This window comes from Acinonyx jubatus, chromosome D3, assembly GCF_027475565.1.
Source record: "Acinonyx jubatus isolate Ajub_Pintada_27869175 chromosome D3, VMU_Ajub_asm_v1.0, whole genome shotgun sequence".
NCBI lineage: Eukaryota > Metazoa > Chordata > Mammalia > Carnivora > Felidae > Acinonyx > Acinonyx jubatus.
The window spans coordinates 59,681,096-59,753,184 of NC_069392.1; the positions used below are offsets into that span (position 1 = coordinate 59,681,096).

Below are 72,089 nucleotides of genomic sequence, written 5' to 3' on the forward strand. Positions count from 1 at the left end.
GATTTGCATTTCCCTGATGATGAGTGATGTTGAGCACATTTTCATATGTCTGTTGGCCATCTGTAGGCCTTCTTTGGAGAAATGTCTATTCATGCTTTCTGCCCATTTTTTATTGGATTTTTTGTTTTTGGTATTGACTTGTATAAGTTCTTTATATATTTTGGATACTAGCCCTTTTTCAGATATGTCATTTGCAAATATCTTCTCCCATTCATATGCTGTATTTTATTTTGTGGGTTGTCTCCTTTGCTGTGCAGAAGTTTTCTTATTTTGATATAGTCCTAACAGTTTATTTTTGCTCTTATTTCTCTTGCCTTAACAGACATATCTAGAAAGATGTTGCTATAGCCAATGTCAGAAAAATTACTGCCTGTTCTCTATCCACAATTTCTGTGGTTTCAGGTCTAACATTTAGGTCCTTAATCCATTTTGAGTTTATTTTTTTGTGTATGGTGTAACAAAGTGGTCCAGTTTTATCCTCTTGCATGTAGCTGCCCAGTTTTCTCACACAATTTGTTGAAGATGTTGCCTTTTACCCATTGTGTATTCTTGCTTCCTTTGCTGAAGATTAATTGACCGTATAATTGTGGGTTTACCTCTGAGCTTTCTATTTTGCTCCATTGTTTTTGTATCTATTTTTGTGCCAGCACCTACTGTTTTGATTAATACAGCTTTGTAATTTAACTTGAGTGTAATTTGAATTTATTGTCATTTCCTGAATATTTAAAATATACTTATATTTTCTGTGTAAATCTCCTATAATATTTAAAATATTAATTGAATTAAATATTTATATTTATTAGTACAACTATAAATCCTTCATAATAAATGTTAATTTGAAAATTCAATTTTATGTAAAATAATTAAGATAATTTGAAATAAATAGGTAGTCATTTAGTATGAATATTAAGAGAGTGATTTATATAAATAATCTTAGAAAGAGCATTACAACTTCTGAATCAAGAAATGACTATAAAAACTAAATAATGATATAGAGCAGAATAATAAAAATTATATTTCATCATAATCCTATTATTTATATAAACATTTAGCAGACTCACCATCATAACATTTAACAATATAACCGTTAAAATATATACAGAATTAAAGTTACTTTATTATACTTAGGCTATGAGCAAAAAAAAAAAAAACAGTCTGAGGAATATTTTACATCTTATGGCGGCTGAGTGAAAGGCACAATTTTGATCTCATTTTCTTAATATATCAACAAGGTGAAAAAGGTATAAAAATAAATTATTTCCAATTTAGCCATCATATAGAATATAAATAAAATAAGGGAAAAAATAAAAAAGTTAAAAATAGCATACACCAAAATATCTTCCTCCTTCAGTGACATCAGTTGAAAGTGAGTAGGCATCTAACATTGCCATATAAAAGCTTGTTACTGCTGAAAAACTATCATGCTTTGTGACAAAAATTCAAACTTTCAAAATTTGGCAATTAAATTTTAAATTAGAGGTTCCTGGGTAGCTCAGTCAGTTAAACATCTGACTCTTGATTTCAGCTCAGGTCATGATCTCACAATTTGTGGGATTGGGTCTCACATTTGGCTCTGTGCTAACAGCATGGAACCTGCTTGGATTCTTTGTCTCCCTCTCTTTGCTCCTCCCCCACTCAAGTTCTCTTTCTCTCAAAAAAAAAAACTTCAAAATTTATTTTAAAAATTGTAATAACAATGCATTTTTATATAATTTTAGATTTTTTATATCCTAGAATGATTTTGATATTTGGCTTTGGTCAAATTTAGGTTTTAATACTCGAAATTCTAACCAAAATGTGTATTTTTTTTTAATTTTTTTTTCAACGTTTATTTATTTTTGGGACAGAGAGAGACAGAGCATGAACGGGGGAGGGGCAGAGAGAGAGGGAGACACAGAATTGGAAACAGGCTCTAGGCTCTGAGCCATCAGCCCAGAGCCCGACGCGGGGCTCGAACTCACGGACCGTGAGATCGTGACCTGGCTGAAGCCGGACGCTTAACCGACTGCGCCACCCAGGCGCCCCCAAAATGTGTATTGACTGCATTTTGTACAAAATAGAAATCTCAAATCTATCATTGTCAAAACAGAACTAATAATTTCCAAGGAAAACCCTCTTAGCTTTGAGTCACAAGTATATCCTGGAATCTGTATAAATTTTTATGTCTAGTACTATTACTCTGGCTAACATCATCTCTGCCTTTCTTCTGGACACTTAGAAGACAATCTATGTGGGCTCTGCATTTTTCTTCGTGCCTCCTTATAGTTTCTTCTCAAGAAATCTCTTCTTTTATAATCATATCTCATAGTTCCCCACAAATCCCTATAATGGTTTCTCAGCACATTTTTGTAATCTAAATTTTTTGGTATAAAAAGTTCCTTAAGCCATCTGTTAATCTCTTTCTTTGAATATTTGAATATTTCTCTCCAACTCATTCTTCTGGCTCTTCTAGTCTTTATTCACATGCATCTCACCAAGGTTGTTCCTGCCTCAGAAACTTACTCTCTATTCTGCTTGGTACTTGAATGCATAAATTCTCATAGTTTGGTTCTTCACTCAGGTCTCGGACTTAATATCCCCTCTTCAGAAAGACTTATCATGCTAACCTAAGTGTTCTGAGTCTTTTGCAGGTTACACATTCTTTTGAGACACTAATGGATGCTATAAAATCTTTCCCCCCAAATGTGTATAATAGCTACCTAATTTTTTATACAATTTCAAAGAGTTTATGGAACCTACTATATATAGAAGCCCTAGAAGTCCAAGTGTCCCAGGTTAAGAATACTAGATCTCTCCAATCCTTAGAATCAACAATTTGTCATCTTCTTAGGAGTTATCATTATCTAAAATTACATTTTTATCTATCTAAAATGTAATCTATTTATTGACCTGTATAACATTTATTTCTTCTCTTAAGTGCAAGTTTTTTGAAAGGAGTCAAAAGCCTTTTATTGTCTTTGTGGTTAACTGAATCCCCAGACCCTGACTGAAATAGTGTAGGCGTTTGAGTAGGTGTTCAATAAATATCTTTTGTATGAAAAATTGAATGAATCCTCGTAGTTCATGCCAATTGTGGTACAGAAGGTATGCATGGTAAAGAGGTTTGATCTATATACAGCAAGTGTGTTGATATTGGTGTGTCCCATTTTCAATAAAATGTCTGTGTCTCCTCCCGAAATCCCACTGGTACCTGCTTCCAGTACTTGAGAACTGAGTCACTACACATCAACTGCCCCATATATGGAGTGAAGAAGTTGAATACCCAAACACAACATAATAGATTAAAAAATACTCACAGCAGTATCGCTGAGACCTGACCATTTCCTAGGAACAGATTGGTTTCGAGAAAAAGATTTGGCAAGGGAAAATAAATCAAAGCCTGTGAGTTAGAAAGATTGGAAGATGCCCCAAATGACTTTGAGGTGGTTTGGAAGTAGTTTATTGTAATGGGTTAAAAGTATAGTATTTTGTATCCTAGAGATATAAGTTTAATTTTCAGCCCTGTAATTTACTAGTTGATTGAATAAAATTACCCAAGATCTGACATCAAAATATACAGAGTTTTACTGACTTTTTGATAAAAATGGTTGACATTTTCCTCCCTGATTACATCTACTACAATGTATCCCAGACACCAATGTTACATTTTTTCTTTACTACTTCATATGCTTTTTTACTCATCATGTTCTCATGATTTTATACTCATCCTTCTTCCCAATTTACCCTCTTTTCCAATTCTTCTCTCCATTACTTTTGCTCTTGATTCCTGAAAACTTTGGCAGCAGCTTCTTAGTTATTATCATCATTATCCTCCCAGCTCTAGAAAAGTTGTTTTCTAGATAAAGTTCATATTAAAAATGTGGCTGATTTTTAAATTAATCATGGTCTACATCAATATCATCATTTTCTCTCTCTACTTATTTCTTTGTTGGGGAGGGAGAAAAGAAATATGTTATATAAACAGATAGCAGTACAGAATATTACATAAGGCAGGGATGGGCAAACTTTTTTATAAAGAGCCACATAGTAAATGTTTTTGGCTTTGTGGGCCATGCAGTCTCAGTCACATCTACCTAACTTTGCTATTACAGCATTAAGAAGCCATAGACAATAGGAAAATAGTGCATCTGTGTTACTATAAACTATATTTTCAAAACTGACAATAGGAGATATTTGGCATGTGGTAAAGTAGCAAATGAAATTTCCCATCTCCATACCCATTAAAGTATGTTTTTAAATTGCATCTTATCATTTGAAGAGATATAATAGGTAGCTCTAATTATATAAGTGTATATATATATATATATATGTAGCATAAGTAGTATATAGTATATATAGTGCATACTATATATATAGTGTGTGTATATATATGTATATATGTGTATATATAGTATATATGTGTGTGTGTATAGTATAATTTACATGCTTTAAGATCACTGATGGAAGTCTTCTCCTCATAGAAGTAACCCTGTTTAAAACGTCTTAAATAAAGTATTTCTGACATATATACTTAGCCTTATATTTTGTTGTTTCAAATTTTTATTTAAATTCTAATTAGTTAACATACAGCGTGATATTCATTTCAGGAGTAGAATTTAGTGATTGATCACTTACATATAACACCCAGTGCTCATCACAAGCGCCCTCCTTAATACCCATCACTCATTTAGCCCATCCCCCCACCCAACACCCCTCAAGCAACCCTCATTTTGTTCTCTATCGTTAAGAGTTTCTTATGGTTTACCTCCCTACTCTCTCTTCTTTCTTTTCCCATGTTCATCTGTTTTGTTTCTTTAATTCCATGTGAATGAAATCATATGTATTTGTCTTTCTCTGACTGATTTCACTTAGCATAACACATTCTAGCTCCATTCACGTCATTGCAAGTGGCAAGATTTCAACCTTTTTGATGGATGAGTAAAAGTCCATTGTATGTATGTATCACATCTTTATCCATTCATCAGTTGATGGACGTTTGGGTTTTTTCCATAATTGGGCTATTGTTGATAATGCTGCGACAAACATCAGGGTGGATGGACATTTGGGGCTCTTTCCAAATTTGGCTATTGTTGATAATGCCTTTATAAATATCAGGGTGGATGTGCTGCTTTGAATCAGTATGTTTTTATCCTTTTACCTAGTAGTGCAGTTGCTGGATCATAGGGTAGTTCTATTGTTAAATTTTTGAGGAACTTCCATACTGTTTTTGAGAGTGGCTGCACTAGTCTGCATTCCCATCAACAGTGTAAGAGGATCCCCTTTCTCCACATTCTTGCTTCCTGTGTTAATTTTGCCCATTCTGACAGATAGGAGGTGGTATCTCATTGTGGTTATGATTTGTATTTCCCTGCTGATGACTGGTTTTCATGTGTCTGTCAGCCATCTGAATGCCTTCTTTGGAGAAAATGTTCATGTCTTCTGCCCATTTCTTCATTGGATTATTTGTTTTTTGGGGGGTGTTGAGTTTGATTAAATTCTTTATAGATTGTGGATACTAACTCTTTATCAGATTTGTCATTTGCACATATCTTCCCCTGTTCTATATGCTGCCTTTCGGTTTGTTGACTATTCCTTCACTGAGCAGAAGCTCTTTATCTTCATAAAGTCCCAATACTTCATTCTTGTTTTTGTTCCCCTTGCCTTCAGTCATGTGTCTAGTAAGCATTTGCTATGGTCAAGGTCAAAGAGGTTGCTGCATGTGTTCTTCTCTAGGATTTTGATGGTTTCCTGTCTCACATTTAAATCTTTCATCCATTTTTAATTTATTTTTGTGTATGGTGTAATAAAGTGGTCCAGTTTCATTCTTCTGCATGTTGCTGTCCAGTTTTCCCAACACCATTTGTCAAGGAGACTTTTTTCATTGGATATCTTTTTTACTTTGTCAAAGGTTAGATGGTCATACAGTTGTGGCTCTATTTCTGTGTTTTTCATTCTGTTCCATTGATCGATGTGTCTATTTTTGTGTCAGTACCATATTGTCTTGATGATGATAGCTTTTTAATATAGCTTGAGGTCAGGAATTGTGATACCTCCAGCTTTGCTTTTCTTTTTCAAGACTGTCTTGGCCATTCATGGTCTTTTGTGGTTCCATACAGATTTTACAATTATTTGTTCTAGCTCTGTGAAAAACGCTGGTGGTATTTTGATAAGGATTGCATTAAATGTGTAGATTGCTTTGGGTATTATTGACATTTTAACAATATTTGCTCTTCCAATTCATGAGCATGTATTTTTTTTCATCTCTTTGTGTCATTTTCAATTTCTTTATAAGTGTTCTATAGTTTTCAGGGTACAGATCTTTTACCTCTTTGGTTAGGTTTATTCCTAGGTATTGCATGGCATTTGGTGCAATTGTAAATGTGATCGATTCCTCAATTTCTCTTTCTCCTGCTTCATTATAGAAATGCAACAGATTTCTCTATGTTGATTTTATATACTGAGACTGCCAAATTCATGTATCAGTTCCAGCAACTTTTGTGGACTCTTTGGGTTTTCTAAATAGGATATTTTATCATATGTGAATAGTGAAAGTTTGACTTTGCTGATCTGGATGCGTTTTATTTCTTTTTTGTTATCTGATTGATGAGGTTAGAACTTCTAGTACTATGTTAAATAGCAATGTGAGAGTGGACATCCCTGTCTTATTCCTGACTGTAGAGAAAAAGCTCTCAGTTTTTCCCCATTGAGGATGGTATTAGCTGTGGGTCTTTCTTATATGGCCTTTATGATGTTGAGTTATGTTCTCTCAACCCCTAACTTGTTGAGGGTTTTTATCAAGAATGGATGCTGTACATTGTCAAATGCTTTTTCTGCATCTGTTGAGAGGATCATATATTTTTTATCCTTTCTTTATTAATGCGGTGTATCACATTGACTGATTTACAAATATTGAACCACCCTTGTCTCCCAGGAATAAATCCCACTTGATCACAGTGAATGATTCTTTTAATGTACTGTTGCTACAATGTTTGTAGCAATGTTTGATTTGCTAGTATCTTGTTGAGAATTTTTGCATGCATGTTCATCAGGGATATTGGTCTGTAATTTTCCTTTTTAGTGGGATCTTTGTCTGGTTTGGAATCAAGGTAATCCTGGCCTTATAGAATGAGTTTGGAGGTTTTCCTTCCATTTCTAATTTTTTGGAACAGTTTGAGAAGAATAGGTATTAACTCTAAATGTTTGGTAGAGTTCCCCTGGGAAGCCATCTGGCCCTGGACTTCAATTTGTTGGGAGATTTTTGGTTACTGATTCAATTTCTTTGCTGGTTATGGGTCTGTTCAGATTTTCTATTTCTTCCTGTTTCAGTTTTAGTAGTTTAAATGTTTCTAGGAATGTATCCATTTCTTCCAGATTGCCCAATTTGTTGGCAAACAATTTTTCATAATATTCTATTATAATTGTTAGTATTTCTGTGGTACTGTTTGTGATCTCTCCTCTTTCATTTGCAATTTTATTTATTTGGGTCCTTTCTCTTTTCTTTTTGATAAGTCTGGCTAGAGGTTTATCAATTTCATATACCTAGTTTTAAAATCCAAGTGTACCTTAAGTTTTAGAATTGTTTACTTCCTAACACTGCTTTATTTTACCAAAAGAAGTGTAAATGCAATAGAATAAAATAACACTTTGTATAGGAATTAGAATTCAAGGTTATGTATCCCCACAATATAATATATAGATAAACCATGAAATATTCATGTGTTGATGCCTGGTTTATCTATGATATTCGGAAAGACACTATAGATTTATCACATTTAAAATTAGCTTCAGTCTTATACAAGTAGCCTTTTTATCTTTTCTCTCTATCTCTAAATTGCTTTGTTCTTCTTATTGAATGGATCCTACACATTGTTATAATAAACTAGTTTCCAAATCATGTTTTATTGTGCCATTCTCCACACTTCTCCAATGTAAAGAAAATGTCAATGACTTTCTCCTACCAATAAAATAAAGTACAAACTTGTTAGCAAATAAAATATAGTACTCTGTATTATCTATTTATTTCTCTACGGTTGCTGTATCCTTTTGTATAATTAAGTGATATGATCAACTTGTCCTCTGAACGCATCTTGGCATTCCTGATTTCATGCATTAGCTTATATGATAGTTCCAGTCTTCAATATCTTCCATTTCTCCTCTTACCTAAATCTAGAATTTATGATCTCTGTAGGAGTATATATGCATTTTCCCAAGGAGAAGGCAATATTGGTTACTGTGGGGGGAAAAAAAAGATGTGGTACATATACACAATGGAGTATTACACAGCCATGAGAAAGGAAGATATCCTCCCATTCATGACAACATGGTTAGACCTTGAGCACATTACACTAAGAGAGATAATAAGTCAGACAGAGAAAGAGAAGTATTTCATGATATCACTTATATGTGAAATATAAAGAAAAATAAACAAGTACAAAACAGAGTTAAATGATGATTACCAGGGAGAATGGGGTGGTAGATAAGAGTAATGATGTTTAAAAGTATGCTGGCAACATGTAGTAAATAAGCCACAGGGATCCAATGTACAGTATAATGAACATAGACAAAAAATTGTATTATAATTGCATAATGTGATAAATATCACTACATCAGCAATCATATCACAATATATAAATGTATTAAAGTAATATGCCATATACTTTAAACCTACACAATATTATATCAAATTTATTTAGTAAAAAAAATCAGGTTGAAGGTATGATAACAGAACAGTTAGAAATCTTTCTCAGTTACTTTCAGCTTAATCTACTACATGTGGTAGCTATGCTTTTTAAGGTGATCCACTATCTGCTACGAACAGAGCTAGGTAATTAGCATCTTACCTATGGCACTAAGAATATGACTATATATGTCTGGATGTTCCCATTTTCTAGAGGAATACAGGCTATGAAGTAAAACAAAGGAATGAATAAATACATATTTAACAAGAAAAATAGTAAGATAATGAGCAATTAGGCTTAAATGAGCAGCTACCTTAAATTTTGGAATGACTCTGAGGTATGACTGATTTACACATAATCATTCTTCTTCTGGAAACCACCATCTGTCTAGTCCTCTTTGTTTAAATAACATCTTGCTTCTTTCTATTAGGAAAGACTGGTGTTGTGTCTAATTTGCTTTGCATTCTTTCAGCCTAGAAAGAATACAGTGAGCAAATACAGTGAGTTCATCCATTAGTTTCTGTCTCTTCCACCTGCCCCCTACACAGCTTACACATTAGAAAATCAGTCACCTGGTAGCTCTATTTACTCTTCCTACACCTCTCTCTTTGTCTTTTTTCCTCCTGCTCTGCGCCCTGAGCCACACATGCACCATTCTTAGGAAAATGTCCAGAAGAGATATGTCAGAATGGTAAGTGACTGAGACACAGGATCACACAGACTGTGTGTCTAGGTGGAGAACTATATATTTGGAAAGCATACAATGCATTCAATAAATATGAGAGCTGATATGAGAAAAGGAAGTCTGGCCCATGTCATTCCAAAAAATAAAACTCAAACAAAGAATCAGAAGGTATATTTGGGCTTATATTATTTTTGGAAGAGCAAAAGTTATCCAACAATGAATCATGTTGCCTCATGAGGAAAGTGATTCCCTGTCACGTAATGTGGTGAAGTTGAGTATGGCTGTGATACAAGAGATATTAATAAACTGGGCATTAGTTCTTGTTGCTTTAGACTCTACCAAGTTATTCAATGCTACTCCCCTGACTTAAACAAACAAAGAAAGAAACAAACATACAAACCAAAGTTTCAGTGTAATAATTATCTTCAGGAGTTTCCTGACTGTAGTAGAAACTGATTCATTTTCTCTCTCACCCTATCTTCCATCTGGTTCTGATACCACACTGTTCCTAGTAATCACTGTGGGCACATGATGCAAATTGAACCAATACAGATAGCACAGGACTGTAGCAAAACTAATTGGTTTGGGTAGGACCAATCAGATTCCTTCACTGGACTACGTACAGGCAATGGGAAGAGAAAACCATTTCTTTCTGCCATGGTTGGTAAGTTAAATTATATGGTTTGTGAATGCCCCGTAGTCATTTTCCCTGGTCAAATGTAGGAAAAGCATGTGGAGTGGGAAAATGTGTGATTACACATAAAGGCTAAGCTGAAACATTAAAAATGTAAGACTCCCTAAAACATTGTTAGTTTCCTTTGGATTCTGTCAAGTCTTTGGTCAGTTTCATTCCTGTACTTCCTAATTATGCCATAAAATAAATGTTCTCCAAAGAAACTAGTCTAGTGTAAGGATCAAACCTAATTTTATCAAGCCATATATACTAGGTATACCAAGCTATCAATACTTGGCATTCATAGTATATTTTATGTACTTTTACTTCTAGGAGATAATTCGAGAGGATTTCAAAAAATAAAATCCTATCCATATCCATATCCATATCCACTATGTCTAGCACAATTTTAGGGCTCTGATAAAAGCACACAAAATACTTCATTTGTGTGTATATCAATCATCTGGATCTGATTAGAACTCTAAAGCTGTTCATCTTAGATATTTTTACTGATACTCCTCTAATGGGAAATGGGAGTAAATTCACACCCTGGAAGTCAGGGACTTAGCCTGATGCTGCCAGTTTTAATGCAGTATTTCTTTAAATTCTTGTCTGTCAGCGAAATATAATGCACTAGGAAGAAATAACATTTATAATATAGAGTTGCATTGCCTTTAGACACACAATGTCATAGCCCTAAGAGTAGGTACAATTTTGTTTGAGGAAAGTTGGTGGTCAAAACCTGTGGGTACAACAAAAAGTATGCATTGCTCTCCAATGAGAGTTCTGGGAAGGAAATAAATATTAAGGTTTATCTCAGATTTCCAGTTGTCCTGCATGTTACCAAATCTAGCTTATTTTTGCTAGTCCTAAATCCAAAATGTGGTCCTACATTTTTAAGAAAGGATGATACAAATTGCCTTACATGAAAATACTCAGGCTTACTGATTGATTAAAGGAACTTGGTGAAGCATTTCTGTAAATTTGCTCATAATATTTAAAATGAATGTGGTGTTGGCTATCCAGAAAACTGTAATTGTCAGTCTTTATACTAAAGTTACTTAATCTACTCATTACAAATAACGAATTAGTTTCTAAAAACAACAACAACAACAACAACATCAACAACAGCAACTTAATTATCTCAAAACTACAGATTGTAACTTTGCAGGTTTATTTTGGAGTCTGCTTGACCTGCTTTGAGAAGCCAAATTGCCATGGGAACTGGAGAGAACAAGCATGAAAGTGGTTGCTTTTACCAAGTGGTACCATGGGAGGAATCAGATTGAAATTTAAAATGTGATATAAATTATTCACCATGATGTTAACATTTTAAACAGAGTCTTTTCACATCTTTTATCCCATTGGGATCCACAATGATCCTCTGAGGTAGATAAGACTAGTATCATTATCCCCACTCTACAGATGAGGATATTTATGCCCTTGAAAGTTGAATGAGTTGCCCAAGGTCAGGCAATATTTAATCTATAAATAGATCCTGGAACTCTCTCTCTCTTTCTGGGTTTCATCTATTCACTTTTTTTTTTCTGCCTGTTATTTATAAAAGAAACATTATGCTTCCTAATACTCTGGAACTGAGAGGGAAGAGTACATTTTGATATCACAGAATAACCAAACTTGCATTACCATATATCTTGCACATATATTGATATTTTATATTAAACAGACACACACACATATACACCCCAAAACCCATAAAGCATGCATCATATTTTACAGTGGAGATATAGATAGATAGATAGATAGATAGATAGATAGATAGATAGATAGATATCCCAACACAGTTCTCAGATATAGTGGATGGCCCAATTCTTAGTATAACATCTTAGGAGGGATCTTTCATTACCATTTCCCCCCTTTTTTGCCATTCAAACCATTAGCAATACCTTCTAGCTTCACCTTTAGCAAATCCTACAACACCCTGACCCAAATTACCTTAATTTCTCCTGTGGGTTGCTGCAATCACCTCTTAAGTTGTCTCCTTTCCTCTATTGCCCTTGTATATTCTAGAAGTATATTCTATAAACAATCTTCTAAATGTGTGAATTAAATAGCCTCACTGTTCCATTCCATAATTTTCAGTGGCTTCCTAGCACAGTCAGAATAAAATCTACATTTATTTCTATAGTCGTGACTAGTGATTGGCTTCCACTATCAACCACTTTCCTTCTTGCTTCTTTCTTTTGATAATAAGGTTTTAGAAAGTTATCTGGGCAATGGCTACCTTCCCTAGCTTCCTTTGTGGGCTAGTATGTTACCAATGTGTACAACTTGGGAGTCATACCCTTCAGCACTATATGTGTTTCTGTTTTCTTCTCATCTGCTAAAACCCAGATAGTGGATTAGGGTATCACCTAATGGCAGGGCAACAAGTTACAAAAAAACTGGATGACCTATGAGCAGGGCCATCCAAGAATCCCAGAAACTCTTTACCTCTAGAACACCTTATGCTACTATGTGAGAGATGCTGTATTTTGGGGTTTCCTCATTACTGCAGCTAAGCCTGTACTTGCTGATGCCCTTACCAAAGACTATAGACAATGTAATGTCTTACCTCTGCCTACAGCTCTGGCTTTGGCTCCATATCCCCTTCACCCTCTAGTCTAGTGTAAGGATCAAACCTAATTTTATCAAGCCATATATACTAGGTATATCAAGCTATCAATACTTGGCATTCATAGTATATTTTATGTACTTTTACTTCTAGGAGATAATTTTATGTACTTTTACTTCTAGGAGATAAAGCCCATGTTGCTTTTCCTCTTGTTCTCCTTTCCCCTGGAATGTTATTCCATCATACACTCACTGGGCTTAATACTTAATTTATTGAAACCTTTCTTTGTTCAAATATCACCTCCATAAAGAGTCTTTCCCTGACTACTTGGTCCAAAATAGCCTCATCTTTCTACCATTGAGCACTCTCTCTCAATCTATTTTTCTTCCAAAAACTTGCCACTATTTCAAATCATATTACATATCTATATATTATTTCCTCCATTAAAAAAGCGGGGGGGGGGGGCTTCTGGGTGGCTCAGTCAGTTAAGCATCTGACTTCAGCTCAGGTCATGATCTCACGGTTTGTGAATTAGAGCCCTGTGTCGGGCTCTGTGCTGACAGCTCAGTGCCTAGAGCCTGCTTCAGATTCTGTGTCTCCCCCTCTCTCTGCCCCTCCCCTGCTCATGCTCTGTCTCTCCTTGTGTCTCAATGATAGATAAATGTTTAAAAAATTAAAAAAAAAGACCTTCAGGTAAGCAAGGACTTTGTCCCGTCCATGCTTGTATTGCCCAGGGCCTAGAACAGTATTTAGCTCACAGAAGTTCCTTTCATTTCACCTCTTTGACTCTAAGTTATCAAGTAGGGTCATGCTTAGCCTGCTATGGGGATAAAGATAAATGGAAAGATAAAGAATCATGTAGAGATGAAACCCAGATTGGGAGCTGAAGCAGTTATATATCTGCTTATATAAACAAATACTCTTCACTGAGTACTGAGATTGTGTTAGCTTTCATTAATTGTTTCCCACTGTATAAAGGAGATCCTACTCTTGGTCCCATATTACTCTGATGAATTAACTGAGATTTGGTGAGATTAATAACAACTGAAGTCACACAGGGAATTGTACCTGGCACAGAAAAATAAGACTGCATGTCTCTCAGGCTTCAGCCCATTTTCTTAATACTCTTTTTTGTTTGTTTTTTTGGTTGGTTGGTTGGTTTGGTTTTTGTTCCATGTGGCATATTCTTCAACAGAAAAAAAAAAAGTGATTATTCTATTGTTAACTCAACATCCACACTGAAATATCCAGGGTTTGTGGTCTGATGTAATGACCCTCACAATCCTCAGCCTCATTGTTGCTCTACTCCACAGAAAGGCAACTGAGTCACTGAAATTCTGCATCTTTGTGGGATAGAGCAGGGAATAGGAGTCTTAGAATCAACTTTGCATGTGGGCATACTGAAAACTGTTTGCATAAACTTTTTGAAAGATTCAAAATTGCAAGAACTATGTATGAAGTGGTGAGTTAACAATAGACATGGAATTCAGGGAGAGAAAATGAGGAAACTACACAACGGGAGATTGGCCTTTGGGTGTAGAGTCAGTTTTTTAACTGCTGGTTTCTGCCTATGCCATTAGAAGTGGGAGTCTGAAGGAGGTCTGAGGAGGCAGGTGAGTTTCCACAGCTTGTCACTGATACTAGGCAGTCAGGATGTCTTCCCCAATTTCTCTGAGAAATACCCAACTTCCCAAACATTTTAGACTAGATCAGCATCCGGCTGAGAGCTTTTGGAAGCAGTGGTGCAGTGTTTCATACACTTCCTAAGGAATTATGAGCACTAACCTTACATCCTATGTCCCTTGCTCCATCGTACCTTGAATGCTATCTTCTCTGGTGGAAATATAATTCATAGTTAATATATGTCTTAGTAATTGTAAAGCTATATTAAGGAGCTACTGGTCTTTCAGTTAGAAAATCCATTTTAATGACTTACTTGGGATCCTTTAAAGCACCTAAAATCTGAAGCATTAACCTTTCTCCCTATGTTTTTTTTTCTGAGTCCCTTACAGGTCCCACATAGCTTCCTCACATGTTCCCCCTCCACTCTGATTATTGGGTTAACAGGTATTAAACTAGGTCAGTATCAAGTAGGCATGAACAGAATCCCATATATGAGTAAAATAGTTAGGTTTCTCTATACAGTAATTAAGGCATGAGTTGCTAATCAAATCTGAGACCCACTGAGTCATAAACCATGTGTCAAGTATGACACAACATAAGAGGGCAAGATCAAACCAGTGCTGCAACACAGGGGGCATCCTGCACATCCAAGCAGATTTTATGGAAAGACCAGTGTTATGGATTGAGATATGTCCTCCCAAAAAGTACATGTTGAAGCCCTGACCCACAATGTGACTATGTTTGGAGACAGGGCCTTTAAGGAGGTGACGAAGAATAAGTGAAGTAATAAGGGTGGGTCCTCAATTCCATAGGCCTGGTATTCTTATAAGAAGAGGAAGACACCAAAGTTCCCTCTTTTGTATGCATTCATACGGAAAAGGCCATATGAGGACAAAGTCAGAAGGCACAGGAAGAGAGAAGTCTCACCAAAAAAAAAAAAAATCAACCCATCTGGCACCTTGATCTTGGACTGTTAGCCTCCAGAACCGATAAAATACATTTCTGTTGTTTAGGCCCAGTCTATAGTGTTTTGTTAGCACAGTTAACACAATTAGTAAGCAGCATTTCAGCATTTTGAGAGGTACCTTCTGGACAACTCTTTGAATAGGTACTAGTATTACTATTCCAGATTAGGGAAATTGAGGCAGAGGGATTTAGGTAATGTATCCAAGGTCATTAAGAAAATGGCAGAGTTGGGACAAAAACTCAAGGCCACATGACTTTAAATCCATACGCTCAGGCAGTATGTACCTACATCACCCTCACACTAGCACACTCTTATGAAAAATGCACATTGGCCTTCACAAATAAGTAGTGCTCTTAAAAATACTCACACTTTCACAATCAGAATCTAAAATATATTTATAGGATTTTTTTCTCTTTATGCATTTCATTGTGAGGAATGCACTCATACACATTTACTTAGATTGTTATGATTGTGCCTCTGCCCTCCCATGTTATATATTAGTAGTATATATGATGCAAAGACCCCCCCTAACTAGTACCCTTCTTAAACCAAGAACTTGCTTTTTGAAGTAATCAATGGCCTTTCCTTTTACTAGATGTCAGCATAGCAAAACGACCCAAGTCAGGAAGAGTGAGAAAAGGAGCTTACTAGTATAACCTTTCTTCCATAACTGCTATTTTATGCCCATCTGATATATTAACAATCCACAATAAAGTCCTACAATTTAATAATTGCAAACAGTTAACAATATTTTTTATTAAATCAGTGAAGCAAGAGTTTGAATCAAATTGTGAGATAAAATTTAAGGACAAACTTCAAACGATGGTTAAATGTTTAATCAAGGCATTTCAGTGATGATATAAACGTCAAAACAAGAGACTTATGCACCAAAACCTTTAAAACATCAGGGTGTCTTATTATTTTTAATACTTTTCAAAAAAACATGTATTTTTTAATCAACAACTTCTATTACCTAACTTTATGGTTCATAAACTGTTATAGTTGTCAAAAGATCTACACATTTCTCTTTCTACCCAACTAATAAAAATAAATGAGAAAACAGAAGATATTTTTATTTTTGTGTGGGCTTATAATTGAAACTTTAAAAAACTTTTTTCTTCTACCTCCTTGTACAAATGCTATACTTGACATAGCACATTGTGATGGGCTATCCTCATGGGATAGCACGTGAATTTGGCATACACTGATTTATTTCAGATCAGAGCATTTTGCCCGAAAATAACTCAATCTTCTAACTTTACATTCTTCTATAGATCTAATACATCAAATAGGTTTTTTTAACGAATACAATAGTATTTATATTTCTACTAACAATTGACTTATGAATCTTTTGCATCCTTTCAATTTTTAGTCCCACAACAAACTTTAGGGAAGATGGAACAGACATTATTTTCTTAAATTTACACAGAAGGAAACTGAGGTTCAGTGAATTGCTTAATATGCCTTACCACGTGTTCTACTGCTTTTTCTAACATACCATGTAAGTTTCCAAAGGTAAGGTTTTATTTCTTTCTTAGAAGATATTCCTTTTGTCTACATTTTATGAAAAAAGAATTCTGTAATAACCAGAAAGAACATGGTTTTAATAAATATTAATGAATGCTCAGTATTACCTCTCACAACACCAGATTTCAGAAATTTTTCAATCATCATGGTAGCTCATGATGCACCTAATGTGTGTTCTGAACAATGTACAGATGGAAATCCAACATTTAAACACATAGTCCCTATCTTCCAGTTGGCTTAGATTGCTGGACAACATGGTTTTAAAGCAGAGACTGTAGAAAATAATTCATTTGGCTCAATAATTGTACCCAAAGACATCTGTGTCACTACACAGTTTATACTGCATACATAATAAAATTATCTAAATGCATTAAACAATGCAGCGTCTTTCATCAGGCAGTACAGACCTACTACATGCAAGACAAAACCTATACTTGTCATGAAGTTATAAGGTCACTATAGGCTGGATGTAGAGGGAAAACTTATTTGGATAATGAAAACTTTGAGCTGGTTCTTCTTTATTTTCTTTAGATTTGCCTCCCAACTCATCTTTCAAATTATAAACCACTTCTGCCATCCCACCTCAGTTGGTGCATAGCTATGCTTGGCTCACTCAGGCAATGCTCTCATAATTCAGGAGGAAGCTCTCTCCATATCATGGAGAAAAATGATTAGTTGAACATTGTTCTCATGGTTAGCAAGTTACCTGGATAATGCCCTGGAACACCTAACTAAATAGCCCAAACTTATACAGAATTGGGGGAAAAACTTACTTTTTTTTTAATTTGAGAGATAGAGAGCACATGAGTAGGGAAGAGAAGTAGAGGGGGAGAGAGGTGAGAGGGAGAGAGGAGGGAGGGAGGGAGGGAGAGAGAGAGAGAATCTTAGAAGCTTTGATGACAGCACAAAGACCAAAGTGGGGACTCAATCCCACAACCCTGGGATCATGACCTGAGCCAAAATTAAGAGTTGGACACTCAACCAGTTGAGCCCCCCAGGTGCCCTGAAAAAAAATTACTTTTGAAATAATTCCTTTATTTACATGATTGAAGCTCATAACTTTACTATAGATAGTTCTACTACACTAACAAAAGACTTTTTATCTTCGTGCAATCTGAGTTAGAATACAAAATCTTGTAATACAGTTCACTCAGTTATGGTATACATTATTATAATTGCAGTCCTTTTAGTTCATTTGAACCAAGTAGTTAAAATGCTCATTTGCTGAAAGAATTTTCTCATTCTGCTTTAATTGTCTGGCTTCTAAGTACACAAGGACACTGCATAGAAGAAGAGCCACACTACATTGATATAGTTAGAAAACCTTTGTAATTATCTCAGTTTAAGGAATTCCTCCTCTAAACAGCTATGTAGAAATAGTCACGTAGGGGGGAATGGCATCTGTTAAATTTCAAATATAGTGAAATAGTTCATGTGACTTTATCTTCAAATTAGACGATTTAAGAATTTCTGACATTTTCCAAGCCTCTCTGGCTTAAATCCTAATATGCTTTGAATGTCTCATGTCTCACCAGCCCAGATGATTGTTCTACCTTAACCACTTAATATGCATGCCTCAAAATAAGATTGTGATTATGTTCCTTCTCACTGGGCATTCTCCTCTCTTGGACTCACACATGGTTTGAGTGTTTCATTTTCAATATCACGCAAACCCCTGAACCCTCATCAAAACTGTGAATATCCAACAGGTTTACTGGCATTTGCCTATAATCATTTTTCAAATGAACTGTCAGCACACTCTTAATCTGTCTTTGGCTGCCCTAATTATTCCTACTTTACCTGCCAAGTCTTCCACTATTGGAAAAGTTTCGCTGAGATTTTATATTTACACATCAGTAATTATAAAAATGTGTATCAGGATATGTTGCACAGCTAAACATGTGGAAGACCTTATCTGAAAACCTCATCATGGAAGCAAGCCATAAAACCCCAAATACTGGATCTGAGTCTGTTGCCAAACATTCTACCTTTATCTCATTTGGGTGAAGAATTAAATATATGTAGCATCTACACTATTATAAAAGCAATTACAGTGATAATCAGTTATCCAGATGTTTTATTGATTTGATGCCCAAAGTCCAGATGTTTAGAAATATCTATGATTGGCATGATGTAAACACATCCAAAGACTATTATTCCAGTCTGCTGAAAGGGATAATGCTATTCTCAGATAATCTGCTTTGCTAATAATGCTTTTATATACTTTCTAATAGTGCACAGTCCAAAAAACAAACAGAAATACATCAGTTTTGTAGTTGCTGCTGAAAGATTCTACTAGACATAACTTCATAATCATCCTATTAGATTATTTTTGATCTACTGGCCACCTTCAAAGGCCTAGAAAAACAAAAGAGGAGGTAAGTAAAAGTGAACCAGCATACACGTCATTGAAAAATACAAATTTCACAAATTAACTTAACTTTTGTTTTTGTCTTCTAGTCCAGAATGACAATTTTTGTTCCAAATACTCTAGCTATAATCTGTTCTTTTATAAATTATATTTTCCATGAAATTTTGCAAAGACAATGCAGGAAAAAGTTTATGAGTATCTCCTTGGAAGCTACAAATATTCCCATTGTGTCCTTGTTGAATAAAAAATTTAAAGTGCAGAATTGGCACTGGAAGATTGACTGGATTCTAAATGAACTTTCTGATAGCAATGTAAAACTAGAGGGAACAGAGCACCAGTAATAAAGGGAAATACAAGGCTAAGTATTGGAAAGTAATTAGCAAGCTCATCACTGACAACACTTTGATGGCCTGAATTACTTCCAGAAAGATAAGAGTATATTGTTTAAAAAACAATTAAATCCCACACGCACATTCATAGAATTATTGCACATTCATATGCAAATAGAGAGGCCTGGATTCTTTGAACATACTAATATATATCAACAGGGAAGCATTATATTAGGCACTGGCATATTTGGGTGTGTAAAAGGCATCCATACTAAATATGTGCACTACAGACCTATGAATTTTATGAGGTCCCTAGGAATTGTGGTTAAACTTTGCAATGTGGCTAAGGTCCACTGACAAACAGCATATCCATTAGATTTCTCAAGCAGTATTAAGTTATTTGTACTGACATCAGACACAAAAGAACAAAGACAAATCTGTTATCAATTTTTTTCTTTCTTCAGGTTCATAGCCCTTATTTATGGATCAGTAGAGTTTATGTATATATCTTTAATAAATAACACAATATCAAAAGCAAAAAGTGAAAACACTCAGTCTAGGTCCTATGCACATAATTATAATGCATTAAACTACTATACTTTTTTCTTTTTGACTAATAATCTTAACTTCTCATCCTGGTAATCACTTCCCTTCATAATCCAGCATTCACTCATAATTGTGGTCCCAAATAGCCTTTTCCTTCAACAAATCAATATATTTCAGTCCTCTAAACTCACATCTCTTCTATTTGTTTACACTATTCTTGTGTCTATGTAATTTATTCACTCTCTTTTCCTATGTATTTATTTATATTCAAGTTAGTTAACGTATAGTGTAGTATTGGTTTCCAGAGTAGAATCTAGTGATTCACCACTTACATACAACACACAGTGCTCATCCCAACAAGTGCCTTACTTCCCATCACCCATTTAGCACATTCCCCTGACCCACCTCCCCTCCAGCAACCCTCACTTTGTTCTCTGTATTTAAGAGTCTCTTATGGTTTGCCTCCTTCTCTGTTTTTATCTTGTTTTTCCTTCTCTTCCCCATGTTCATCTGTTTTGTTTCTTAAATTCCACATATGAGTTGAAACATATGATATTCTGACTTATTTTGCTTAGCATAATACCCTCCAGTTTCATCCATGTTGTTGCAAATGGCAAGATTTCATTCTTTTTGGTAGCTGAGAAGTATTCCATTACTGTATCTCTCTCTATCTCTATTTTTATCTATCTATATCTGCCACCTCTTCTTTATCCATTCTTCAGTCCATGGACATTTGGGCTCTTTCTATAATTCGGCTATTGTTGACAGCACTGCTGTAAACATTGGGGTACATGTGCCCCTTCAAATCAGCATCTTTGTGTCCTTTGGATAAATACCTAGTAGTGCAATTGCTGATGTTTTTAAGCCCAATGTCAAGCTCTATCACTCAGCACCCCCACTGTTCACACATACCGCATTCCTCACCGATTTAACCCCCATTGCTGCTATTCTACTCCATGGGACAATGTTAAGTATTTTACTGGTTGCTTCTTTTATATTTTAGTGTTATTTCAACCTCAACTTTTATTGAGCTGAGTGTGTGTATGCATGCAGGTGTGCACATGCGAACACATTATGCACCGCTCAAGTACTCATTTAGATTGTAAATGCTGGCAGTACAAACAGTATCTAATGATCGCTTTTTTGGTCTTCATAATTTCTAATCAAATGTCTTGTCCAAAATCATCTGTTCAATATTTGCCTGCATTTCATATATTCACAAATTGCTATACCTAAAAATGCATAACAAAGAACCAGTGACAAATGCTAAAGAATATTTACAAATACATATTTTAATAAATGTTTAAAAATTTACTTTATCTCAACTAAATGATTACTATGGCCCCAGAAATTTTTGAATATTATATAAAAGTAATACATGACCACAAAAATAAGAAAAGTCAGTACTATTTTGCATCAATTACCCTAATTTCCCAACTCTGGAAAGACTTTAGGATTGGGAAGGGAGCTCAGTGACCTTCTAAATCAGGTGAAGAATAGCTCTAGAAATGTGAAACCATCTGCCTGCTGCCCTGCATCTTGCTGGAAGCACCAGAGTTAGTACTAGAAACACAGCCTTGTTTTCAGTTCAAATGCTGCCCACTCCTCCAAGTGACTTGGAGTTTCTGACCCATCAGTACCATGGACTCTTGACTGTGCTATATAGTCAGTAACTTCAGCTTTGACCTAATCTGTTAAAGGAGAGTTCCCTTACTGCCCACGAATAAGCCTGAAACCTAAATTCTAGGTTTTTTTTTTTTTTATTTTTTTAACGTCTATTTATATTTGAGACAGAGAGAGACAGAGCATGAATGGGGGAGGGGCAGAGAGAGAGGGAGACACAGAATCTGCAACACGCTCCAGGCTCTGAGCTGTCAGCACAGAGCCCGACGTGGGGTTCGAACTCACGGACCGCGAGATCATGACCTGAGCCGAAGTTGGCCGCTTAACCAACTGAGCCACCCAGGCGCCCCTAAATTCTAGTTTTTAAATTCTTAGGCAGACTGCAAAATGAACCAACAGCCCCTCTCTTGTCTCAATGCTGGTGTCACACAGATTTCTCCTGCCTAATATGGCTTTTCTTGAGTCTTTTATCTCTGTTTTGATTTCAGCTTTGCTTTTGTCCAAACTGCTTAAGTTTATGGATTATGCCTTTCTGTGTTTCAAAGCACCTAGGAGAGTGTTTGGGATAGTAGTGTCTTCGTAAATATTTTAACTGATTATAGCTAATTGTTTTATAAAAATACAAACATCCTTATATCATTGCCCAAACAGGAACGGAAGTTCCTTGAGTCTGATGCTTTTGGAGCCCTGCAGCATGCCCACCTCTAATACTGGCTGAAGCCGCAGTGTTCCCATCTTCCACGGCAGAGAACTCCATGAGACAGTGAAAAGCAGCTCCAGGTGTACGAATGACTCTTATTGAAGACAGGTGTCTGATGATTGGCATCAAAGCCTTATGCCAGGAGCTCTCTTTCATGAGCCAGGTACTGCTGTACCCACAAGGCCATGAGGTTGAGCAGGCCTTGCAGCAAATATATGATGAATATGTGTCCAGAGGGCACAAACAGTCCACACTCTCTGTTGCAACTGTCATCTCTGCATCAACTCAAACTTACAACCTCTTGTGAGTTTTCCCCAAACCAGCTGATGGAGAAGAAAAAAATCCCAGGCCTAGATAAGGACTGTATCAGTTTGGTATGTTAATGCAAATGGCAACATAGTCACACATGACAGTAGTCCTAAAGGAATGGTGAGGGAAATCTTTCTAATGGGCAGAAATTCAAACATTAAAATTGGTTGGGCATTCTACGTGGAGGGAGATAGAACTGAAGGAAGGATATAGAGAAATTCCTGGGCAGTGGCATATGGTTTAGCACATCAGTAAGGGCCTGGAAGATGTAAAACTGGAAGATCAGAGAAAATGAGGGCTTGGGAAGAGGTATATGGATAAAATTATGGGACTGAGCACATGATAGGTCAATCCTTTCCCTTCACTTCATTGCCCATCAGGAAGCACCCACTGTGGTGGAGACTTCTAAACACCAGGTGAAAATGATGGCTCGTCTCCTGGCTATTGGTTAGCCCTGTTTTCAGCCACTGCAGTGTTAGCTCGCTATACTATCAGATGGACTACGAATGTTTTCAAAGATGGAGACTCTAATTATACCACACTTGGGCTCCATCACAGCAAGCTGATCCGAGTACCATTGCTACTGAATGTTCTCCTATCAGCAGGAGAGACATCCTAAGTCCTGGCCATAGTCCTTTCTCTTGAGAAGACCAGCAACCCACCTGACAAGTGATTACATCAGACTCCTCTGACCTGCTAGGGGGACAGAAGTGTGTTCCTACTATAATTTTTCTCTCCTCAGGTTGTGGATTTGCTTTCCTTGTAGGTAGTGTCTATGCTTTTGAGGTCTTTAAGAACTTATTTACTAAGGGTAAACCCTGCATGAAATTGCCTCCAAACAAGGGACCCATTTTACAATAAAAGTCCTATGATGGGTTTACCTCATAGCATCATTATGAGGATCTGGGATAATTAAATATGTCATCTAACCTTTAGTGACAACTCCTTAACATCTTGAGTTCTGGCAATAAGTATAATGACAGAAATTATTTATTGAGCTCTGCATCAAGGAATATTTTAAAAGTATAAAAGAGATATAAATGCAGTTAGTATATATAACTAAAGACCATGTAGCTAATAAATGTAAGAGCTGGATAAATACAGTATCTGATTTCAGAGCCTAATTTCTATGTACTGTGCCACATTATTCCTTCAAAATATTACATCACTAAATAGATAACACATCATAGCCAGCTATTTAATAATTGCCCAAATGTGAAGATGTATGTTCTTTGAGAGCCTTTTAACAATAGAGTATTAATAATTATCTTAGATGAAACAATAGAAATTGTTGCCTGTTGAGAGAAGAAATGATGAACTAATAAAATAAAAATTTAGTATAATTAGTTTATAGAAATGAACTAATAACAGTCTCAATGTCAGTGTTATAGGTCAAATCATATCTATCTAAAAGTTTCAATTACATAAGTTAGGGGGCTATGGTTATTAGAACAAAAAATGGTAAATTAAAGTTAACTCGGAGAAAGGGTGTTGATGGGCCAGTCTCCCATTCAACTCAGTCATCTAGAATTTGATCATATATCCAGAAGTTACAGTTTATCTCTGAATGCACAAAAATGTAACTATAGAAACTGATAATGGGGCACCTGGATGGCTCAATCAGTGGAGCATCCCTTGATTTCAGCTCAGGTCATGATCCCAGGATGGTAGGATTGAGCCCTGCATCAGGTCTTGAGCTCTGTGCTGGATGTGTAGCCTGCTTAGGATTCTCTCTCTCTCTCTCTCTCTCTCTCTCTCTCTCTCTCTCTCTCTCTGTTTCCCTTAGCCCCTTTCCCCATCCCTCTCCTCTCTTAAAAAAATTAAATAGATAGATAGATAGATAGATATAGATAGATAAATAAGTCATTGTAAAGTATGGAAGATACTATCTCTGTGAATTAGTTGAATGTGAAATTAGTCAATATATTAGAATCTATAAATAGGAGCTTTAAACCCTGAGAGGCCAATAAAAGTGTGGGAAAGATGAAGACTGCTGAGGCCATTTAGCAAGAAAATGATTTCAGAAACACTCCTGTTCTAAAGCACAATAAAATGTTTACACATATAATTATGACACATACAAGAAACAGCTCCCCTAGCCCCCATCAATAGTATGATCAGAGATGTGTGCAATGTAAGGATGTTTTGTTTTAATGTCTACATATATTTAAAATAACTATTAAGAATTAAATAATAAACTTCAGTTTTCTTAGAAATATGATTTTGAAATGCTCTTCCATCATTCTGAGAATATAAAGGAGCTATCTGACTTCACGAGCCCAGTTTACACAGAAGTTTTTTAAAAAGACTGAAGAAACCACAGAAAAGGCCCTCAATAAATGCCACTACTCAGTTCTGCTTGCCATTATGTGGTTCAAGAAATTTTCTTTTTTCCCATTATAGAAGAATTTGACCAAGGCCATTAAACACAGTGGCCAAGCCAGCAGGTATGTGAAGAAGTATAATAAATTCATGTGTGGGTAAAAGTCAATATTCAATATAGGTCATATAGTATTGAGTATTTTTACTTTAGAAACCTGAATTCAAAGCTAAAGTAGTAAAGATGAAAATAAAATAGTGCTTCAGTGCCTTAAGACTTGAGTTGCTCCCAATTGGCTAGATTAGTTTTCCAGACCGTTTCAATTGTCTAACCTTTATTTTATATTTCAGGATACTGATCAATAGCGGCTCCCTCCCTTAACTAAATAAGCCTCACAAGGTGAAAAAAAGTCACTAAATTAATATTTATTTTGTAACATAAAAGAGCCAGTGCTATCTACAAACAGTATAATTAATTGGGATTAATTTCATGTGCAAATTTTGTCATTGCAGGTGTTGATGGAGTAATACATCAAAGAGACTTCACCTCTGTAAAAATCAATGCTAACATAACCTTGATTACTGTTCTTGTGGATGTCACATATAACACTAATCAGTCATGGTTTGTAGCAAACATCTTAGAGAACAAATATAATTTGCTTTTCTATTGGCATATTTCAAGATAAGAGATAATATGCATTCATGGGCCAAGCAATTCTTTAAAAGAATACAATCTCCTAAGGGAAGCAGTGGAGACAGTGTTGGTGCATGTGGGAATGGTGGAGAAGAAAATTACAAGAGTGTAAAAAAATTTTTTTTTCCACATTGATATGGAAACTACTGATTCTGTTTGGGGAATAGAGACTTCCCAGGACACTTACAGAAAAGCCAGAGAGCTTCAATTCTATAAAAGAACAACGTTTTGTAGTACCCAAAGGAAAAAATAACCTAACTTTATTGTAACAGGCTTCATATAATCCTTATCTCTACCTCTCCTAGATATCACAGACCTTCCACTGTTAACAATTATGAACACAAAGGAGCAAGTGGAGGGTAAACTTTCAGTTGGTTTTATCTTGAGTTGACCTTTAATGATTCACTGTGTAGTAAACCTTATAACTGCAATGCCACCTTTCAGATTTGTAGATTCAAAAATTTCCTCCATGGGGCACCTGGGTGGCTCAGTCAGTTAAGTGTCCCACTTTGGCTCAGGTCATGGTCTCACGGTTCATGGGTTCAAGTCCCACATCGGTCTCTGTGTTGACAGCTCGGAGCCTGGAGCCTGCTTCAGATTCTGTGTCTCCCTCTCTTCTGCCTCTCCCCAACTCATGCTCTGTGTCTCTCTTAAAAATAAATAAACATAATTTTTTTTTAATTTCCTCCATATAGGTAGTCATCATTTCAGCTTTTGTCATTATCAACATTAAGAGAATCATCAAAGCTAGAACTATCATGCTGGCGAATCAATTAGCATGTACTAAAAACCTATTGGCACAAATAACATTAAAATTAACAATTATATTAAAGTTAGTAATACTCATAGAGGAAACCTGATGTTGAGAGATGACATATGCAAGATGGTATATGACAGATTTCATTTGAATAAAAGTGAAAGATTTTATTTAAAAAAAGACTGTTGCAGCTTGAAAATGGCATATATGACTTTATAGATCTTAAGTTATCCTTTATAAAAGAGATTTCTGTGAGCACAGAAGAGTTAAGGGCAAGGTGTAGAGGTAGAGGTATACGTGCAGGCATTTGAGAGAGAGGATAAAACAAAAACTTTTAAAGATGAGAATGAAGTTGTTGCATCGATCTTCTTTTCCATTCTCTCATCCCTTCCAGACTTGTTTTATTCCATATGTTTTCACATAATTTGACATTTAGAAGGCCAAGTTTCTAATTTTAGCAATTAGACTAGTGCTAAAATAGCATGTTAGAAAAAAAACAAATGCTTTAGAGGAAGCAATCATATTAAATGTCTTTAACAACAGAAGCCTTAAATGCCCTTTGGTTTTTACTTTTGCCACCAATAATACAGGCAGCAAAAACGCAGTGATATTTGCAACAATCACCTTATAAGTCACCTTCCTCCATCTGAAACTATTCCTGTCTGATCCCATAAATATATGAAATAAACTACTTCTATAGCCTCAATCTTGACTCAGGAAAAATTGTGTTTGGACTTGGTCTTTCTAGTATTAAAACTAATCTTTTGCTTTGAGTTTATGCTTGACTAGTCCCTCTGGTTCTTATATTCTAGTGTGTGTTTAGTACAATCTCCATCTAATGCAGATTTTGTTAAATTCCAAGCCCATCCACATGGCAGGAACCTTGGGGTGGGCAGCACAACTGGGAGACAGGGGACACTCAGAGAAGGCACCACAAACTGTCCTAATAATCAAGCTTTTGTTACAGAAAATTTTAACGTTTCCCCTTCAAATTTGAAAACATATGAATAGATTTTGAGGGTAAAGGATAAAGAATATTATTCCTTTAATTTTGCTTATCTTTTATAACCTTCATTTACTTTTTCTCCTCTTCCCCTTGTCTTTCTCTTGTTTTACCATTTCCCAGGACACCCGTTTCCTTTGCAACTTTCCTTATCATCCTCTGACAATTTTTTCAACAACTTTCGTAGAAAAAAATGGTATGGGAAAATACAATGCTATAAATTAAGTTTTGCTGTATGAAATTTTCCAAAGTATAGAAGACATGCCATACTTATATTTATAAAACTTTGTGTTCTTAAAAATCTTGGTCATTTCACAGATCAGACTTCAGAATATGGAAAATCAAAGTTAATAATGATCCTATATAATATACATTTTTTTAAATAAGACTTTTTTATTCTTCCCAAATCAATCACTGTCTCTTCGAGTTATAATTGTGTCAAGAGCAGTGGTTTCTTCCCTGCCCAGTAGTTTATACCCAATTTCTCTATAATATCCTAAAACTGTTCTGCATTTGGGCCTCTACACAGGGATTAACTTAATGATGTTTGTAAATCTAGGAAAATCAGATTTAAACCACTATTTGGGCAATTCTCTTGAAGCTCAAATATAAACACTATTTGTCATGAAATTTCTCAGTTATTTGTGACCCTTAAAGAGAAAGACTGTAGAGTGGGGAAATATCCTTAAGGCAAAACATTTTTAAATGCCAAGATTAGTCTTCTCAATTTCAGTATTCCATGAGGTCTTGGTGTGAAAAATTCTTACTGTCTGTTAGGTCTTTGGTAATTTTGAATTTTCAGAAAAAAAAATTTTTTTTAGTTGTCTCTAACAGGATGATAGATTTAAACCAGGATTTATCATCAATAATATTAAATGTAAATGAATCAACTAATCCAGTTAAAAGACAAATACTGTCAGAAAAAAACCCTATATATTTATAGGGCACACATTTAAAATACAACAATATCAAAAGTGTAGGGAAAAATATACAATGCAAACACCATATAAAAGAAATCTGGCAAAATTATATTAATATCAGAGAAAATAAGCTTGAAGAGAAAAAAATGAAATGGAAGCATCACTTCAACAGGAAGATAGAGTCTAAATTTGTTTGTGTCAGATGTCATGGCCTCAAAAAATTCAAATAAAATTGATAAAACTATTACAGAAATAATCAAGTCCACAATCACAGTGAGAGATTTAAGCACACATTTCAGAGTCATATACATCTAAAAGTCCAAACACCATTAAGAAAAAATGTAGAAGATTAGATAAATATGATTGGTCACATATATAGAAAAGAGATCCCAACAAATACATTTCCATCTTTTTCTAGCAGTCATGAAGTTTACAAAAATTATTATATACTGACCAAACAATGATTCTTAATAAATTATGTGTGATCAACTTGCTATGAGGCATACAAGCTATAAAGAAAACCAAAAGATTATACTGAAAAATATATGTTTAAAATTAAGGAATATTCTTTTAAATAATTCCTGAGACACTAAAGAAATTACAAGTCAATTTAGGAAATATCTTAAACTAATGACAACAGAAAATGCTACATAAAAAAAATGTGGGAAGCCACAAAAGTGGTGCTTATGTGAACATCTATAACCTTAACTGTTTACATGGAAAAGAAACTAAAATATTACAAGTCAATCATCTACAAAGTTTGAAAAAGAAAATCAAAATAAACCCAACAAGATAGAATGGAGAAAATAATAAAAGTAAGGATAGTATTTTTTTCTATCTGTGTATCCATTATCTACAATGCCAACAATTTATTACTTGAAAACACTGATAAAATTAGTAACCTTCTCAAATATCTGATCTGATCCAAGAATATAAATAAACAGCACCAGTCATGATTATGTATCTGACACAGAAGTACAATAATTAGAAAACATAGGTAAATGGACATGTTTTTAGAAAAGTGTAACTTATAAACCTGATCCAAGAAGAAATAGAAAGTTGGTAACTGTTAATTAAATTGAATTAATAAATAGAAAAATTTTCATAATTAAAACTACAAAACTGAAGAGACCCATCAGCAAATTCCACTAAATATTTGAGAAAGAAATAATACCTGGCTTTCACAGAATCTATAAGAAAAAAAGAAAAACAAAATGAAAACTCTATGGCTTATTTTATGAGCCTATCAAAGCACAAATCCTAAGCCTCATAAGAATGAAGAAAACTATAGGCCAATTTCCCACATAAACATAGAGGTAAAAATCCTAAACAAAGTATTAACAGACTTACTATAAAAACAAAGAAGAAAATTAAGTAATAAACAAGTTATGTTTATTTTATGAATGCAAGGATGGTTTGATATTTAAAATTTAATCCAAATTCACATTTAACAGGTTAAAGGAGAAAGTATCTATTATCATAATAATACTTACAGAAATGTATTTAATAAAATTCAATATCTACCTATAAAATGTCTTATCCTAATTCCTTTATCTGCTGTCAGGTGTTAAATTAAAAAACAAATTTCATGCTAGCTGGTGATATATTAAAACCTTTTCTCCTGATATTAGAAATGGTACAGGAATACATATTATCACTACCTTCATTCCAAATTATGCTGAGGCTCCTACCTAGATGAATAATCCAAGATAAAGCAATAAAAAGAATACTGGAAAAATATAACTGAAATTATCATTTTTATGAATAATATGGTTGTGGACAAAAACTCCAAAAGAATCTACAAATTATTAGAATTAATTGTAAAAATTTCAACAAAGTTGTTTAATATAGTTAATATAAAAAACCCAATGATTTTCTATTCAGTAACAACCAAACATCTTTTCTCAAAGTATAAGATTTACAACATAGTATATAGGAATACACATATAATCGTATTAATATTCATGTATATTTATATATTAAAACCAAGCAGAAAAGTAGAAATTATTGATATAAATAAAGAGATCAAATACACTGAAAGATATGCCATGTAGATGAGTTAACAGATACAATATTGTAAAGATGTTAATTCTCTCAAACTGATCTTTAACTGGCATCTCACACAAAATCCCAAGCTATATTTTATGCAGCATGAAATCTGTTATTAATAGTCATATGGAAATGCAAGAACCAAGAATAGCCAAGAAACTCTTGAAGATGAGATATAAAGTAGGACTTACTCCCCTGAAATCAAGTCAGATTGTATACGTAGGTAACTAGAAGAATATGATTAATGTAAGGATATTCTAATATAGCAATGGGCCAGAAAGAAACCCATATTTACAAGGACATTTGATTAGTGACAAAGTGAAACTCTAGGGAGTAAAAAAAAGAAATATAGGCAATTGTTGTTAATGATGTTCGGACAATTGATTTTCTATTTGGTACACAATGAAATTTAATCTCTGCCTTACAATGAAACAAAAGTTAATTACAAGTGAATTGTAGAATTCAATGTAAACACTCAAAATTAAAAAATAAAATAAAATAATGCTTCCAGAAGGTAATACAGAAAAAAAAATTCCTAAACAAGTTATAAAAACACTAAAAACAATTAAGGACATTTTTCATCAAAGGAACACTAGTGAGAAAATAAAAAGCAGGCTGAAGAGAAGATTCTGCTACACATAAAACCAACAAACGGGTCACATGATATTGAAATTATATATATAAAAAAACATATGATAGAGATAAATGAGAGGGACACAGAGAAACTTCTATAATTCAAGAAGGAAAAGATATCCAATCCTGTCTTAAAAATGTGTAGGTAACAATCCTTCACAAGATCTCCAAAGAACCAAAAAGCACATGAAAAGGTGCTAAGCCTCACTAGTAATCACAAAAATGAAATCAGTACCCAACAGAAAGACTAAAATGAAACAGATTGAGATATGAAGTGTTGGCAATCATTAACCTTTAGTATGTCTTATATTCTATTTCTGGGCATTTAAGTTTTACAAACACTGGGAAACTCTTAGCAATACTCTGTTAAACCTACACACAAAACACATGATAAATAGTAAATAGAACATAACATTCTTATGTATATTCCCCCTAAAATATGTGTACATGCATACCAGCAGCCATATACAAAATATTCCTAAGAGTTTGAAATAGCTCAAACAACTCCATGTCCACATTAGAAGACTGAATGCACAGATTGTGGTATAGTCAAACAATGGAATACCATAAAGCAAAAGTGAACAAGCTATAGTGACATAAATCAATGCAGATATCTCTAATAAACCAGGAAAAAGTAACCTAGAGAGTTTACAGGTGGATACCAACAATAGAGAACTCTAAAAGGAAACAAGGAAACAATACCAGGAAGATCAAAATCATCTTTAGCTTTACTTTAAGGAAAGGGAGAACAACTCAGAAATATTTGCTCTCGGAAAGTCACGTGGGGGCTTCTGGAGTGAGGGAAACTTTGCATTTCTTGACCTACTTATGTTTGCTTCATAATAATCTATTAAGCTATAACTTTATGTTTTATACCCTTTCAGTATGTGTTACATTTCACAATAAAAACAAAAGACTTTTTCTGATATGCCTTAATCTCATATCCAAGCATGGGTAACTATGTACATCTAGGGACAAATGACTGTCAGGGAGACATTCAAATGCTTTATGAAAAATTTATACATTCATCAACCTGCTGACACTTGTATCACTGACTAATAGATATACCTGCTATTGAACACATTTATTTAATTAGACTTCCTGCTCCCATGCTGTAACATGTCAGACACATCAATTATTTGTTTCTGCAAAAGTCTTGGTAACAAGGCTGGAAATGCATTTAACTGTTGTGCATACAGAAATCCGAGATCCAGAAATTAGTATGTGGGTTTCTGCTGCTGTAACACCAAGTTGTTTTTCACCCTCCATTTGCAAAGCTGCTTCCCTTGAGACCTGATTGGGTTATATCTTATCATTCAAGCTGGCCCTCAGCAAAATATTAATGCAGCAGACGGCCCTTGACATCATCTGCTTCTTCTGTGTCCCCTTAATTCCTTCTAGTCCTGTAATATTTCTTATGCACTTGAGGCTACTAGGAGAGAAGATGACAGACTCACAATTTAGGATGAAAGACTAAAGTGCACAATTTTCTACTTATGTCTGTGTATTAAAAGAAGTCAAAATAGGGCTGTTCATGCAAAGATGACTTCTTTATGGAAGAATTTCTGGCACTTTGATCATCACTGGTCTCATTCAAGTGAGCTTCTATTTCACCTATGCCTAAAACTAGTCCTCATAAATTTAGAATTGAAAGAGGTAGTCTGAATTATCTATTCCAAGTATATACTTTATATATGACAAAACAAAGTCAGAGAACCTAACTAAACATTGGGAAGGTAGGAAAGCAGAATTAGACACAATTATTCCAGTTTAAAGTTTTTTTATTGTTTTATGGGCTTATAATTCTGAAAAAGTAGATTACATTAAAAATATGAAAGGAATATATTAAGTGACATCTGTTTATTAATAACTGTACTCAACAAGATATCTAAATATCTAATATCTAAAAGATGCTTAAAAATAATTTTCTACTCTTCTCAAAAACCCTGATTTTACAGATGAAGAAATGTTTTCAAAACAGTTAAATTACAACTTGCTGAAAGTCAAATAGCTGGTAAATGGCAGAGTAAGAATTCCATTTAGGTGGGTTTGACAGCAATATTCATGTTCTTTTCACATACTAGGCTTTCCCTCCATATTTTACTCCTGATCTCACATGCTAATCTACCTGTCAGTTCTCTTATATCTAAATACAAATCCTAAAAGTCTTTATCCTGATTCGATTTTCCTGGAAACCCCAGCCCTCTCACTTAATTTAAGGGTCTTATCTAATAAGCCATTTTAGTTCCCAAACAACTTGCCCTAGTGATTGACAACACTGAAGCCCAGTAAACAATTTAGCATGTAGTAATATAGATGCACTAGAAACTTTGGTCAGTACCCTGAAAACCATTCATGTTAGTTCCTTTCTCCAAAGAGAGAGATGTTGTGATACAAAATATATAACCACAAAATGGCTCTTGATTATTTATCTCTACTGGGCATGGAACTTTTATGGCTGTTGTACCTAGAATTTGCCCTGACAAAGTGAAGGAAAAAAATTCTTGATAGACCTCTGACTTTGTATGCTGTGGACATTTCTATTTAGGAAGTGTTTGCACTAGGAAAACTAGCCACTTCTGTTAAGCCAGACATTTACAGATATTTGGTTCCCCTGGCTCTTGTACCAAGCTTCAGACCAGAAGGGACACAACAGAGAGGGTTAAAGGCATTTAGTAGCATAATTATTGCATTTGCTTGAGAAAAATATAAATGGGCATGGATTTTCAGGTGATACATCTATACTAACCCTATCAGTTGCTTTCTGGACTTTGAAACTATATTCTTTACATAAAGGTTTGTGATTATAAACTCTTCCCCAATAGATTATTTTATTTTTATTGTAATACTCTCTGCTTTTGGTAAGTTTTTGTATGTTATTCCTGTTCTTAAAGTTACTCACCAGCTTTTGGAGGTTAACTATTTATCTGGTTATATCTAAACTAAATACAAATAAATATATCACTTTGTTCATCCTCCTCTGGAGGGAGATAAGGTCTTAGATTTCTACACTTCCTACCTGATCCCTCTCTCTTCCTTGTGACTAATTCCTCAACATCAAATCTTCCCCCAGTGAATAAGTCTATGCAAATTATAAATAGCTCCTTTCTCCCCTCCAGGTTTGGTAATGGGAATGTGCTCTAATCTTGGTCAATGGATCATAAGGGAAGTCTACCTGGGGCTTCTCGAAAATTTATCCTCACAACATTTTTTGTGGTTTTTTTTTCCCTAATAAGCAAGCACAGAATAGATCCATTTATTCCTGTGAGACTGGTTATTCCTGTATATCATTTATGGAACTGCTACAGTTAATTTATAGCTCCAAAGTTAACTTGCAAATTCAGGTCACACCTGAAGTCACAACAATATATTGGGCCCTTGCTAATATCACTTAGCCACTGACTTACTAACCAAGAGCCTACTTTACCTCTTGATTTCTATTAGTCATGTTTGTAACAATTTAAACCATTTCAGATTTGTTTCTTGAAACCAAATGCATCCAAAATATATAAATATCAGAGTAGTTTTGTTTCCTTCTCTCTTCCACTTTCTCTTCTCTATAGGGCAATACCTATTTAGATTTAAAGTCTTCTTACTGAAAAGAAAAACACAAATGCAAAAATGTAAAGTAGAATCTTTATTAGATTTTCAGGGAAGGTCTATGTATGATAAAACTGATTCTGCCTTCTCCTGAGAATGTTTTTATTTCCCTTTCACTCCTGAATGATAGTGTAACCACCTATATCATTCTGGATTGGCAATGGTTTCTCTCAGTTTCTTGACTATATAATTTTATTTTCTTCTTACATATACCATTGCTTTTGAGGTCTAAGGTCAGTCCAACTATTAGCCCTGAGCAGTTATTTTTCTCATTAAATCTTCTTTGGTTACATTTAAGACATTCACTTTATCTTCGATGTTTTTCTAATTTCACCATTATGAGTTTAGGTGTATAATTTTTTATTTTTATGGCATAGGAAAATTTATTATTGTCATAATTTTGTATTATTGTCAATATTGTCAAAATATTGTCATATTTTCACCATCAAAACTTAGGATCTTGGTGTCCTTCTTGCCTTTGTATGAGGCCAAAAGCAAGACACTGGCTACTTTGACAATCTTAAAGCAAACCCTGGGAACATCACCAACAGCATGACCTTTGAGACCAAATCCAACAATCAGAACTTCATCATTTTCCTCAATAAAATTCAAACAGTCATCATTGGGTAAAATGGTCGTGACTTTTTTTTGCTTGCCATTCTTGATCAGCTGGACCTGCCACACTTTCTGATGGCAGAATTTGGCTGGTTGGCTTCTACTCCTACTTTTTTCCACCACAGTAATTCTCTTTGCCCAAGAAGCACCTCCAAAAGAGTTTGGCTTCAGAGCTGCGCCTTAAGTGGGCCTTCTTGTTCTGTTAGCCATGCCACCTCTGATCTTGTCAGTGGCTACCGAGTTTCTAGGCAATATGAAGACCGTGACATTTGCCCATCCTGTCAGCATCACAGGCATCAGCAACAGAGCGAATTTATGTATGTGTGTATGTATGTATGTATATTCATTTTTGAGACAGAGAGAGAGAGACAAAGTGTGAATGGGGGATGGGCAGAGAGAGAGGGAGACACAGAAACTGCAGCAGGCTCCAGGCTCTGAGCTGACTTGAGACGAAACTGGATGCTTCACTGACTGAGCCACCCAGGTGCCCCAAGAGTGGATTTATTTTTATTTATACTCCTTAAGACACTAGGATTCTCCTTCAAGTTGAAGACTTATAACTTTCTTAAATTCTGGAAAACTGCCTGCCATTATCCTTTTATCACTTCATTTTCCTCATTCTGTCCTTTAGTAGTCATTAAATTTAAGTTGGCCCTTTTTATTCCATTCTCTACATCTCTTAATTTCTTCCTCACGTATTCATTCTATTTATCGTTCTGAGATGCATTATGGATACCCTCAAATCTATCTTTTAATATACTATGCCTTGCTTTATGTATGTGTAATCCACTACCGGTTTATTTTAAAAATCATCTTCTTCAATTTTTTGAAGAATATGGCATTTATTTTCATAAAATGCTCTATTTCATGTTGCTCTTTGTGAGTACATTTTGTCTTTTTTTTTAAAGTACTTGTTGATATCGTATTGTGGTTTATGACAGCTAGGTCATCTTTGATAGGAACATTGTTGCATGGAGACTCATAAGTCTGACATCCAGAAGCCTTTTATGCTGCATAGCTTACTTTCTCTCCCTAGACACTTATGAGTTACACTAAAGTGGGCCAGGTTTCTTCCTAACTTATCAACGCAAGCTTTGTGCTAAGGTCAGTAGTATGGATTCAGATCCTACCCTCTCACCTGAAGCGGGTTTGGTTTTCTAATTGTAAATGCACGAATCTTTACCTACTCACAGCCCCGGGCATCTATTTTTCAGCCAATCCTGGGCCAGGAGACACAGTCTTTCAAGAACGTGATTTAATAACCATGAATCCATCTATACTTATTTCCTTAGTGATTTCATCCTGTCTGGTGGCTTTAAATATTATCTATACACTGATGATTTCCCAATTTACATCTTTAACCCAGACATCTCCCATCAAATTCAGACTCATGTATCTAACTGTCTACCTGACAGCTACTTAGTTTTCTAATAGCCATCTTAACCTTAGCATATCCTTTGACTGAGTTCTGATTTTTCTGACAAAAATGGCATTCTCCACAATCTTCCTCATGTCAGCTAATGACTTCAACCTTCCACTATCAAAGCAAAAATTTTGGTGTCATCTTTGACTTTTTTCTAACCTTGTCACACACACACAATTTGTCAGCAAATACTAGTGACTTCACCTTAAAGTAATAGCCAGGCTATTCTTATCACCTCTTTGTTACCAGTCTGATCTAATACACCATCATCTCTTGTTTGGATGATTACCACAGAATTAAACTTCTCACTTTTCACCCCTACCTCCCTTAAAAGTATCCATTGAATCTGGCCACTCATTAACACTCAACTTTACAATTTCCTTGTATTTTCTTGCAATATTACAACCATAATGGTCACCTTACTGTTCTTGTATTTTCCTGACTGAGGGCTTTTGTAATTGTGGTTTCACCTGCATGGGCATATGCATGGATATGTCTTTCAGGTCTTGACTTGTCTCCTTCCAGTCTTTACTCAAAGACATTTTTTTAGTAAACACTTCTCAAATGACTCCATTTAGACTTGCAGAAATACCATATTCCTTATATCTCTTACCTGTTAATTTTTCCACATCATCTACTACAATCTAATGTATACTCCCTTACATTATTTTTCCCCTCCCCTCCATACACAATGCAAGGTACGCAATGTTTTGCTTTCTTCCCTTTTTTTCACTCTTATCCTACCAGTTTCTAACACACAGTAGACCCTCAACCATTATTTGTCCAATGGGTGAATGAAAACAAAAAACAAGACAAAAACAAAAAACAAAAAAGGAGGCATACAGACCTTTGTGTTTGCACCATGATTCAGGGAACTCAGTTCTTATCCATTCATTATATGACCTTAGGCTTTTTCTCAGGACCCTTAGGAGTATAAAGATCTCACTTCTTAAATGTATGTCAGGTTTAATTTTCCCATTCTAATCTCATTCAGACCCCTCTATCCACTTGGGATCCCTTTGCCATATTCAGAACTTGTGTTTGGAGTAGGAAAAGGGAGGTTTCTTATATCAGTTCAGTCTGCCATAGTGACAAGTCTTGGTGTTCTGTTTGTGAGAACATATTCAGAGATTGAAAATTACCTGGATGTTAAACATTACATGGATGATTGCTTAACCAACACTCAATTGTCACAGAGATGGTCTTTACAGATATTACGTCTTGAGGTATAAACAATAGGCACAAACTAATCAAATGTGATTTCCTGAAAAAATTGTACCTGGCTTCTTCAAATTGTCAGTCAATTCTGACACCTTTTTTGCCACACTAAGCTCCATTTACCATTCTCTGGCTCACAAGAGAGAGGTTTTTTACTCGTAAAACTCAGTGAAATATTCGAGTCAATTAAAAAAAATACAAATGTGTTAAATAACTAAATTTGCAGACTCAAAAATGCCATGAAATTAAAGGCTATCTAAGCCAACCATCACAACAGCATGAATTCTCTCAACCTAATTGTAAAGTGAGTATATTTTTTATAAGAAAAGATTCATTTAATTCTATCAAATGATCAATTTATTGTAAAATTCAAGAATAAAAGAAGTGGGCTACATTTCAACTAATTGGATATAGTAGGCAAAAGGAGAGTGTAAGTATCTTCAAGCAGCCAACTTTAATCTGTATTCGTGAATTTCTCCAAAGCCTAGAATTCTATATTTAAATAGTAAACACAAAACCACCAACAGAAATGACTTTCCTCATATACATAGCTTAGTCCTGTTTTTTTCTTATGTTTTCATTCAATGCTTGACCAGAAAAATCCTTCAAGAACATTCACCATAAAACCCAATCCATGACACTCCCCCTTCTTTAAAGTCCTAGAGCAATTGATCATTACTAACCTGACACCTAAATATGTACTGCTTTATGTTGTGATTATTATTTGCTGTGGTTTTGTAGTTTAGTTTAATGGTATACAAAACATACAGTCCTTGTCTCTTCCAACTTTATTTTAAGCTTCTTTAGGAGAGGGACAAAATTTTTTTTTCCTCTCAAAAATATTTTGGTACACCTACTATGTATAGAAAGCATCTTTCTCTTTTTTTAAAGAATAATTTACCCCCAATTTTTATTTCCACAGAGCATCAAGCCCAGAAAATTCATTTTTAACCAGCTTGAAATCAATTACTTTATTCTCCTGGTATTTGAACTGGTGCTAATTTTCGAAAGCTGGAGTAAAGTTGTTGAAGACTTAGGAGTGGGATTTCGCAAAACGAATGTTTGCATCATGTGTATAACCAAAACAGATGATATGAATCAGCAGGGGATAAATGAGATTCCAAAATCAGCAGATAACTTCATTTTAGCATTCATTCTGTTTTTGCATTAGCAACATGAACAACATCCAATTTATTTTCTCAACATTGCACAACAGCATCAAATACACATTCCGGCGTTCACTGTGTTTGTATCTGTGTTCACATCTGAACCTGGAACTATTCCATACCTTATTGCATTTCTTCTGAATACATTCAGCTTGGGGATTTCATGGTGAGCAAAGAGCTCTCAGAACATAAGTTGCAATATGTTGCTTTTAGCAATTCAACATATTCATTCGTTGGAACTTCCATCTTTTTGCATTTATTTTCCCACCAACATGTGCATATACATCAACACATTTGCATAAAGTATTCAAAGAACAAACATATAGGTTTGCTTTTTCTCCCAAGAACTTTGTAAAGTTGCCAATAGGGCATCTTTCCCGGTTGGTCAAATTTCCTTTCACTGTTATGAAGTGTAGGATATTTTAGCGCTTCAGGTACTCTGCTGGAAATGTGTCCTCTTCAGTCACAGCCCTACTGTCAGGCTGAGGGGCAAATCAAATTGACCTGTCAAGGAACAGGAACTGCTTGTGATTGAATTATTTCATTTCAAACCAAAGTGGCTTTTTTTTTTTTTTGAGTTAGTGGGTACTCACAACTGAATTTGTTTTCCAGTGAAAACTTATTTTCCTCGTCATATGACTACAACAATAAAATAGATAACCCTTTCATGCCACAGGGTTCAAAATATTTAACACTGAGTGTTTTGAGGTTCACTTCTCTGACTGATGTGAACAATGCTGCATTTAAGTTAGTGAAGTATAGGCACAGAAGCAAAAAGCTAACAATGTTAGCCTATTATTTCCTCTCCCACCCAAGCAAATTCCTAACCCCCCCCCCCCACCCCCCGCTTCTTTTTCTGCTACAAGCTCACCTAGGTAGTAAATTCTATTTCTTCCACAGACCTTAATTCAGAGCTCTGGTCTGTTCTTCTTGGTCCAAGGCCAAAGCCTTCCTGCCAGCTCTTTGTCAATTCTCAGTTTAGTCCCACTGATTTTCAGATTCTTATCTCTTATCTGTGTGTCCTGTTCAAGGTCACTGACAGCTTTGCAGAGTGGTTATAGATTTTATTTGCTGTTTAGAGTTTCTTTGACTAAAGTTGCCGGGGAGGAGAAATGAGAATTTCTTTTCTTTTCTTTTCTTTTTTCTTTTTTCTTTTCTTTTCTTTTCTTTTCTTTTCTTTTCTTTTCTTTTCTTTTCTTTTCTTTTCTTTTCTTTTCTTTTCTTTTCTTTTCTTTTTTCCAGCACAAAATAGAAATTTTACTTGTTGCTCTATATTAAAATATACATCCAGCAAATAAGGTGTAATTTGATTTTTTAAATGATTATTCTTTTTGTTTTTGTTGTCGTTTTAAATATGAAATTTATTGTCAAATTGGTTTCCATACAACACCCAGTGCTCATTCCAACAGGTGCCCTCCTGAATACTCATCACCCACCCTCCCCTCCCTCTCACCCCCCCCATCTCCCTCAGTTTATTCTCAGTTTTTAAGAGTCTCTTATGGTTTGGCTCCCTCCCTCTCTACCTTTTTTTTCTCCCCTTTCCCTCCCCACTGGTCTTCTGTTAAGTTTCTCAGGATCCACATATGAGTGAAACCATATGGTATCTGTCTGTCTCTGCCTGACTTATTTCACTTTGTCTGGATACATTTAACAACTTCTATGAAACAGACAATTCCTTGGGATACAAAAATTTCCAAATTCAATATAAAAACAAATAGAAAATTTGAAGTCTTATACCTATTAGAGAAACCAGATCTGTAATTTAAAATGTCCCTCAAAGAAAACACCAACCCAGATTATCTTACTGGGGAATTCAACGAAGCATTTAAGGAAGAAATAATACTATTATTCACAAACTTTCTCACGATTTGAAGAAAGAAATTATCTTTCATTTTGTTTGATCAGTATAATCCTAACTAATATCAAAACTTGAAAAAGAATCTTAAGAAAATTACACATCCTAATTCCCCCTCAATTGTAGGTCTTATTGAAATAAAATTGCTTTCTTTAAAAAGTAATCAAAATTATACATTTAAAAAGTATTACAATATATACAAGTTTCTGTGTGTGTATGCATGTGTATGTATGGTATATAATCACAAATATTTATTTTTTCTCTTAGAAAATTCACTCTATGAGTTACATATAATTATCCATACTGCTTAGTTTAGTTATATTTAAAGCAAAATTCACCAAAAGCTTTTTATCAACTGAGATTTTTAATGACTTTCAAAATAAAATTGTTCATACTCCTTTGCTCTATCTTGATCCATAGGCCCAATATAAAAATATCATAAGCTAAATTAAAATATGCATAAATTAATTCTAGAAGTCTTTTCTCCATGTCTTTAAGATAGGTAATATTTTTTCCTAGGCCTCTGAATAGTCTTGTAAAATTAAAGTGTAAAAATAATTATCACAGCTCAAAAATACAGGTGTACTAGAGGATTTATAAATGACCATTTGAAGAAAGACCAACTTTATTTATTGTCATTTGACAACCATTGAACACATTTTCCTGTTGTCCCTGGCAAGTAGAGGTCCAGTGAAGAACAAGCCTGAAATGAATATGGCATTTACACATGCTTATCTGGACAGATATAATTGTTAAAAGACACTTGCTGGATTTGGACATCTATTCAGAATAATAAAAAAGTGGAAAATCCCACTAAATATGAATACTTCTGAGAATCTACAGTCATGGTATAAAATTGTACTGGTAGAATAATCAATATCCTTCAAGATATCCTTCAGTGAGAGAATGTAGGGTTGGTATCTGGTTTGAGGGATATTTTAGAATGCAAAAAATATACACATTTCTGAAACACTTTTCTAAAATTCACCATAGTTTCAGCCATGGATGTAGAGAACTAGCCATAACACTCCCCCTTAGGATTCCTGTTGAGAAGTTCTATGAATACCTACGGACAGTCCCACCTGCACTTCTAGAAGCTATGGTCAGAACATACTTCTCGTGTGTGATGTCATGACTTTTGTCAGATGAAAATGTGGAAGTTCATATATGATGAATCACACACAATACTGGAGGCGTTGCTATCTTTTAGTTTACTCTCATTTCTTTTTTTTTCCCAAAAATAAAGAAAATTGCTTACAATTTGAAATTTCTTCACATAGCTCCCATGTTTTCTTTTTAATTTTTAAGGAAGAAGAAAATGAAGGAATTTGAAGCCTAACCAGTGGGACTTCAGGGAAAGATTACTGATAGGCTTCTGAGAAAAGTCTATCCCCCCCAAAAAAAAGAATGAAGAGAAACATATTTATATTATGTCCCCAAATCTGGCTCTGTGACAATGTGTTGTCTCAGATTTTCCTACTATCCTAGATTCATGAATGGTGGGCATAAGAGCGAGGCTGCAAGCTTACCATGACAGAGCAGACCTATGGAAGGCAAGACAAAAGATCTATAATGGTATTTTTGAGCTGTAACAATAATGCAGAATTCCTTTCAGCATTTCATCAGTCCTGATAACCTCTAATTCTAGACTTCTGAATAAGTTAAATGTCAAAAGTTTTCTCATTTTAAACCACTCTTAAAACTTAAAACTAAATTAAACTAAATATTTCTCTTTCATCTCAGCAGAGCTTAGCTGTACTAGCAATGGTTCTGCTCAGTTAATTCAACCTAACAATGATGGCTTGAGAACTTGAGTCACGGCTCTCTCTATAGCAGGGCTTGGCAACTTTTCTGCATTTTCTGCAAAGGATGAGCTAGTAACATGGTCTCTGTCACAACTATTTAGCTCTGTCCTTATAGTGTAAAAGCAGATATGGAAAATACATAAGCGAATGGATGTGACTGTGCCACGATAAAACGTCCAAGTCTGATAGTAGCAGAGACAATGTTTAACCTTATAATGGAAACCTTATAATGTTTAACCTAGAAGGAACATTATTGGAGATGTTTCAGGGAATAGATCAGTGTTGAAGAGCACTGAGTCATAATGTAAGCCAGCCATGATGAATACCGTAGAGTTAGAAAGGGTGACTGTATCTAGACACACAAGAAAACAAAATCTGCACTCTCCCACATAGAAATGAGGCAGGGTGACTGAGGGACAGGATATTTCCTGCCACAGAGGGTATAGTAGGGTATAGTTAAGCACTTGAAAGGAGCAAAAAGGCACAGAGAATAGTAAGTATTCAAGTCAAATGTTACCTAATTTAGCAAAAGTCCTGCTACAAGAGTGAAGACTCAAATTTCTACCATATTCCTTAGAAGACTCCATATTACAAATAACTTACTATCCCATTCAAATAGCTCTACAAATATTTTAACAGTGCAGATTTCATACATCTTTTACCTTACTTTTTGAGTTTTTAAGAAAGATTGGCAGACTATTATGTATGATATGTGACATCCTCCTTAAAGGTTCTTGGGGACCTGATGGCCTATTCTCAAAATTTTGCCTCAATCACTGCAGGGATCCAGAAGAATAATATTAATTTAGAAGGTATATTCACACTCAGCATTGTTTTAGCTAATGGCACTTAAAAAATGGCCTTATTAAATGTGCACATCAGAGGGAGTTCCTATTCAATTATAGGTCACTTTTTGCAATACACTTTCAAAAAGGTTTCTGTGTCCAATCAAAAATGATACTAGGTATTCATATTCATAGAAGTAACTTAGTATTGATAAGCTGATTTAGGGCCTGCCATAGAACCCTGCTGAGGTTACACAGATCTATAGTAGAAGGCCTCTTGTCTAAAGGAAGCTCTGAAACAGACAAAGGAAGAAGACACATGAATCAAAAACACAAGTTCTCTAAAACCTTAAGTACATGTCAGCAAGAGTCAATTGGGAGCATGATTAGAGGAGGGCCTCCCATTTTTTAAGTGTACAGGATGAGCAAAACACAGGGCTATTTTTCCAAAGCAAGGCGACTCTTCTGCTGATGGGTAAACAAGTGCTCACTCAGCAGTTTCTTTGCAGCGCTGTTAGTACCACACTCCAGGATGGATAAATTAAAATGGTTTCTGCCTAATCCCCTCAGAGAGGTTTGACTGTGCATGGACTATAGTATTTTAGTTGAGCAGGCTTAAAACATTATGCCTTTTAAGGCTTAATAGTTGTGTTGGTGTAATCAATTCTAATATGTAACATTTGGGATGTATGTACAAATCTCCCAGGCCCCATTTTTGCAATAAGAGAGGGAAGGCAATGAGTCATTGCTGGTCTATATAGGAACATGAAAAAGAGCTGCTTAACAATTGGGAAAAACATGCTCTATTTCACAGCAGGAAACTTGTCCACCCACCCCTGCTTGGGGATAGAAAAGGACGGAAAACTTAATATGCCTGATAGTTAGAAAATACAGTGGATTCACATAAAAATGAAGTTTGTCAACCCAGTCTGCAGCAAGATGATCGGGGTCGATCCAGATAATCTGATATGCGTGGACTCAGACAGAGTCTTTAAGAGAGAACAACCCACAAGACAAGCATAATAACTTGTCTTTGAGTTGAAAGTATGGAGACTCCAAGGCAGGAGTCTGTTGCTCCAAAACCTCTACATGAACTTGAGATGGGTTTGGTCCTTGCATTGCCCTCCTGCAACATGCAAACCACTGTGCAGCAACACCTGAACCATTTTGCTCCCTAAATTAGGTCCAAAATTTTACATGGCTTACTTGGAATTTCTTCAAGACCCGTTGATATGTTTTGAAGCCATTTTTATATTTTATTTCAACTTTTATATTTTGAGATAATGGTAACCACAGTTAGGTATAAGAAGTAATGAAGAGAAATCCTGTATACCTTTTATCCAGTACCTCCCTTGGTGCCATCATGCATAGTCATACTACAATATCCCAGCCAGAAAATGGACATGGGCACAATTCCTTCAAATTGTAGATTTTACCAGTTTTACATGCAATCCTGTGTGTGTGTGTTTAGCTCTGTGCAACTTTAACACATGTGCAGGTTCATGTGCTAACACTATAGTCAAAACACAGAACATTTACATCATGCAAGGATCACTCTTATTATCCTTTTACAGCTACAACCTTCTTTTCTTCCTTAAGCCTTGGAAACTATTAATTGTTCACCTCTATGATCTGTCATTCAAGAATGTCAGAGAAATGGAATCTTATGCTATCTTTTGGAGCTAACTTTTTCCATTCAGCATAATTACCCTGAGAGTCCTCCAAGTTTTGTGTGTCAATAATACATTCTTTTATATTTCTCTGTAGTATTCCGTACATGCATATACCAATATGTTTCATCATTCATCAAATGAAGGGCATTTGGGTAATTTCCAGTTTGGTGCTATTATCAATAAAGCCACTATATACATTTGTGTATAGGCTTTTTCCCCCCTTTTTTGAAACTGTACTTCAATTTCTTTGGAATAAATGGCTAAGAGTGGAATTGTTGAGTTGTATGGTAACAGCAGGCTTAGTTTTATATGAAAATGCCAAGCTACTTTCCATAATGGCTAGACTATTTTACATATCCACCAACAATTTATGAATCGTTGAGAAAGTGCAATGATCCAGTTTATTCACATCCTCCCCGGGATTTTATGTTGTCAGTTATTTTTTAAGCCATTCTAATGGGCATTAATAACATCTCATTGTGGTTTTAATTTTTATTTTCCCAATGATTAATGATGTTGAATATACTTTCATGCTCTGTCAACTGTATATCCCCTTCAGTGAAATGTCCAATTTTTTTCTAATTGGTTCTTTTTTGGTTTACCTTAAGTTTTGAGTGTTCTTTATATATTTTAGACACTGATCCTTTGTTGGATATGTGGGTTTGCAAATACTCTGTCCTATTCTGTAGCTTTCTTTTTCATCCTCTTGACAGGATCTTTCACAGAGCAAATGATTTTAATTTTGATGAGGTCCAGTTTATCAATATTTCCTTTTATAGATCGAGTTTTTTGGTGTTAACTCTAAAAACTCTCTGCTTCACCCAGGATCCTAAAGATTTTCTCTTGTGTTTTCATCTAAAAACTTTAATACTCATGTTTATGTTTAAGTCCAGTGATTGATTTTTGAATTAAGTATTTTAGAAGGTGTTAGGTTTAGGTCAAGGTCCCATCTATCTATCCTCTTTTGATCTTTAGTCGGCTCTATCATTAGTTATAAAGGCTAACTCTCTTCCTCCACTGAATCATTTTGCACCTTTCTCAATCATCAGTTGGGCCTAGTCATGTGAATCTTTTTCAGTGTTCTTTATTCTGTTCCACTAATGTATGCACTCCTCCACCAATACTATGCTGACTTTACTACTCTAATTTTATAATAAGCCTCAATATTAGGAAGAGTGATTCATCCTGCTTTATCAATAAATTTTCCCTCCTAGGGCCTCTGTCTTACCACATAAACTTAGAATCAGTTTCTCTATGTCTACAAAAAAAAAATCTTGCTGAGATTTTGATAGGAAGTGCATTAAACCCATAGATCAATTTGGGGATAATTGTTATCTTTTCTATGTTGAGTCTTCCATTCTTTGATTTCAATATACCTATAAGCCAATTATACTTATTTACTTAGAACTTTTTTCCCTTTTATCAGCATTTTGTAATTTTTTGGCATACAGTACAGATCCTATCCACATTTTTTTTTCTTAAGTTTATAACTAATTCCATTTTGTTTGAAATGTTCACCATTTTATTTTTATTATTCCCATTTGCACTACATATAAGTCTTCTGTAAGGCAAGTGATTTCTGGATTTTCTCCCCAAGAGAGATTCTATCTTCCACACATTTACACACACTATTGTTTCATGTGGAAAGCTTCCCCTCCGTCTCTCATCATGGGCTCTAAGTTCCTTATAAAGAAAGGTATTCCAGTAGAGCTAGCTCATGCTAGAAAAATCAGGGACAGTGTAGTTTATGAATAATGTAATCCTGACTCTGCAACTTTGTGATTTCTAAGCAAGTCACTTCATTTTTCTGAACTTTTTATTGTGCAGAAAAAGAACATAGTCCCTATGTTATAACTATTTTAGACATAGTTCCTTATGTCTAAAATGAATATCATATTCAAAGTGCTTATTTGATAAACAGATACATATAGTAGGTGTTCAATAAATAGTATTTTTATCTCTGCAAATGTTGCCATTTAGTGGAGTTTGATATTATTATATTTTATTAAGCCTTTTTGTGTTTATTGTTTATACTATTCTTAATGTCATTTCTGTGGATGTTGTAACATTTTCTGTGTGTTGATTCCATGGATAATTTGTAAACTCTATAAAGAGAAGAGACTGACATTTTTTATGCGTATTATGTAATTTAGACATGTGTTTGGAGTTAGTACACCATAGTGAAAGAGGCTGGCCTTCGTGTCAAAAATTCCTGGATTCTCATCTGCTGTGTGGCATTGGGAAATCTTATATCCTCTGACCTTTAGTTTCCTCACCCTTAAAAAGGGATAATAATACTTCACAGGACTCTTGAGAAGACTGAATGAGAGCAAATATAAAAGTGCATGCATAGTGCACATATAACTAATTGTAATAGAATTAGTAATTAGATTCTCTTGAGAAACTTGTAAGGCAGTTATGGGTACTTTCTATTTCATATATAAACAAATAAAACTGATGTACATACGTTTGCTGATTTACAAAGTATAATGTAATTATTTTATAACAAAATATTGTTCAAGAATCCCTCCCTCAGAGTTCTGGAGCTGGAAGAAACTGTAGGAGTAAAGAAACTCATTTTGTTTCTCACACACACACATACAAAACACACACACACACACACACACACACACACACACACAGTTCTGGAGCTGGAAGAAACTGTAGGAGTAAGAAATTCATTTTGTTTCTCACACACATACATACAACACACACACACACACACACACACACACACACACAATTCTCCTAGCTAGAATAAGTACTTTCTCCAAGGTCACTTAGCTGAATAGAGGTAGAGCCAGGAAAAACTCAGGTATCCTGATCCCTAGCCATAAGCTGTTTCCTCTGAACAATTTTTCCTCATTTGTGCCCTGCTCTTCCTGGCATCCTGGCTCAAATTGCTTCCTTACTCATTCATATTTGCTGCCTCCAAACTCATCATACTTTCCCTTCCAGCTCTGAGTCCATATGGCCATGCTCATCTGGGAGGTGGATGTCTGAAATTGCCGCCATCACGCCATCCCCTTCCAACCATGTGAGTAGGCCAGAAAATGACTTTTGGGCACTATTAACCTGAGTTGGCAGGGATTCAGGGATGCTGAGGTGAAACACCCTCTCACATTTGCAAGCCCTGGAGCCAGTCTCTAGCCTTCTGCAAACCAAGATGCCTTTGGGAGCTTAGAATGCAGTTTCTGTACCTTTTTCATATGACCCTATTGAAAGCAGGCACACAGGGCAAAAAAAATGGCTCCTAGTTATGAGGAGTTATATATATGAAAAATATTCTCAGTGCCCAATGGGTGGAAAACTTTGTAAGTGAGCAAATGCATCATAAATCCTCAGGTCCAATGACACATGAGGGTCTCTTTTCAATATGAGGGGTATGTTATTTACCATTTACTTCTCTTTATAATCTCTAGGGCAGGATCACTGTGAGCTGAAATATCCAGGGAACACTTTCCAGAGAAAGTAAGAATTGAGATATGTTAGAAAAAAATCTATGGCATTAAGTTTTGTTGTGTTCTCTTGTAATGGCAAATTTTAGACCCAAACTACCTCAGTCATAAAAGTGGTATGATTTGCAGTCTCCAAAAGTCCCCTTTGCCAAAGTTTATTTATATCTTGCCATGCCACCTCAAATGTCCACAAATATTTCTTCCTCAGATTAAAATATTCAGATGCCTTTCTACACACATTTATCTGATATATTTTGTCAGATTAATTATCAACTGACCAAAAATTCCATAGGCAATGGAAGGGCAGGGTAGAGTTGATGGGAAATGCAAAGAAGAGTCACATGCCCATGGTGCTACTTTGGGAGGACCATCTGAGATGAACTTCAATTATGAAGTGACTGTCATTCTGTCAAGTGACAATGGAGAGGGGGCACCATGAAATTCTACGATACTTGACAGCAACAGGAAAAGAGGAAGGCAGAATTAAGGTTAAAAGGACACTAAAGATGTACTTTTCACATTTTGAAATCTGCCTAGAATCTGCAGAGGAAGACTCTTCTCCTGGCCATGGCACAGCTGGAGCACAGCTGTTCACAGCATGCCTGGCATTCATTCATTGGATCAGATAAGGACTAAGGCCACCTAGACCAAAGACTGCTAGAGGGCACCAAGAAATAATGGTTAATTCCCTAGAAGAGGAGTCAAAGTGCTTGGGAAATATGTGTAAGAAATGCAGGCTGACTTCCTGGTATCTCTGGCCATTAGCTAATGCCTAGGGGAATGAAATTTGTTTGCCCTTTTAACATTTACCTGTCTATTTAACTACAAATAGTAATGCTAGCCCTAAAATGATCCTTTATGCTTTAGAGAATTGGCCATTAATGTGTCCAATTGACCTTCCGCAGTAGTGAATTGTCTCCATTGACCACATTTTCCATGTACAAATCTTTAGTAATAAATTTACTGATTCTAGAAGTCAATAGACTGAATGGCTTTTGTGTCCTTAACAGGTATGAATAAATTAAACCTCTAGGCAAGTGAAACTTAGTGGAAGTCTGTATGCTTTCTTTTTGTAAAAGATGGATTTTTTGGGGGCTTCCTTTTCTGCTTTCCTGACTCAGCAGAGGATGGATCTTATGGCTCATCAACATGCATGGGCATTCTTCATACAAGAAAAGGATTGGTTTAGTCTTGCTTATTCATCACGAAGCCTATGTCTACATATGGCCAACAAATTGAGCATTTTGTGCATTATCCAGATTTGCAGCTGCCTTATGGCTTAGCTGATTGGCTCAGCAATACTACAGACTAAATTGGACACTAGGGGTATTCAAGTCGCACATAAAAAGTTTATTCATTTATTCTTTTCAATAGGGCTCGTATAAGTGGAATGCCTGGTGGTGGTCACTGTAAAGAATACATGTGGTAGTGGTCACTAGGTAAAGAGGACCCAGATAAAATATTCTTTTCTTAATTAATCAAGAGGAAAGAAGGAAATTCCCTGATGTTTCCTCAGTGACCCAAAGGAAATAATCTGAGTGCTTTCACTTATGATTCCAGCCTTGTTACTAATGGGGATGTTTTGTACTATGGAATATTGTAGAACCTCTCTCTACTTTCAATGAAGTGGGACTTATTAACTTTTTGAAATGCTTTTCATTTTTCTGTGAAGTTTCTCCTCTTCCAGAATGACTCACACTTCCTGCCCACTCATATTTTCCAGCACGTTTCTTCATTTGGTGATTCAGCAAACATTTTTGTGGACTCACTAGGCTAAATGTTGGGAATAAAATGGTGAACCTGGAGCCTGCTTCAGATTCTGTGTCTCCCTCTCCCTCTGCCCCTGCCCCACTCATGCGCGCGCGCTCTCTCTCTCTCTCTCTCTCTCTCTCTCTCTCTCAGAAATAAACGTTAAAATAAAAAAAAATGACTGCAATAGAACTTGAGGAATCAAAATGAGATATGTGCAAAGTAACTAAAGTATAGAACAAAATTCTCCAAACTGCCTTCAAAAAATAAGAAAAAAATTTAGACGAGAGGGATGAGTTGGGCTTTAAATTGAAAATAATGATTATAGGTAAATGAGGAGGGAAGGACAATCCAAGTAGTATGTATGGCACACACAGCAGCTCAGAAGCCTGAGATACTAATGACCTGTTCAGAAAAGTTATAGTAGTTATAGGTATGATTAGAACATAATCTTGGTGAGCAAGAGTGAAGGCAAACTAGGAAATGAGATTGGAGAAAAGAGAGACTAGAAAATGATAGGGGGGAGCACCTGGGTAGCTCAGTTGGTTAAGCATCCAACTTTGGCTCAAGTCATGATCTAACAGTTCAGTTCGTGAGGGTGAGCCCCGCATCAGGCTCTCTGCTGTCAGTGCAGAACCCACTTTAGATCCTCTGTTCCCCTCTATCTCTGCCCCTCCACACCTTGTTCTCAATTTCTCTCTCTCTCTCCCTCTCTCTCTCTCTCAAAATAAAGAAATAAACTTAAAAAAATGTGATACAGAACAAATCCTGAAGTGCCTAATACTTAAATTCTATATGTTCTCTAGTCAGGGAGGGTATTGTGCATAAATATATTTGTACTTTCGAAAAATAACTCAACTGGTCGCAAGTAGAAACTAGTCAAGAAAGGTAATTGTGAAGCTATCTCATTGGCCCAGAGATAAAGAAATTCAAATTAGGAAGGTGGTAGTTGGGATGGAAAAAGACAGCTAGATGTAAGAGATATTTATTTAGGGAGTGAGAATTGGTAAATGATTGGCTGCGAAGTGAAAAGTAATAGGCGATAGCCATTTGAAAAGATCTGACCTGTGTTACTGGGTGTATGTTAATTCCATTAATATGTCAAATATCATAGTGACTTTTTCAGTGTTGGGGGTAGTGAGAGACACAGAAAAGGAATAAAATTTATGGTTCCTTTAGTATATCAGGTGACAATATCCACTTAATCATTGAAAACACAAATTTGGAGCTCAAGAAAAATGTCCAGGCTAGAAATATTAGATTGAAGGAAATAATGACAAATACAAATGGACAAGCAAATACAAAATTCCTGTGTATCAGTCAATTATAAAGGCCAAACTGATACCAGTTTTCTAAAATACTTTGCTTTCTGGAGCAGTTTATTTTTCATACTGTCTTGTTATTTTACTTCTTACATGGTCTGTTTTTACATGGACTCAGTTTGAGAAAGGCACGTGACCAACACCAAAGTATATTATCAAATAGAAGGAAAAATATATATAACATGAGAGATATATTCCATGTCATAGATTAAATTACTAATATTTTCAATGAAATCTGATTCCATTTCCATAGGGCCTGTGAGTTCCCTGATCATTTTATGCTGAACTGTTCACAGGTTTCTCAGAGGAGGTGATATCTGAACCTTATTTTAGTAGACAGGCTGGATGAAGATATAAAGAGACTTATAGTTACTTGAGGAAGCTATGTAAACTGACAAACTGTTGCATCCCGCAGAGTAGAATTTAACAAGAACTTAGATTTACTGAATTAGATAACAGAAAACAACCTCCATCTTCCTCTTCATAGGCAAACTTTTTGTAAGCAATTTCTATACTTTCTGATTTCACATTCACTAAAAGTCCCAACTGCTCCAGTGAAAGTACTGATGCTAGTGTCATCCAGGATTTCTTTCATTACATACAGGGGTCACCTATGCTGATCTGTCTGTGATATTTTATACTGTGAAATATCCCTCTTTCTTGATACTCATTCTTTCCCTGGTTTTTGTGATGTCTCATTCTTTTAATGGTCATTAAAACTCTTTAGACACTTCCTGCCAGTCTATTTTTGAAAATTATTACTATTTTTCAAATCACTTTTTATCACAAAACACAGGAAGGGTAAAAATCCCTTAGAACTACCACCTAAATCAAGAAACAGTTTTCCTAGCCACTCTAGAAGTCTGTCCATGCTATCAGCCATGCCGACCACAACCTCTTCTCCCCACTAAAAAGAGCCAGTATCCCAAGTTACAGAATCACAATTTTTTTCCCTTTACTCAGATCCCTGTAGGTTTGAATCCCTCACCTCATCGCACACCCTTCCTGTTGCTTCCCCACAACACACATACCTTTCTATTGTAGAACTGTAAAACCTGAGATATTGGAGATTAGCATTTTTTGAGTATGATGTGATGTCTTATAAATGCCTAATTTTACAGGCCAGGTAATGGGCAAGAACATGTTTTTTGTTTGTTTTTGGGTTTTTTTGTTGTTTTTATCTTAAGCTAATATGTGGGGAAGGATGAAATGAAAAGATAGAGTAACAAGATTCAATCTCCAAGCCCACTGCTCTTTCTACATACTCCTGAAATTTCTGGGTAATTGATTAATCTTTTCAACAAAGCTACTAGGAGAGGAAACAGGGACATGCCAGAGTATATACATACCTCATCAGAGGACACAGAAACCACAGTGAGGATGTTCTATGTGCCTCTGTTCTTAGCCACTCCAAGGGATATGGAGATAAGGATAATGCATGCAACAGTGGCATACATTGAGGCTACCTTTACAAGTTCCCCATGCAAACATGATGGAAATTATATAAGTTATTAGAAAATCTTATCAGGTGCCCCGTGCAGGTCGAGATAGCAAGATTCGAGAGGCCAAGAGATTAAGCCTAAGATCACCAGCAAGGCACTGGTGGAGACAGAAACTTGGCTCTCGTCAAGGCTTCATGCAAAATGATCAGAACTGGCATGTTCTGGTGGTAAGAGAATGGGAGAGTGGGAGTAAAAAGGGACAATGGGGAAGAATTTTCAATAAAAGGGAAGGGTGGGCACACATACACGCACAGCAGGAGCAATGGGGAGTCAGGGATTTATTAAGCTTTCAGCAACTTTCTCTCTCTTAAGCAATGAGAGGAAAAGGGTCATAGACTTACACATTCCCCAGTACTATGGTTATGTCAGAGAAAATTTGTTGAATGGCCAAAATATGAAGAGTATGAGGATCAACTAAATGAGTGGAGTGATCTATAAGGATTACAGTGAATTCTTAAAAGGCATATGATTCATACCAATACAGTCATAAAAGAAAACACAGATTATTCATTCAGCTCTGGAATGCTGCAGAATAAATTAAAACCACATGATTTGTAATAATCTGCAATGCAAATAATATCAAAAAAAAGAATAAATATATGAATGACAAATTCTTAAGAAGAAATAGTAGGAATTTGGAGAATGATTGGTGATTTATATCACAAAAGACAGCTCAGTTTCATTGTTTATATTATGAAAAGCATTCTCATGTTTCTCAATAAAAATGTTCCCTGATGTCTATTACAGACAGAGCCCTGCTCTTACTAGATGCTGAAACCAGGACACCGGTTCAGTAATTAAGTGTAGCCCAAAGGATGTTTCATTACTCATGTTCTGTTACTTTTACTACAACTTTGAAATCAGGAGAATCCATGATGTAGTTAAGCGCTGGAAAGGAGCATTCTATAAGTTTAAAGGATGTGGTGTAGGTGGCTTGTTTAAGGAATCACTAACATTAGTGGTTTGGAAACAAAAGACAATTTCCTCTACAACAACAAATCATGTAAAATGCATTTGCTTTGAACTTTCATACTGGAGAAGGGAGAAGCAGAAAACAAAGACTGTAACTCCCCCTGAGCTGTGTTGACTATTCCTCTCCTTTCAATAAGAATTTCTCCAAACTGGTGAGTTCTCAGCTGCTGTCACAACAGAATGCCCCAAGAAGAGATCCCCATATGCTGTTGCAAAGCTGATCATACTGAGCTGCTGGAGGAAGTTGAGAGTCCTGAAGTAGCAGCTGCGAGGTACTTGTTTTCCATTGTAGCTGGAGACAGCCTACGTGCAGAGTGCCTGGGGCAGCTGGAGGGCAGCCTGAGCTGAAAGAGGAGGAAGGAAACTGTGCAAGTGGGTTAAGGAGGGAAGGGTAGCTGCTAGGCAGATTCCAGGGGCATACAACTGCTACTGGGCCTCCTCCTCAGGGCAGATCCCAAACACGAGAAGATGAATATGAAGCTGCGTCTCTAGAAAAATGGACGTTTTGTCTGAAAGAATAACTCTGAGATTAAGCCTATTTCCTGTACAAGAGAATACATTTGTGACAGCAGGAAAGCAACTGTTATTTCCTTCCTTCAGGACCTTTACCAGGATCCACAGGTGGCCACACCAGACTCAACCTGTATGCTCCTGCCTCCAGGACTTTGTGCCTTACTCTCATGGGAGAATGCCTTTATCTACCCCTTAGCTTTAGTTTAATAATCTTCAATTTTTCAAGGCTCAAATAATAATTCTTAAAGTCACCCATAATTATTGAAAATATGATTGGGGCGCCTGGGTGGCTCAGTCGGTTAAGCATCCAACTTCAGCTCAGGTCACGATCTCACAGTTTGTGAGCTTGAACCCCGCATTGAGCTCTGTGCTGACAGCTTGGAGCCTGGAGCCTGCTTCAGATTCTGTGTCTCCCTCTCTCTCTGCCACTACCCTGCTTGCACTCTGTCTCTCTCTGAAAAATAAATAAACTTAAAAAAAAGAAAATATGATCAATGTCTTATTATACCAGACTAGTTGCTGAGGACAAAAAGATGAAAAATATTATACCCAAACATAGCCTTATGGCTCTTACCATTAAGTGCAGGTAGATAACTAATAGTTTGAAAAGTAAAGAAACCACAAACTTGTCTGATCAATGGACACAGAAGGGTAAAGTTGGAGCACGTTGATACTGATACAAGAGTCAGGGAGTGGTGGTGGATCACAGGGGTTCCTGAATGAAATTGTAAAGAAGACAGTTCTGAAAAACAGGTAAGAGTGAGCTGGATTTCTTCTTTCATTACTTGAGGATATTGGAGTTAAGGGTCCTGAGCACTGAATTCCAACATGCATGTTTGTGTATGTGTACCTGTGTCTGCGTGTGTGCATGTAAGGAGGGGTTGTTTCCCCATAACAATAAGCAATTCTCCAACACCAGCTGGGTGTTCTACAATTCAACTAAATTCTGACACTATCTACCCAGAGATATCATCATATTCCACAGGTTAAGGGCTCAGTCCCACAAGACTGCCATCCACTTCAGATGCCAATCAAAAACCCGGGTTGTCACCTCTGCTTCTGACTGACCAGTTAGATTGGAGGTTCTAACGGACTCCTTCCTTGGGTTCAACTGATTTCCTAGAGAAGCTTAAAGAACTCAGGAAACCTATTTTCTCCCTAGGTTATTGGTTTATTATAAAAAGATATAACTATGGATCAGCTAGATGGAAGAGATATATAGGGAAAAGTATGGGGAAAGGATGGAGCTTCCATGCCTTCTGAGTATGCCACTCTCTCTCAATCTCCATGTGTTCACCAACCCAGAAGCTCTCTGAGATTTGTCCTTCTGGGTTTGCATGGATGCTTCATTACATAGGCATGAGTATTAAATCATGAGCCATTGGTGATTGAACTCAATCTCAGCTCTTCTTCCCTCAGAAGGCAATGAGCCTGAAAGTTTTAAACCTCTAGTCACATGGTAGTTCTTCTGGTAAGAAGGTGCTTAGGCATTTTCCAAAAGTCACCTCGGTAACATAAACCCAGCTATGGTGGAAAGGCACTTGTTATGAATCGGAAGAAACCCATTTTACCATGTATGGTTCTGAAGTGATTTTCAGGAACTGAGGGAAAGGCACCAAATATTACGACAAAGGATATTCCTGTTGCTCTTATAGCTCAGGATTTTCCAAGGCTTTTGGGAGCTGTGAGTCAGCAGCTAGGGACAAAGACCGAATATATATTTCTTATTATAAATTATAATCTCACAGGTGGGTAGAAAGAAAAACTATGTCAAGCAGATGGAATAGCATGTGGCAAGTTCCAGAGATGAGAGAGTCATTATGCATGAGCAAAATGGACAGATGTTCAGTATGGCTGCTGTAAAGAGAAAAAGTGGCAAGAGAAAAAGCTAGAATTCCAGACAGTTGATATGGTTTGGGTGTTCTAAGCTATTTCCAGGAGTCTATGCTCACTTGATAAAAATAGGGGATCAACATTCTTGCAACAGCAGAGTCAGCTGACTAGATGTTTACTTCCAAAGGCAGGTGTGAGAGAACATTTTGGCTACTGTGAAGACAGTGGTGTGATGGAGCAAGGCTGAAGGCAGAGAAATCACATGGTCTATATTAGAGATGGTTGATCCTCAAGTAGCTTAAGTGGGTAAAGAAGAAAGGAATAGGGCAATATCTAGGAGATTAAACTGGTCAAGACTTGGTGGTTGATTGCGTAAGAAGGTTCAGAGAGAGAGAGATGACAGGGTGTAAAGAACAACAGAGGGGAAAAGAGGATTGTGGGAAAGGAAAATGTCAGAATGGGTGTAGAAAAGGAAGGTGAGATGAACTCAGTTGGAGCCTAATAAAATTTGAAGTATTCCATTAAGCATTGGAATACACATATGGAGAGGAATAAAAGAGGCAGATGCTTATTCAGTACTGTCATATATACATGGTAAGAGAGCCTTGGGAAGAGACAAGAGATCACCAAAGGAAAATATGGGAGTGAAGAGCACATTGCTGATGAGAGAGGTGGGAAGTGTCCCACATTAAAGGTGGTCACACTGATCCCTCACAGTGAACACTGATCTCTAATTCTACCTCTGAATTCCCATAATAATCTGCCTGTACTTCTCTTATGGATTTATCATGTTAGTCCTCCAAAATATTTATTTTGATCTTTTCATTTTGTTTTATTTGTTTTCCCCACAATTCAAGAATTATCAAATACCAGATATAATTTTATACATATTATCTCTCTGCTCACAACAGATTTGAGAGATACTTACTATGATTTTTCTTATTTGGCAAAGATAAGGCTGTGTGTTCTCCACATCCTGTTACATATCACCTCCCTGGATACACAACTTGACTTAATATTTCAGCTAGTCTTATATTTGGGCAGGGCCACCCCCCTGACACCAGACTGAATTCTACCTAAAGAAACATGGATGGATCTTATGTATGCTACTTAGAGGGATGGCCTCCAGAAAACCTCCCTCATTATATTCCAGGCTCTTTTTGCCTTCATCTGCTGTACAAATGAAAAGAATGCAGTGATATAATCAATGCTTTTGTGAGATGTTGGAATTTCAGTCCTGCATAGATTCTTGGAGAAGAGTGATCCCAAAAAATGTCACCTGAACAGGAACACATACCAGAAATAATGCAAGTGAGCAAATTACCATCTTCCAAACAGCTCCGTCCTTAACTGGGATTTTAAAAGAAGAAAAGGCAATAAATACCAGAAATACCAAAAGAGCCCAATCAGATAGCAGTGCAATAAAACAAAAAAATGAATTTCCTAACAGGGCTGCTTTACAGGCCTTGTTGGTTATCACAGTTAATAATATCATCAGTAAAATCCTATTAGTTGCTAAACAAAATGTTCAGAAGTAAAATAATTGAAAAGGGTGTTTTATATATGCAAAAGTCTTTGTAAATTTGTTGTGAAATGCAGCACTCAGCACCAGGAATTGGGTTTGCCATTTGAAATCTTGCTGCAAAAATATGTAAACTAACAATGGTGATCTCAGTTTGTCTACCACAATAGACGTTATTCTGCTTACTATCTAAATAAAGTTCGGAAACGTATTAAATAGAAAAAACAGAATGAAAATGAACTCTAAATAAATCAATAAATCTTCATCTGTATACACAAACATTCAACAAATACAAAAGATTCGTTGGCAACCTAAAATCTGAACAAGCAATACTTGGATTTGGCTACAGGATAACTTACATTACAATGACATTAAGGAAAATCTTAATCACGCCCAAGCTAAATTAAACTTACGGTACTTATACACATGTCATCACAGTGAATGCCTAAGTCCATGATGACAAAATCATACATCTGGGTTTGAGCAGAGAGAGACAGAGACAGAGAAAAAGAGAGAGAACCGAATCAAAGTCCAAGTGTGAATGTTTGTGTTCTGAGGGAAGGTAAGAGTCATATAAACAGAGGAACAAGGAAAGTTCCTAGCTAATGGGTAAAGCTTACTAACAGAAAGCACAAGTTTTATTCACACACATGCACACACACTCACACACATATATGTAACATATATTTTTTAAATGTATCATAACCTAGGTTGAGACTTCAAAGAAACGTGTTCTTCTCCTTTACACTTTATTTTTTAAAATTTTATTTATTTTTTAATGTTTATTTTTGACAGAGAGAGAGACAGAGTATGAGTGGGGGAGGGACAAAGAGAGGGAGACACAGAAACTGAGGCAGGCTCCAGGCTCTGAGCTGTCTGCACAGAGCCTGACGTGGAGCTTGAACTTACCAACTGTGAGATCATGACCTCAGCTGAAGTCAGACGTTTAACCGACTGAGCAATTCAGGCACCCCATCTCCTTTATACTTTAAACCCAAAACTCATTCAACTCATTTTTTTAAAGTTCCAATTAGAGAAACCTTACTTTAAAAATCATAGCTTTTGTTACGAAGAACAAATCAAAGAGGACACCTTTTATTTCAGGTTGAAGTTGGCAGACAATTCATGTTTGCCTCCCAGCTCAATAACCCCATGGCAAGGACCAGCTCACAAAACTAACGCTGGTCCAAATTGCCTGTGAGATTCCCGCCTTCAAATATACTCATCCAATGATTCCCATTTTATCTTTTTTAAATAAAGGTTCTTAGGATCATAAAAAATAAATACGCCATGAGTTTGTGGATTGTTTTCTTCTTTTTCCTTTTGGCTGGTTCATGCTGTGTTAGTGGGATAATTCTTTATCCAAAGCGCTGGCACTCTGGTGCCATCAAGCCGTGATGATTTTTGCCTTATTGCATTTAGCAGCGCTTCAGCATTATGGCTGCATACTTCCTCAGGGAACAGGAGGGGGTTGGAAAAAAAAAGAAACAAAATAAAGACAGAAAGAAATAATCATTGGAGAACATCCTCAGGGAGTGCAGAAAAGCAAAAGCCAAAGAAACTACCAACATACAGTGTTGTGAAAATTGTGTGAGCCTGTTACAGGGGGATATATGTGTTTGATAGAATTTAAATTATTTAAGACTCCAGAAAGAAATTTTACTCATTTCGCTTTTAGAGAAGAACCATCTGCAAATTATTTTATTTATTTCTTTCTCTTACTCTTTTTTCACCCTCACCATCTTACTTTCAATCTTTAATGCTAGATACAGGTAACTAAGGTTATTCTGCATTGTATTGCTTTTTTATTTATTTGTTTTGCTTCAGCTCATCTAGTTATAAATGTCATGATGACATATTATAAGTAGATATCACAAAGCCAAGTGAATTGTAGACAATCTTTATGTCTTACATTCACTTCACCTTTGCAATACCAAATAACATTGGGTTGTGGCTTCCCCCTACCCCCAGAAATCACTGAAGATGGTTATGGCTTCTCAGGGTTGGGCATTCTTAAATTGTTTTTTGGAAGAGTGAAATAAGGATTGTCCCAACTTCTCCAAATTTTAAACTTTGACAATTCTCTAAAAAGAGAGAGACTCTATAGTACTTAAAAGTAGAAAAAAAAAGGCTCAAAGTGTGAGGAAGTACAAAGAGCACCACACATAAAGTTAGTGAGCAAAGACAACTCTAATTTCAGTGTCGGTAGGAAACAAATGGTTGTTTTTATGTCTAGTAAGCGGGTTTTGCTTTTTGTAGTTCCTTAGGTGTGAGGGTGGTCGTTTGTCTGTGACACAGAAGAGATTGAAACCATCTAACCCCCATGGAGCTGTGTTAATCTTTGTAAAGGCTAACAATATGGTTTCAGTGGAAGATAGAGAAACAAGTTCTTCATCTTCAAAATGGGTGAGCTTTTTATAGAGACACAGAACTACGATGTGAATAGCAAAACACAAGGAAATTTAAGTGCCCTCTCCCATCCTCCTAAGACCCAGAGGATAAGAAAGGGGAGGATCCTTCCTGAAAAAGAAGAGTTAGACATGACATTTTCTCAGCTATCAAACCATATTGACAACAATGAGGTATGGGGGTGAAGTCTTTACAATAGGCTCTATGTTCCCAAAGAAACTGAGTTTCAGCTGTGGAAGGACTGATACCTCTGAAGCAGGTCTTTATAGGTACTGAGTGGTATGGACCAAATGATGTTCCATTCCTTCATGCTGACATAAAGGCAAGGACACTGAGTGAAGCGGATTAGCTGTTTGCTGCCGTTTCTTAATGATAGCAAGGGATTTAAGGCATATGCTCCTTAGGTAGAGGAAATTCAGAGTGAGCCATGGTAATGCTCAGCAAAAGGCAACCTTACATTGCACACATCACACTAGGAGTATCTAAAGTCTAATTCGTGGGGCATCTATTGATTTTCTGGTCAATACATTCAGGCTGTAATTAATTTAGAGGTGTTTCAGTCACCAACAAAGTGGTATCTTCTTAGGAAGCCACAACTATATAAAAACAGTTGTCCCAGACACTGCTATTAAAGTAGGAGAATGAATCCGTACTTAATAAGGAAGTTAAGAAGCCACAAGGACCTTTATAAATTTAAGGATGCTAGATGAACTGCATAAGCTAAAGTCTTAAAAAACATACACATGAGTTTCACTTGATATTTATCTGCTGCTTATCCCGTTAATAGAAAAGCATTCCCACTTTATAGGAGAGGAAATAGATCATCTGAGTGCTCTGATAAAAATAGCATATATTATAATATGCTAGCTTGAAATTATACACAGTCTTCTAATATATGGAACATGGCCTGAAAAAATTGGAGCCACCCACATTCATCTCTATAACATGTACCCTATACCAGAGAGCCTAGGTGTCCATTAGGGTGGTCCTTGGATCCCAACCCCAGTTCTCCTCACTTCTAGTTAAGTGACCTCAACATGCAATTTAATCTTGCTTTGGTCTTGGTCTTCTCATTTATAAAATAGGGGAAATTAGATGCTTATTATAGGGTTGCTGGGTGGATTAAGTGAAACTGTAGGCACTTGCATTCTGTTTTCATTCCTTTGCTTCCCAGGCATGGAATAAAGAGCAACCAGTAGTCTCATCTGGTCCCAATATTAGTGTCCTGAGAGAAGAATAATATTCTCATTTTTGAGACATGGATGCCCAGAGAAGGTGAAGAATGTGTAAACACTTGTTCACAGAAATCTCAGGCCAAATGAGAATTACAATAATAGTTGTAATTTATTATTATAAAGTATTTATTATTACTATTTATTATTATTATTATTATAACTATTTTTTGTGTTCTATTTGAAAATGCATAGTTGAGAAGCCAATAGATATATAAGCTTATTGCTCTTGTGAAGAATTCAGTATGCCACCATAAACTGTGGAAATTGGTTTTAGTTTTTAGTTTGTATAATATCCCCAACAATTTAACATGGTCAACTGGGAAAAGATGTGTCTGTGGTTTTATTTCCATATATTAGTTAGCTACTTTATAATGATTCAATCCACCTAAAAGACCTCTGTATATAGAGTAATAATGACAAAATACTAAATGTGTCACACACACACACACACACACACACACACACACACACACACACCACTATCCAGAAATACCAAAGTTTTAGAAGCTGATTGCATACTTATGATGTGCCAGGAACTGTTTCAAAAGCTTTACTTGCTTTATTTTATTTAGTTCCTATACCATCCCTACAACTGGGGAATATTTAGTCAGTTATATTAAATCTTTTCTGGTGAGTTATAGAGAAAGGACTCCAGCGAAGGCAGCCTGACTTCAGAGTCCATAGCCCATCCTCTAGGCTGTATGTAACCTAACTGCAAACAATGCAGGGGGGAAGAAGATGTAGCTCATTTCAGCTATAGGTATTTACCTCTGTGTGGAAGATTTAAGAACTACTTTTAGGACACAGCATATTTTAACTGATGTTAAACCCATCACTAAATCTAAATGAACACAGTACTCTAACACAGAAGTTTAAGAATATTGTATTAGCAATAGTAGTATAGAAAAGATGCAATAAATTGTGGGGGGAGAGAAATGAGCTGTCTTTTAGCAAGCCTGCATTGTTGCAGAACCGTAGACTTGATTAGCCTGATAGAATTCCAGAGAGCAAATAATCTGGTCCTCTCAACTTTATACATGAGGAAACTGAGGCACACAGAATCATGTAACAGTAAATGTACCCATACCTTGTATTATTAAACTTTTTCTTTCAGTGCTCATGGGGTGGCCAAGTTGTACAGACAAGGTTAAAAGGCACTTGTGTGCCATTCAGGGAAGGTCACTGAGAAGAGACAACATATAGACTAGGCTCACATGGTACTAAGTTTACTTACAGCAAGAGGAAAGAAAGACTATACAGGATGTAGCCCCTTGCAATCTGTGGGTTTCCCAAGAGCCAGAATATCCATCCCCAGCTGACAAAGGAGATATAGCTGCATACATCCCACTTCCTGCTGTGGTAGAAGGATTTTGAACCCTCTCCCTTCAGGTCTGAAGTGCATAAAGCTGAGGGTGTGCTTGAGAGCCATTGACACTTACAGTGGTGAGGATCAGAAGTTTGACATGAGTCTCACTGGGCTAAAATCAAAATGTTGCTGAACTGTGTTCCTTTTCAAGGCCCTAGGGTAGAATCCATTTCCTTCCCTCTTTTTACCTTTTAGAGGCCGCCTGCATTCCTTGGCTAGTAAACACCTTCAAGTTTCAAAGCCAGAAATGGCTACTTGAATCTTTCTGACACTGAAGCCTCTGTCTCTCTCTTTCATTTGAGGATTCACCTGGATAATCCAGGATAATTGCCCAATCTAAAGTTCAGCTGATCAGTAACTCCATCCATAATCTTAATGCCCTTTTGCCATGTAATATAACATATTCATAGGATATAGGGCTTAGGATGTGGATGGATATTTGCGGGATGGGATGTTAGTCTGCCTATCACATGACTCATACCCAGAACATCCAGATAAGAAGGGAAACCTCTAGTTTCTCCAGCAACAACTCAGAGAGGAAATTGGAAACTGGTCTTTAAAAATGGATGTAGCTTAAAACCGTAAGAGACTCTTAAATACAGAGAACAAACAGGATTAATAGGGATGGGGAAAATGGGTGATAGGCATTAAGGGGAGTACTTGTTGGGATGAGCACTGGGTTTATATGTAAGTGATGAATCACTAGATTCTACTCCTGAAGCCAAGACTACACTGTATGTTAACTAACTTGAGAAGACAAATATATATATATATGTGTGTGTGTGTGTGTGTGTGTGTATACTCATGTACACACACACACACACACACACACACACATATATATATATATTAAAAAAATAATAAAAAAATAAAAACGGACTTAGCAGAATTACCAAAGTCATGCCCAGTTATCACAGAAACCTGCAAATGACCTTGGGATGATCATATACTCAATGACACAGAGATTCTGGAGAAATACTTCATCACCTCTAATCATTGTTTACTTTGAGAACTTGGATAGGCAGATTGATGAGGAAGAGGGGTTATTGTAATCCAAATCTTTCCTAAAACATTCCTAGGAAGATGAGAATTTCTGAATCCGAGACTCATCCCCTCAATCCATAATATATATGCAAACCACTAGAACTCAGTCTCTAGCTCTGTCCCAGGGCTCTGAAGGTAAAAAGGTGTGTATCTCACACAAGAGCAAATTTGGAGTGACTTGATCAAGATGACTCAAGATAGATGGTTTGGCAATGATGCTAATAATGGTGTCTATGATATAAAGTAGGAAACCAATGAATGTGTACAGATTAGTCAGTGAGCAGGGTACGTTATCCTATATATACAAGGATAATGTTACTAAAACAGCAACAAACATTTGGAATGTGGACAGTAGGAAACTGTAGAGCTATTTGTGGCTATAATTAGAAATCCATCATGCTGAGTTCAAACATGGTCAGGAAAATGGACTAATCAGCAAGAGTAACTCATGAAACAATGATAAGATTACGACTCTTCACACTGTAAACTCAGTCCTAATCAAATAAACAAAAGTCCTGTGGAAGGCTGACCCAATTCTTGGAACCTGGGAACACATTGTATTACATGGCAAAATGGACTTTGAAGATGTAACTAAGGGTTACAGATTTTGAGATAAGGAGATTATCCTGGATTATCCAGTATACTCAGTTTGATCACATGAGCTCTTAAAATTAGACAAATTTTCCCTGTTGAGGTCAGAGAGATGTGATGGAGGAAGAGGCAGAAGAGATTCCAAGTGTGAGAGGGACTTGACACACCACTGTTGGTACTGAAGATGGATGGAAGCTGCAAGCAGGGAATGGGGAGGTCTCTAGAAGCTGAGAATGTTGCTAAACCAGCACCTAGCAAAGATGAGGAACCTCAGTCCTAAAATGGAAGTAACTGAATTCTACCAACAACCTGAATGATCAGGAAATGGATTTGCCCCTAGAACTTTCACAAAGGTACAGAGTACTGCCATCGACTCACTTCTAACCTGGTGAGACCTATACAAGATTTTTGACCTACAGGACTGCAAAATAATAAATTTGCATTTTTTAAGCCCTTAAATGCATGGCAGTTTGTGGTAGATAATTCAGTCCTCTAATAAAGTAGAATACCATCATTATCTTTATGTTTTGGACCAACAGTCATACGGTTTATATGGACAATTTCCATTGATTTACTCTTATGTTTGCTAACTCTTCCCACTCTAAAATTGCACAATGTTCCAAGATCCCATAAATACCAGTCTTCTCAGTCAGGAGTGTGTGGGTCACAGCTAGTTTTCAGAGCAAGAAGGATTCACTCAGAAAGACCCATGTTGTCTCTACTTTTTATTCAGAGAAAATCAGTTGATATCAAATGCAGGCTTGAAGGTGAAAATATTTCACAAATGGCTGATTTCTCCCTACATTATGGACAAGCAGACATATCTCCCTGTTTTAACTTAGGAAATACTTGCAGATAAGTAGCTGAGCTCTGTTCCAATCTTTTCCCCACCTCCCTCCTTGAGTCACTGACCCACAGTTACCAGTTCAGGGACTTCTGAAGTAGAGGCCTGGAATTAATGGCACCAATTTTCCAGGTCTAAGTGATGTCTATCTTGGTGACCCAGGGTTTTAAAGTGAATAGTTACCTGCCAGGATGTGAGAGGTGCTCGCAGATTCATCCTGGAGGACATGGCATTACAAAGAAATTAAGTAGAAGACACTTCTACTTAAAATGAGGTTTTGTTTTAATCAAGGTGTTTTCTCTTGCTTTTATTACAATCAAGCCTTCTTATGTTACGAAATAGGAGATAAAGAATATAATCACAGCTCAGCTACTCATAGCAGAGCTACCTTGGTCCAAAAATGATATTGGATAGCCTGCTATTAAGGATCTTAAATAACTGACTCCAAGCACATTACTTACACTACAGTGCTCTGGTTTGCAGATGATGCTAAATTGGGAGGAAAGGTCATCCCTGAAAAACAATCCTCAGGTAGGAAAAGAATTAGCTCACTTAAATACCTGGGCTAATAGATAGAAAATTCAATGCAGATAAATGCAGAATAATGAGTCTCGTAGAATGTAATAAAAGGACATAATATCTCCTTAATGGGAAGGTACTACAGCATATTGACCTGGAGAGAGATATGAGTTATTTTAATAAAAACCTATATTAAAGATTATTCAGCTCCATTATTATTTTTAAAAAAATGCTGTGTGTTTTGTTAGACCTCACCTAAAGCAGCACATTCAATCTAATCACGGTACATACTCCAAGAAGCATATTTAGAATGAGCCTTAAAGGGGCGATTTGTAGTACAAGCTAAATGAAGGCACTTATCAGAGACAGAAGTTTGAAAAGCAATTATAGGGAAAACTGACCACTTTCTCTTTGGGAAGTGAGACATGTTAGAAAAGGTTGGAACAAAGGGGTGTCAGGACTGGGATAGCAAGCATATTGCGCTGTGAGGACAGAGGTGAGCTGCTCATTAAATCTGCCTCTTGTTCTTCAGGATCCACTTTTATCAATGGTCTGACAATTCCATTAACTTCTTCAGCAATTACAAACCCTGGATAACAAATATAACGCAGCCACTTTTCCCTGACAGTTCTGCTTGTTTGGAGCCCACTTCCATTATTGAGGCTCTGGAATCCAGATTTTAGGATTCAGCCAATATCAAATGAGACCTTTGGGTGATAAGGCCACTTCTTTTGACTTATGGGTGTCCTGTTTAGATTCAGTTCATCTGCAGATTTCTGGGAAATTCCAACATTAGAGTGTGCAGGCTGACAAATATCAATCGAGATAAAACAATGGGGATAGGTATAGACAGAAAGACAGAGGGATGTGGAGTGATTTGAAAGCAACCATCTAAGATAGGCATGGATTCTCTGGCAAACATAAAAATTATCTTTTATGATCAAAGGGTAAGATAAATTGCTAATTACAAAACTGCAATTGCACATAGGTGAAGCTCTCTATCATTTACCTGGATAAATTAAAATGTGCTCTCTAGTACATGTCAGACAACTAATATCTCCCCACATTTGTCTGTCATGGTACAGTTCACTCTCTAGGAGGTTCCTGGAGGAATTAAACTGTTATTATTGAAAAGCAAATGAGTACAATGCTTGGCTTCAAACTCAAATGGATTAGTCGGAGTTTCTAAACCTGGATTCTGTGGTTCTAGGTCAGAGTTTCTCAATTTCAGAACTATTGACATTTTGGGCTGATTGATGTTTTATTGGCCTTCCCCTGCATTGTAGGATATTTAATAGCATCCTTGGCCTCTACCCACTAGATGCTAAACCAGCCCCTCTTCCCACTACCTACCTGAGACAACTAAAAATGTCTCCAGAAATTGCCAAATGTCCCCTTGGGGGTAAAACTGCCCCCTAATTGAGAACCATTATTCTAGGACTGTATCACATGATCTCTTTAAAAGTCAATTTCCTTATGTGTAAAATAACAGATTTTCCCTACTATAAGTTGTAGTCATATTTCCAAGAGCTAGGAAGCAGTCTTATGATTCTCAAAACAAAGAAACAGGGACTCAAGAGTGAGTAGTTGACTTGTCCAAAGACTCATGAATTTTCAGGGGTAGACTTGGAGCTCTAACCAGGAAAGTGAGAAAAACAATGAAAGGGGAATGAGTTTATGAGACATAGTGATATAATCATTCAGATTACAAGCCTCACCACCCTCTGTGTGCCTTACCAACATACCTTAACCTACCATTAAGCAATCACTGTGGTCAGTGTATCACAATTATTCCTTTCTCAGAGTAAATTTGAGGACTGTCTGGTTCACTTTGTATTTTCCTCAAATATATGAATATTTGTCTAATCTCGGTTATGGATTGTTTTACGTACACAGAAGACAGTTTTGAGTAGAGCTAGAGGAAGCCCTGAACTGATGGACAAAGCTGAGAAAAAATATTTGTGTGGTACAGTTCTGCAAACAGTTAACCAAAAAGGAAGCCATGGAAAAGGAAAGACTATTTTGTTTTCCACAAGCTTGCAAAATTGTGTATTTTCTTCTCTTTCAGATTTTTTTTTTGAAAAACTTGTCACTCACCATGAGACTATATCTTCTACCACAAGGTTTCTCTAATTTAAGCAGCCTATCTTTTACCAAACATTAAACAAGCCATAAAACAGGAACTTTGGAACTTCAAATGAAGCTGTCAGAGATTCTTCCTGCCATCAGATGATTTGCAGCTGTGTGACTCATTTGTCTCTTTATAAGAACTCTGGGAGAAAAAAAGATTATTAGCATTTCAATTCCTGTCAACTGCTGAAACTAACTAGGCCTGAAGATGGGCTGGTTTCCCTGTGCCAGTGCTCAGATACCCAAACACAGGCAGTGCTGTGGGAGGCGCTTCTGATGGGAAGGTATGTGAGAAAGGAAGCATCGCTGGTGCTGAATGTCCTTGTGAAAAAAAAAAAAAAGGCAAGTGCACACACGGATTGTCATGCTCAGCTTTGCTCCACACCGCATGGGGACAGGCTGGCTAATAGCAGAGGAGACCTGCTTCAACCAGTGAAAAATGAAACCCTAGAAGATGATACAACACCTAGTATAGCACAGGTGTGTACTGTCATATCACATCCCAACATAACTCTCCATCCACCTACCTTTCTACCCTAACTCAAGTCAGACCATTCTGCTGGCAGTTCTCAGATGTCTACACTCCGTTTATACTTAATACCATGTCCCCTGTGATTGCCTCTGCCTAACTCCCCCCTCCCCTCCACATTATGAATTCCTGCTGGACCTTCCATAAGCAGATCTTCTGTTACCACTGAGGAAAAACCCTGGTTCATACCAACAGGGAACTTATCCTTTCCTTTGTGCAAGAAACTACAGCTGAGAAACAACGATGAACATGACAATCACTTCTACAAGATAGATGTTTCTTCAATGTTTGTGGTGTAACTGAAAAATGAATGAAGAGTTGGATAGAGAACGAACCTTTTTTTTGTACTAAGATTTAATCTCTCTCAAGACCTAGGAAGAGACACACACACACACACACACACACACACACACACACACACACAAATTCACATGACTTCCTTTCTCAAATATATTCATGCTTTCTCTTCACACTATTGTTCTTGAACACATGCCCTTATCCTTCACCTTCTGATCCCAATCATGCAGTTCCATTATATCTGGTAATGTTATAGTACTTCTTATATTCAGGGGTAGTTCTCATTCTTAAATAGCTTAAACACCAGAGGAAAAAACATTAGGTATCCCAAATTATAGGATATTATACAAATTCTTACAAATTTGAATAATACAGAAATTTCACATATAGTTGTGGGTATGTAATGAGAACAGTTACCATGTAAATCAGGACATGAGGAAATATATTTATTTTCTTTAAAACTTGGGGCATCTGGCTAGCTCAGTTGGTTAAGCTTCCAACTCTTCGTTTCAGCTCAGGTTGTGATCTCATGGTTTGTGGGTTTGAGCCCCATGTCAGGCTCTGCACTGGCAGCAGAGAACCTGCTTGGGATTCTCTCTCTCTCCCTCTCTCTCTCTCTCTCTCTCTCTCTGTCCCTCCCTCCCTCTCTAGATAAATAAATAAACATTTTTAAAAAAACTTAAAAGTGTTCAGATCCCTTAGCAAGTTATATGTATGGTTGAGAAGAGACTTGATCAGAACATAATCTCCCCCCCTTTTTAAAAATGTGTAAAACTCTGGAGTTTTTTGGTGAATACTTCTCATCTTCAAGAAAGACCTTTGGTTTTTGCTATTTTCCTTCTGTTTTATTCATTAGTTTGAAAATAATTTCAGCCCTTCTTTATTCAAAGTCATACAAAAATATAATAATAAATGCAGCCAGATGGATGAGATGCATATTGATTTTCTAGTTGACTTCATGGAATTCTAAAATATCAAGGAATCTCAGAAATTATCTTCATCCATAAATGTATTTTGCAAACAGGGAAACTGAGGTTACCTAAGGTAACATAACTAGATAATGGCAGAGACCAGATCAGAACTAGGGTTGGTTCTCAGTGTTCAGTGTCTCAAAATATCCACGTGCTATATACAGTTGATCTGCTTTCTTATGCTGAGGTCTTCTCAGCAGCCCTATTCCTCCATGGTCTACACCTATTCTCAGTGGACACTGCTTGTTAAAGCCTTCTTCCTGAGGTAATGCTCACAGTTGCCTTATTCCTAAATATAATAATCGCAGCATCAGATGCTAGGCAAGTGCTTTGGGGCCAGCTTGATAATTCCCTTAGTAACACCATTTCCTTTATCTAAGAGGAGGGATCTGGTTTTGCCAGGGGTTTCCCCAACCCAGTCTGCCTTTAATTAAATGTTGTATGGATTTCGTTCAAGCATGCAAAACTCCTTTGTTTTCTGTCTCCACTGCACTGGTATCAATTGTCTTACCATTCAATCTGGAGGCTCCAGAGGAACACTTTTCTCTATCATGGTCAGTTTGGGGTAAAGTCAGAACAGGTGCTAAATCATCTGAAGTCCTTGTACCCTTTCTTTCAAAATCATTCTGGGGCACCTGAGTGGCTCAGTTGGTTAAGTGTCCAACTTCAGTTCAGGTCATGATCTCACTGTTTGGGATTCAAGCCTCTGTGCTTAAGCACCGGGTTAGGTTCTGTGCTGACAGCTCAGAACCTGGAGCTTCCTTCGGATCCTGTGTCTCCCTCCCTCTCTGCCTCTCCCCCATTTGGGCTCTGTCTCTCTCTCAAAAATAAATAAACATTAAAAAAGTAAATAAAGATAAAATCACTCTTACATAACTTCAGAGATTTTATTCATCTCCTTGGTCAATTTAGTGATATTATTTGTATTTAAGTACCAAATACCATTTAAGTGATAATCAAAGCATTAAAACAAATAGAACCACATTCCAACCCCCTCTAAAGTGATCCATATAAACTAAAAATTGTAAATATTTTTTCCCAGTAACATTTTGCAGGGATTTCTCAGTCAGGAGTTTTTTGTTTTGTTTTTGTTCTTGTTTTTGTTTTATAATTTGGATTTGGTGATTTGAGTAAATAATGACTATTAGTTTTCATAAATAAGAAAAATATTTTTAAAAGTTTATGGGGAAATTTCATTTCTCTCACCCTCATTGTCCATATGCTCAGTCATTGCCCATCCCCACAAATAGGCAAAACTATTCGTTTGTCTGAATATTCTTCTAGAGAATATTTATGAAAATACAACAGTGATGCAAATATATATAATATGTATATATAAATGTATATTTGTATGTATATGTGTATTATATGTGTGGCATATATATATTTTTATTTATTTTTACACAAATCATAGCACATCTTATACACTAGTCAGCACTTTATTTTTAATTAATCTATCTTTCATATATATCCCCACTAGACCCTCTTTGTTCTTTTTCTTGTTTTGTATTTTCCAGAAATGCATGCTATTTCATTATGGAGATAATCTCAACCAGGTGAGATTAAAAGGACCAATCAGGAAGTATGGAAGTTATGTAGGTGAGAGATAATGTGGGCCTAAACCAGGGAACTAAAGCCAACTCAGGAAGCAGAATCATTTCAACTCAGTGGCTGATTAAGCTGGGGATGGGGCAGTAGAGGTAGAAAGAGGGACTTGGGATAACCATGGAGTGGCCTTAGGGAAAAGGAGTGTGTTTGGGACACAATGAGTTTGAAGTACATCAGGATAACCAAGTGAAATGTCCAGAAAGTAGATGATGTAAGGATGTGCAGCCAGCAGCAAATTCAGGGCCTAATCTCCACTTTATGATGTCTTCTGGGTTACTAGGTGCTAAGCACTGTGCAAAGCACTCATATGCAGTATCTCTCAATCTACAACAACCATAACAACAAGCTGTTATTATGCTCACTTTCAATGAGAAAACTCACACGTCAATTTTTTAAAAGTGATCAGTCCTTTTGTTGTTCATGGCCAGCCACAGGCAGCCTGGTGTATCAAAATGATGTTAGAGCCAGATTCTTCTAATGGTAGTTATACACATGAGATAGTAGAAGTAATTTTTTATAACAAGAATTAAGACTAACTGTTAACATATTCTAAACCAATTTCTAGGCATTGTTTG

General features: G+C 36.2%; 1 pseudogene; it reads right to left on the bottom strand.

Annotated features, from left to right (window-relative positions):
* Window positions 1-34,980: 34,980 nt before the first annotated feature.
* Window positions 34,981-35,452, bottom strand: LOC106967505 (40S ribosomal protein S23-like; annotated as a pseudogene).
* Between the last annotated feature and the right edge of the window lie 36,637 nt (window positions 35,453-72,089).